Raw genomic sequence first — 72,089 nt, 5'->3', positions numbered from 1 at the left:
CATTCTAAACCACACCGAACAGCATTCTAAAACCACACCGAACAGCATTCTAAAACCACACCGAACAGCATTCTAAAACCACACCGAACAGCATTCTAAAACCACACCGAACAGCATTCTAAACCCACACCGAACAGCATTCTAAACCCACACCGAGCAGCATTCTAAACCCACACCAAACAGCATTCTAAACCCACACCGAACAGCATTCTAAACCCACACCGAACAGCATTCTAAACCCACACCGAACAGCATTCTAAACACACACCGAACAGCATTCTATAACCACACCGAACAGCATTCTAAACCACACCGAACAGCATCTTAAAACAACACCGAACAGCATTCTAAAACCACACCGAACAGCATTCTAAAACCACACCGAACAGCATTCTAAAACCACACCGAACAGCATCTTAAAACAACACCGAACAGCATTCTAAACCACACCGAACAGCATTCTAAATCACACCGAACAACATTCTAAAACCACACCGAACAGCATTCTAAAACCACACCGAACAGCATTCTAAAACCCCACCGAACAGCATTCTAAAACCCCACCGAACAGCATTCTAGAACCACACCGACAGGGGCGGGACGGTGCGGCTACTTTTGTTGTCCGAGGTTGCGGAACCAAAACAGCAATAGAGCTTACATTAACACTAACATTTGACTACACACTGGTGTGGAGTAAGTCTCAGGTGGAAATTCATCATGACTGGCTTTATGAATACCGGGCCCTACTGTCTTACTCCGATAGCCATGTTAAACATAATTAAAATACAATTGCTTCAACATGATAATCATTCAATAATTTTGAAATCAGCCATTTTATGATCGATGAGCATTGTCCTTTAACAATACCTAAAGCTTCCTTCGTGTGAAGACAGTTGTTCAAATATCCTGTTTCATTCTGTCTTTTATCATTAACCAGTAAGGATTCCTGCTGCCTACAAATTCAGACTGCTCTCTAAAAAAATAAGCCTTATAGACCATGTTCTACAAGTTCAGTCATTCAATCATTCCTTTCAACCATGATATGTTGTTCTCTTACCGCTGTCAGTTAGAATGGACCTTTTCCATTTTCATATTGACATGTTTTACACAATGGACACTTATGTTCTCTCTCTCTTGTGAATGTTCTTCGTGTGTGATTTAAGGGAACTACTCTGATTAAAACATTTGTCACAATCGTTGCAGCGATATGGTTTCTCTCCCGTGTGAATTCTCTTGTGGCGTGTCATATCACGTAGTGTTGCGAAGCGCTTTTCACATATAGAACACTTAAAAGATTTCTCCCCTGTGTGAATCTTCATATGTATTGTCAGGTTTCCCCTCTGCAGGAAGCTTTTGCCACAAACTTCACACTTAAAGGGTTTCTCCCCTGTGTGAGTCTTCATATGTCCTGTCAGGTTTCCCTTCTGAATGAAGCGTTTGCCACAAACTTCACACTGATGTGGTTTCTCGCCAGTGTGAATTTGCTGATGGAGTTTTAGAGAAGGGGCTGACGTGAAGCCTCCTTCACATACAGAGCACTTGAACGGTTTCTCCCCTGTGTGAGTCCTCATATGTTGTGTCAGGTTTCCCTTTTGGGTGAAGTTTTTGCTGCACACTTGACACATATGCAGTTCTGTGTGAGACCCTATGTGTTTTTTCAATGTTGACCTTTGAGTGAAGCATTTGTCACATTCCTTGCACTGATATGGTTTCCCTCCATTGTGAATTTTCTGGTGGACTTTTAGATCAGAGGCTGTTATAAAGCAATTATCACACGCAGGACACTTATTAGCTTTCTCCCCTGTGTGAGTCGTCATATGCACTCTCAGGTAACTCATGGTACGGAAGCTTTTGCCACAATCACTGCAGAGAAATGTTTCCTCTGGTCGTTTTTTTTCTGTCTTCTCTCCACAGTGATTCTGCTGGTGACGTTTTAGAAGACTTGACGATGTAAAGCCTTCCTCACACGCGGGGCACGTAAATGATTTCACTCTTGTATGGATTCGCTGGTGGAGTTTAAGATTAGTCGGTGATGTGAAACGTTTTTCACATACAGAACACTTATATGGTTTCTCTCCAGTGTGAGTCTTCATATGACGTGACAGGCCTCCACTCTGAGTGAAGGTTTTGCTGCAGATGTGGCACTTATATGGTTTCTCCCCTGTGTGGGTTTGCTGGTGGCATTTTAGCTTATTTGAATAGGTGAAGCATTTTTCACATACAGGGCACTTGAAAGGTTTCTCCCCTGTGTGGGTCCTCATATGCACGCTCAGGCCTTTCTTCTGAGTGAAGCTTTTGCTACAAACGTTACAAGGATGAGGTTTCTCCCCTGTGTGAGTTACCACATGTACTCTCAGGCACGCCTTCCTAATGAAGCTTTTGCTGCATAGGTTACACTTATGGGGTTTCTCCCCTGTATGGATTCTCTGGTGGAGTTTGAGACAAGTCGATGATATGAAGCCTTTTTCACATACAGGGCATTTAAACGATTTCTCCCCTGTGTGAGTTACCATATGTACTCTCAGGTACGCCTTCCTTAAGAAGGTTTTTCCGCAAACATTGCACAGATATGGCTTTTCTCCAGTGTGATTTACCATATGCTTAATGAGGTATTCCTTCCTAATGAAGCTTTTTCTGCAAACATGGCACTGATACGGTTTCTCTCCGGTGTGAATTCGCTGGTGGATTACTAGATAACTCAATGTTGTGAAGCTTTTTCTACAAACAAAACACTGATGTGGTTCTCTCTCTGGGTGAGTCACTGGTTCTCTCTCTGGGTGAGTCACTGGTTCTCTCTCTGTTGGAGTCACTGGTTCTCTCTCTGTTGGAGTCACTGGTTCTCTCTCTGTTGGAGTCACTGGTTCTCTCTCTGTTGGAGTCACTGGTTCTCTCTCTGGGTGAGTAGTCCTTATATGCTTGTTGAAGTCTTTCTTGACTCGGAAGGAATTGCCACATTCTGTACACTGATATGGGATACCTGTGTGAATTCGCTGATGCTCTTTTAAAGAAGCTATGCCAAGAAAGGATTCATTGCACACAGGACATTGCTGTGGTCTCTCTTTCTCCCTTGTGTGAACTTTCTGGTGTAGTTGTAGACCGTTTATTGACTTAAAGCTTTGAAGACAAAAAGGACAGCTGTGTGATTTCTCCCCTTTGTGAATTCTCCAATGTACTTTTAAAGGGCCTGGTGTCTTAAAGCTTTTACTGCACACATGACACTTGTATGGTCTCCTGCTTGTGTGAGACTTTAAATGTGCTTTCAGCTCACTGGTTGTCTTGGTCTTCGTGCAGACTTGAGAGCTTTGTTTTTTCTTTTCCCGTGTTCTCTTTGACCTTGACGGTAGTTCTTCACGCTCGTCTTCATCAATACTGACAATGATTTCACTCAGAGCTGAAGAACAGTGTGGATTTACTGTAGAGAGGGGATGAGAGTGACTGGTTAGTTGTGATGCTCTGTAATCCTCGTCATCCAATGCTGTTTGGGTCTGTTCGGTTGTGTTGCTGGGTAGAGAGTCTGTCTTGCTGTCCTGGTCACAGTCACTTTCCACACAGGGAGGAATAAATATCAACTGTACAACCTCTGTGGTAGCAGACCTAAGTCTTTGAAGCTGCTCTTCCTCCTGACTGGTCCTGAGTTCCTCCTGTTCCTCTGTAATCTGTGTGGGCTCTGGGTCCTCCTGCCCCGGACTGGGGCTCCACTCCTGCTCACAATGCTGCTGCTGCTGCTTAGGGGAAACCTCCTCTTCAGGGAGAGTTAGCTGTTGGGGATCTGGAGAGAGAGAGGAGAAGAAATAAGTAGCTAGCACTCAAGAAACAATAACAAATATTCACATTGAAGGGATGTAGCTACCAGCTGGTTATGGCTAGAAGGGATGTAGCTACCAGCTGGTTATGGCTAGAAGGGATGTATCTACCAGCTGGTTATGGCTAGAAGGGATGTAGCTACCAGCTGGTTATGGCTAGAAGGGAGTAGCTACCAGCTGGTTATGGCTAGAAGGGAGTAGCTACCAGCTGGTTATGGCTAGAAGGGAGTAGCTACCAGCTGGTTATGGCTAGAAGGGAGTAGCTACCAGCTGGTTATGGCTAGAAGGGAGTAGCTACCAGCTGGTTATGGCTAGAAGGGATGTAGCTACCAGCTGGTTATGGCTAGAAGGGATGTAGCTACCAGCTGGTTATGGCTAGAAGGGATGTAGCTACCAGCTGGTTATGGCTAGAAGGGATGTAGCTACCAGCTGGTTATGGCTAGAAGGGATGTAGCTACCAGCTGGTTATGGCTAGAAGGGATGTAGCTATAGTGACATCACACTCTCGCTGTGAACTCAGACTTCCAACCCCACAACTCTGTGCTTCGCTGTGGGATTACTTTAGACACTCTTTGAAGAGATAGGGTGTTTCAGATGTTTTTGGAAGATGGGCAGGGACTCTGCTGTCCTAGCTTCAGGACAAAGAGAGGAGCTTGACTGGGCTGAGAGGGAACTGCCCTCCCGTAGGGGTGGGAGGGCCAAGAGACCAGAGGTGGTAGAACGGAGTGCTTGAGTTGGGGTGTAGGGTTAGACCTCAGGTTGGGGTGTAGTAGGGTTAGACCTCAGGTTGGGGTGTAGGGTTAGACCTCAGGTTGGGGTGTAGTAGGGTTAGACCTCAGGTTGGGGTGTAGGGTTAAACCTCAGGTTGGGGTGTAGGGTTAAACCTCAGGTTGGGGTGTAGGGTTAAACCTCAGGTTGGGGTGTAGGGTTAGACCTCAGGTTGGGGTGTAGGGTTAGACCTCAGGTTGGGGTGTAGGGTTAGACCTCAGGTTGGGGTGTAGGGTTAGACCTCAGGTTGGGGTGTAGGGTTAGACCTCAGGTTGGGGTGTAGGGTTAGACCTCAGGTTGGGGTGTAGGGTTAGACCTCAGGTTGGGGTGTAGGGTTAGACCTCAGGTTGGGGTGTAGGGTTAGACCTCAGGTTGGGGTGTAGGGTTAAACCTCAGGTTGGGGTGTAGGGTTAAACCTCAGGTTGGGGTGTAGGGTTAAACCTCAGGTTGGGGTGTAGGGTTAAACCTCAGGTTGGGGTGTAGGGTTAAACCTCAGGTTGGGGTGTAGGGTTAAACCTCAGGTTGGGGTGTAGGGTTAGACCTCAGGTTGGGGTGTAGGGTTAGACCTCAGGTTGGGGTGTAGGGTTAAACCTCAGGTTGGGGTGTAGGGTTAGACCTCAGGTTGGGGTGTAGGGTTAAACCTCAGGTTGGGGTGTAGGGTTAGACCTCAGGTTGGGGTGTAGGGTTAGACCTCAGGTTGGGGTGTAGGGTTAGACCTCAGGTTGGGGTGTAGGGTTAGACCTCAGGTTGGGGTGTAGGGTTAGACCTCAGGTTGGGGTGTAGGGTTAGACCTCAGGTTGGGGTGTAGGGTTAGACCTCAGGTTGGGGTGTAGGGTTAGACCTCAGGTTGGGGTGTAGGGTTAGACCTCAGGTTGGGGTGTAGGGTTAGACCTCAGGTTGGGGTGTAGGGTTAGACCTCAGGTTGGGGTGTAGGGTTAGACCTCAGGTTGGGGTGTAGGGTTAGACCTCAGGTTGGGGTGTAGGGTTAAACCTCAGGTTGGGGTGTAGGGTTAAACCTCAGGTTGGGGTGTAGGGTTAGACCTCAGGTTGGGGTGTAGGGTTAGACCTCAGGTTGGGGTGTAGGGTTAGACCTCAGGTTGGGGTGTAGGGTTAGACCTCAGGTTGGGGTGTAGGGTTAGACCTCAGGTTGGGGTGTAGGGTTAGACCTCAGGTTGGGGTGTAGGGTTAGACCTCAGGTTGGGGTGTAGGGTTAGACCTCAGGTTGGGGTGTAGGGTTAGACCTCAGGTTGGGGTGTAGGGTTAGACCTCAGGTTGGGGTGTAGGGTTAGACCTCAGGTTGGGGTGTAGGGTTAGACCTCAGGTTGGGGTGTAGGGTTAGACCTCAGGTTGGGGTGTAGGGTTAGACCTCAGGTTGGGGTGTAGGGTTAGACCTCAGGTTGGGGTGTAGGGTTAGACCTCAGGTTGGGGTGTAGGGTTAGACCTCAGGTTGGGGTGTAGGGTTAGACCTCAGGTTGGGGTGTAGGGTTAGACCTCAGGTTGGGGTGTAGGGTTAGACCTCAGGTTGGGGTGTAGGGTTAGACCTCAGGTTGGGGTGTAGGGTTAGACCTCAGGTTGGGGTGTAGGGTTAGAGCCTGAAGGAAGGGAGGGGCAGTTCCTCTTGCTGGAGTACTGCGGTCATTTAGTGGAGTACTGCGGTCATTTAGTGGAGTACTGCGGTCATTTAGTGGAGTACTGCGGTCATTTAGTGGAGTACCGCGGTCATTTAGTGAAGTACTGCGGTCATTTAGTGGAGTACTGCGGTCATTTAGTGGAGTACCGCGGTCATTTAGTGGAGTACCGCGGTCATTTAGTGGAGTACCGCGGTCATTTAGTGGAGTACCGCGGTCATTTAGTGGTCATTTAGTGGAGTACTGCGGTCATTTAGTGGAGTACCGCGGTCATTTAGTGGTCATTTAGTGGAGTACCGCGGTCATTTAGTGGAGTACTGCGGTCATTTAGTGGAGTACTGCGGTCATTTAGTGGAGTACTGCGGTCATTTAGTGGTCATTTAGTGGAGCACCGCGGTCATTTAGTGGAGTACCGCGGTCATTTAGTGGTCATTTAGTGGAGTACCGCGGTCATTTAGTGGAGTACTGCGGTCATTTAGTGGAGTACTGCGGTCATTTAGTGGAGTACTGCGGTCATTTAGTGGAGTACCGCGGTCATTTAGTGGAGTACCGCGGTCATTTAGTGGAGTACTGCGGTCATTTAGTGGAGTACCGCGGTCATTTAGTGGAGTACCGCGGTCATTTAGTGGAGTACCGTGGTCATTTAGTGGAGTACCGCGGTCATTTAGTGGAGTACCGCGGTCATTTAGTGGAGTACCGCGGTCATTTAGTGGTCATTTAGTGGAGTACCGCGGTCATTTAGTGGAGTACCGCGGTCATTTAGTGGAGAACCGCGGTCATTTAGTGGTCATTTAGTGGAGCACCGTGGTCATTTAGTGGAGTACCGCGGTCATTTAGTGGAGTACCGCGGTCATTTAGTGGAGTACTGCGGTCATTTAGTGGAGTACCGTGGTCATTTAGTGGAGTACCGCGGTCATTTAGTGGAGTACCGCGGTCATTTAGTGGAGTACTGCGGTCATTTAGTGGAGTACTGTGGTCATTTAGTGGAGTATTGTGGTCATTTAGTGGAGTACCGCGGTCATTTAGTGGTCATTTAGTGGAGTACCGTGGTCATTTAGTGGTCATTTAGTGGAGTACCGCGGTCATTTAGTGGAGTACCGCGGTCATTTAGTGGTCATTTAGTGGAGTACCGCGGTCATTTAGTGGAGAACCGCGGTCATTTAGTGGTCATTTAGTGGAGTACCGCGGTCATTTAGTGGAGCACCGTGGTCATTTAGTGGAGTACCGCGGTCATTTAGTGGTCATTTAGTGGAGTACTGCGGTCATTTAGTGGAGTACCGCGGTCATTTAGTGGAGTACTGCGGTCATTTAGTAGAGTACCGCGGTCATTTAGTAGAGTACCGCGGTCATTTAGTGGAGTACCGCGGTCATTTAGTGGAGTACCGCGGTCATTTAGTGGAGTACCGCGGTCATTTAGTGGTCATTTAGTGGTCATTTAGTGGAGTACCGCGGTCATTTAGTGGAGTACCGTGGTCATTTAGTGGAGTACCGCGGTCATTTAGTGGAGTACCGCGGTCATTTAGTGGAGTACCGCGGTCATTTAGTGGAGTACCGCGGTCATTTAGTGGAGTACCGCGGTCATTTAGTGGTCATTTAGTGGAGTACCGTGGTCATTTAGTGGTCATTTAGTGGAGTACCGTGGTCATTTAGTGGAGCACCGCGGTCATTTAGTGGAGTACCGCGGTCATTTAGTGGAGTACCGCGGTCATTTAGTGGAGTACCGCGGTCATTTAGTGGAGTACCGCGGTCATTTAGTGGAGTACCGCGGTCATTTAGTGGAGTACCGCTGTCATTTAGTGGAGTACCGTGGTCATTTAGTGGAGTACCGCGGTCATTTAGTGGAGTACCGCGGTCATTTAGTGGAGTACCGCGGTCATTTAGTGGAGTACCGCGGTCATTTAGTGGAGTACCGCTGTCATTTAGTGGAGCACCGCGGTCATTTAGTGGAGCACCGTGGTCATTTAGTGGAGTACCGCGGTCATTTAGTGGAGTACCGCGGTCATTTAGTGGAGTACCGCGGTCATTTAGTGGAGTACCGCGGTCATTTAGTGGAGTACCGCGGTCATTTAGTGGAGTACCGTGGTCATTTAGTGGAGTACCGCGGTCATTTAGTGGAGTACCGCGGTCATTTAGTGGAGCACCGCGGTCATTTAGTGGAGTACCGCGGTCATTTAGTGGAGTATTGTGGTCATTTAGTGGAGTATTGTGGTCATTTAGTGGAGTACCGCGGTCATTTAGTGGTCATTTAGTGGAGTACTGTGGTCATTTAGTGGTCATTTAGTGGAGTACCGCGGTCATTTAGTGGAGTACCGCGGTCATTTAGTGGTCATTTAGTGGAGTACCGCGGTCATTTAGTGGAGAACCGCGGTCATTTAGTGGTCATTTAGTGGAGTACCGCGGTCATTTAGTGGAGCACCGTGGTCATTTAGTGGAGTACCGCGGTCATTTAGTGGTCATTTAGTGGAGTACTGCGGTCATTTAGTGGAGTACCGCGGTCATTTAGTGGAGTACTGCGGTCATTTAGTAGAGTACCGCGGTCATTTAGTAGAGTACCGCGGTCATTTAGTGGAGTACCGCGGTCATTTAGTGGAGTACCGCGGTCATTTAGTGGAGTACCGCGGTCATTTAGTGGTCATTTAGTGGTCATTTAGTGGAGTACCGCGGTCATTTAGTGGAGTACCGTGGTCATTTAGTGGAGTACCGCGGTCATTTAGTGGAGTACCGCGGTCATTTAGTGGAGTACCGCGGTCATTTAGTGGAGTACCGCGGTCATTTAGTGGAGTACCGCGGTCATTTAGTGGTCATTTAGTGGAGTACCGTGGTCATTTAGTGGTCATTTAGTGGAGTACCGTGGTCATTTAGTGGAGCACCGCGGTCATTTAGTGGAGTACCGCGGTCATTTAGTGGAGTACCGCGGTCATTTAGTGGAGTACCGCGGTCATTTAGTGGAGTACCGCGGTCATTTAGTGGAGTACCGCGGTCATTTAGTGGAGTACCGCTGTCATTTAGTGGAGTACCGTGGTCATTTAGTGGAGTACCGCGGTCATTTAGTGGAGTACCGCGGTCATTTAGTGGAGTACCGCGGTCATTTAGTGGAGTACCGCGGTCATTTAGTGGAGTACCGCTGTCATTTAGTGGAGCACCGCGGTCATTTAGTGGAGCACCGTGGTCATTTAGTGGAGTACCGCGGTCATTTAGTGGAGTACCGCGGTCATTTAGTGGAGTACCGCGGTCATTTAGTGGAGTACCGCGGTCATTTAGTGGAGTACCGCGGTCATTTAGTGGAGTACCGTGGTCATTTAGTGGAGTACCGCGGTCATTTAGTGGAGTACCGCGGTCATTTAGTGGAGCACCGCGGTCATTTAGTGGAGTACCGCGGTCATTTAGTGGAGTACCGCGGTCATTTAGTGGAGTACCGCGGTCATTTAGTGGAGAACCGCGGTCATTTAGTGGAGTACCGCGGTCATTTAGTGGAGTACCGCGGTCATTTAGTGGAGTACCGCGGTCATTTAGTGGAGTACCGCGGTCATTTAGTGGAGTACCGTGGTCATTTAGTGGAGTACCGCGGTCATTTAGTGGAGTACCGTGGTCATTTAGTGGAGTACCGTGGTCATTTAGTGGTCATTTAGTGGAGTACCGCGGTCATTTAGTGGTCATTTAGTGGAGTACCGTGGTCATTTAGTGGTCATTTAGTGGAGTACCGTGGTCATTTAGTGGAGTACCGCGGTCATTTAGTGGAGCACCGCGGTCATTTAGTGGAGTACCGTGGTCATTTAGTGGAGCACCGCGGTCATTTAGTGGAGTACCGTGGTCATTTAGTGGAGCACCGCGGTCATTTAGTGGAGTACCGTGGTCATTTAGTGGATTAAAACAGCCACACCAGAGAAAATCCACCTTTTTCAGCTGAAAGACGATGCCAAGAGCTTACCGGTGATGTTGCACAACGATTTAAGTCAGTAAGTCATCGTTTTAGTCAAAGTGTGATATATTCGGGCTTGAACAGGGAAACCCAAAGTTTAACCTCTGATTCCCCCCCCCCCCCATGTCTATGCCATGAGTCTCATGATAAAATGACTATATGTGTTTTCCATGGGTTTAGTTCATTTGGAACAACCTACAAAACATGTACAGTGAACTGACCACACAGACAATATCTACGGCGCCTTCAGAGAGTGTTCATACCCCTGGGCTTATTTCACGTTTTAAAGTTACAGCCTGAATTCAATTTATATTTTTCTCTCATCCATCTACACACAATACCCCCATAGTGACAAAGTGCAAACATATTTTTAGAAATGTTTGCTGATTTATTGAAAATGAAATACAGAAATATCTCATTAACATATTCACACCCCTGACTCAATACTTTGAAGAAGCACCTTCGGCAGCGATTACAGCTGTGAGTCTTTCTGGGTAAATATCTAAGAGCTTTACACACCTGGATTGTGTAACATTTGCCCATTATTACTTTCTAAATTCTTCAAGCTCTGTCAAATTTGGTTGTTGATCATTGCTAGACAACTATTTTCAGGTCTTGCCATAGACTTTCAAGCAGATTTAGGTAGATTTAAGTCTAACCTAGCTCTGCACTGTAGAACATTCACTGTCTTCTCCAGTGTAGATTTGGCCTTACGTTTTAGGTTATTGTCCTGCTGAAAGGTGAATTAATCTCCCAGTGTCTGGTGGAAAGCAGGTTTTCCTCAAGGTTTTTACCTGTGCTTAGCTCTATTTCTTTCTTTTTTTTATCCTGAAAACTCCCCAGTCCTTAACGATTACAAGCATATCCATAACATGATGCAGCCACCACTAGGCTTGAAAATAATGGAGAGTGGTACTCAGTAATGTGTTGTATGGGATTTGCCACAAACATAACACTTTGTATATTGGATAAAAAGTAAATTGCTTTGCCACATTTTTTTGGCAGTATTACTTTAGTGCCTTGTTTTATTCTGTACAGGCTTCCTTCTTTTCACTCTGTCATTTAGGTTAGTATTGTGGAGTAACTACCATGTTGTTGATCCATCCTCAGTTTACTCCTATCACAGCCATTAAACTCTAACTGTTTTAAAGTCAGCTGGGCCACTGAGTGGTTTCCTTCCTCTCTGGCAGCTGAGTTAGGAAGGACGCCTGTATCTTTGTAGTGACTGGGTGTATTAATACACCATCTAAAGCCTAATTAATAACTTCACCATGCTCAAAGGGATATTCAATGTCCTTTTTTTTTCACCCATCTACCAACAGGAGCCATTGGAAAACGTATACTCTTGTTTTTTTCCATATTTGCTCTTGAAATGATTTAAAAATGACAATCTATATTAACACATATAGTCAGACATGGGAAAAAAATCGAGGCATTGGAAAACCTCCCTAGTCTTTGTAAGAATTTATTTATTTTTAATAAAGATTGTCATTTTTAAACCATTTCAAGAGCAAATATGGGTGAAAAACAAGAGTATATGCCTTTTTAGATAACGTAACATTAATTTTTTTTAAACGTAAATGTTTTTCAAGAAATTATAAAATAGTTTGACAACCCTATTTGTCAACTTTTAAATTATATAAATCTCAACCAATTATATTTTCCAGCGATGAAGACATGGTGGAGTATGCAAAATGGGTCAACTTTGAGCACCATTTATCTCTTGAATGTTTTTGCATTCAGGTCCAGTCACTTTCTGACCACTTCTACAATGGGCAAATATGTATCACTTCTACAATGGGCAAATATGTATCACTTCTACAATGGGCAAATATGTATCACTTCTACAATGGGCAAATATGTATCACTTCTACAATGGGCAAATATGTATCACTTCTACAATGGGCAAATATGTATCACTTCTACAATGGGCAAATATGTATCACTTCTACAATGGGCAAATATGTATCACTTCTACAATGGGCAAATGTGTATCACTTCTACAATGGGCAAATGTGTATCACTTCTACAATGGGCAAATATGTATCACTTCTACAATGGGCAAATGTGTATCACTTCTACAATGGGCAAATGTGTATCACTTCTACAATGGGCAAATATGTATCACTTCTACAATGGGCAAATATGTATCACTTCTACAATGGGCAAATATGTACCACTTCTACAATGGGCAAATATGTATCACTTCTACAATGGGCAAATATGTATCACTTCTACAATGGGCAAATATGTATCACTTCTACAATGGGCAAATGTGTATCACTTCTACAATGGGCAAATGTGTATCACTTCTACAATGGGCAAATGTGTATCACTTCTACAATGGGCAAATATGTATCACTTCTACAATGGGCAAATGTGTATCACTTCTACAATGGGCAAATGTGTATCACTTCTACAATGGGCAAATATGTATCACTTCTACAATGGGCAAATATGTATCACTTCTACAATGGGCAAATATGTACCACTTCTACAATGGGCAAATATGTATTGAAGGTTGTTCAAATCAAAAAGTGATTGAATTCAAATATTCATACAAATTAGGCCAATAATTACATTTTGCCTGATAGGTATTGTTTAAAAAGGGGGATATTTATTAAAGTGACATCTTAGATTATCATTAGCATCATCATAAGCTCTTTGATATCATTATGGACTTGTAACAACAAATCTTGGCTATTTATAAACTGGGTGGTTCACGCCCTGAATGCTGATTGGCTGACAGCTGTGGTATATCAGACCATATACCAGGGGTATGACAATACAGTTATTTTTGCTGCTCTAATTAGGTTGGTGAACAGTTTCTAATAGCAGTAAGGCAACTCGGGGGTTTGTGATATTGTGAGTTAATTAAGCAACAAGGGTGTGGTATATGGCCAATATACCACGCCTAAGGGCTGTGTCCAGGTACTCCGCGTTGCGCATAAGAACAGCCGTGGTATATTGGCCATATACCACACCCTTGTTGCTTAATTAACTCACATGACAACACAATTTGATACTACAACTGGGCAACGTTCATTTGCCAAACGTTATCGAACAGTGCAGATAAAAATGTCAGGAATAGAGCCGACGTGATTCCTTATTCTTCATCTCACAGAGGCATGTTTGTTCTACATTGTCTATTTCTATCTGAACGTTTCGAAACGTTAGGTCATAAAGAACGCGACCCTAGTGGGCACATGATGGCAGTGGTACAGGTTGGGCTAGCCACTAACAAGTGTGATTCAAAAAACACGTTTTGAACAGCAGTTGCATACTATTTTTGGATCACTACGAACCTGCTCCTAAATGATCTAGAAGAAGCCCTCGTAGACGGTCGTTCTCTCCCTGAACCTCTGCGATCGTCTTTTCCACCACAACAAATATCTCAAATGCCGCTGTTGTTAGCCGCACCTGGTACTCTGCTAACGTCTTTTCCGACGAAACAAATATCTCCACTGCTGCTGTTGTTAAACGCTCGGTGATAAACACATTCAACAGCTGTAGTTTACACATTTTTGGGGACAGATTAAAACTTCAGACCCTTTTTTTATTCCCATAAAAAAACATAGATAAAACCCACAACTCTTGTTCAAAACATGCAACCAAAGACAGTAAAGTACGGTCTGAAAATTGATAGTTCTGAGACGGCTGTGAAGCAAGCGAGAATAACTAAGTACTTCTGGGTCACGAATTTTTGGAATCCTTCAGAATAAGAGTCCTATCCTGTATACTTTGCAAATTATTAATTAGGGCGAAAATGATGGAACATGTGGACAATTATCGATATATTTTTATACCACTTATCATACAAATAATAATTTAAAGTATTTATATGAGATATGTGATTTGTGTGTGGGTGGGGGGTCATATATATATATATATATATTTTGTTTTACAAAATTCATTTAGGGACTGTTATTTTGAAGAGAAATCGCCGAGGTCACGGCCTTATTCTTGCTAGGTCTTGCTCATAGAGAACGATAGAGGCCTCTAGTGGCCAAAGGCGGTATTAGCATGGGCAGCGCTGCAGTCAGGCACAGTGGACGTGTCATAATACCCACAAAACCGAGCGGTAAAAACCAGCAACAAAACCATTCATTTTTTTTGGTATAATTTTAGAACTACTTCAAAAAAGGTCTGTGTTTCGTGTAGGCTTATCCTGGCGTGACGTTTTGATAAACTTGTAATTTTCTTGCAGACAAGGTTGAGTTTTATCAATATATTAGCCTCAATTTACTCTCGAATTGGAAACGCTAATTAGCAACATAGAACACCACAGCAAGACTACAACTCCCTGCAGGAAGATCCTGCATGTCATCTCTAACGAAATCCGAGACCTGTGTCCAATCCATTAACTTATTTAGTCCCCTTTCTCCGTGTTAGCGAGCCACTGACTACACTTTAGTTAGGTAGTTAGTGAAATTGTGGAGAAAAACGGGGTAAAAAAAAAGCCTAGATAATTGTTTGTACAGTATGTCGAATTGTGTCTATTTCAGTAATTTTTCAAGGATGAGCATCAGAGCATTAAAAGGGGAGAAGACCACTAGAAGTCTGGCCATGTGGAGAAGACCACTAGAAGTCTGGCCATGTGGAGAAGACCACTAGAAGTCTGGCCATGTGGACAAGACCACTAGAAGTCTGGCCATGTGGACAAGACCACTAGAAGTCTGGCCATGTGGACAAGACCACTAGAAGTCTGGCCATGTGGACAAGACCACTAGAAGTCTGGCCATGTGGACAAGACCACTAGAAGTCTGGCCATGTGGAGAAGACCACTAGAAGTCTGGCCATGTGGAGAAGACCACTAGAAGTCTGGCCATGTGGAGAAGACCACTAGAAGTCTGGCCATGTAGAGAAGACCACTAGAAGTCTGGCCATGTGGAGAAGACCACTAGAAGTCTGGCCATGTGGAGAAGACCACTAGAAGTCTGGCCATGTGGAGAAGACCACTAGAAGTCTGGCCATGTGGAGAAGACCACTAGAAGTCTGGCCATGTGGAGAAGACCACTAGAAGTCTGGCCATGTGGAGAAGACCACGAGAAGTCTGGCCATGTGGACAAGACCACTAGAAGTCTGGCCATGTGGAGAAGAACACTAGAAGTCTGGCCATGTGGAGAAGACCACTAGAAGTCTGGCCATGTGGAGAAGACCACTAGAAGTCTGGCCATGTGGAGAAGACCACTAGAAGTCTGACCATGTGGAGAAGACCACTAGAAGTCTTGAACCCGACTGAACATCTCTGGAGAGACCTGAAAATAGCTGTGCAGCGACACTCCCCATCCAACCTGAAGGAGCTTGAGAGGATCTGCAGAGAAGAATGGGAGAAACTCCCCAAATACAGGTGTGACAAACTTGTAGCGTCAAAACCAAGACTCAAGGCTGTAATCGCTGCCAAAGGTGCTTCAACAAAGTACTGAGTAAAGGGTCTGAATACTTATGTAAATGAGATGTTTCAGTTTTTTATTTGTAATACATTTGCAAACATTTATAAAAAATATGTTTTTGATTTGTCATTAGGGGGTATTGTGTGTAGATTGATGAGGGGGAAAAAAGCGATTGAATACATTTTAGAATAAGGCAGTAACATAACAAAATGATCGGGTTAGTGGTGTCTGAGATATTGCGTGTGACGTACAAACTAATGAACAAATATCAGTGGCGATTTTAGCATGTAAATGCTGGTGGGGCAAACTCCCCAACAATGTTTTAAATTCATGCCAGCAAAGCCACTACACAACACTAAACAATACATTAATTGCACTATAACGGTGACAAACGGTGCCTAGAAACTGTTAGGGCCTACATAAAGCTGTCCCAACAGCAGAGCTTTCTTTTCAGCACCACGGAGGGAATCCTTACCACTGCTACACCTGGCTATCAGCTGAGCCTTGTCTGGCAGCGAAACAGTTCATTCAGCCTCATTTACTGCCTTTTAAAAAAACATAGCTGATATGGCTGACTTGCTTAAACACATGTGGTTTCTACTGACAATTGACAAGTACAAACTATGGCATGTGGGGACGACGAGCAGATAAGAGACAATCTGTCATTTCAATTAAGACATTAATGAGCGAGCTAGGACGGACGTAGTCAATATAACTATTTGTTCAGCACTTTTGAAATGTACAGCGACAGAATTCAGAACCTGTCCATTCTTACAGTGTTCTCCCTGTACACCAAGTCAGAACCATAGGATAAATAAAGGGGGCATATAAGCAGACACCACCAAGTCAAAACAGTAGGCTAAGTTATGAGGGGCTACTAACAGCTTACTACACAACACTTAGTATTACTTTCTTACCTACACTATACATATGTACCTGGCATATTACATAATTTATGCAGCAGTATACAAGACATGATTGGACTTACCTTATTCTTCTCACTTGAACAGGAAGGTGGCGTGGCGGTCCTTCATGGCAAATTTTGTCATCAAATTTTGTCATCAAAGTCCAGCATTCTCTGAATTTATGGTGCTTTCAAGACAACTGGAAACAATGAAAAAATAACAAGGTTGAGTCATGACGTCAGTGATCTTCAGGTTGGAGCTCTAGAACGAGGCCCAAGTTGGATGACCGTTCAAAACGTTGGACCGTTCCCAATCAGAGCTCGTTTTCCCCCCCGAGTTTCCAGTTGTCTTGAACTCACTGAAGTCTGAGTTTTCCCAGTTCCCGAGTTCCCAGTTGTCTTGAACTCACTGAAGTCTGAGATTTCCCAGTTCCCGAGGTTCCAGTTGTTTTGAATGCGGCAGAAGTCATGCTGGATTGAAAGCATTGGCCAACGTATTCAATCTTTTCTGACCCATGGCATATGAATGTTTATCCTTTTAAGCTTGGAAAAGAGACCCTTAAACCCAGACTTGGACCACACACCCTCTCCACTGGTATTTTGGTATTTTATTAGGATCCCCATTAGTTGTTGCGAAAGCAGCAGCTACACTTCCTGGGGTCCACATGAAACATGACGTAATACAGAAAATGAATAGACAAGAACAGCTCAAGGACAGAACTACATTAAAAAAGGCACACGTAGCCTACATATCAATACACACAAACTATCTAGGTCAAATAGGGGAGAGGCGTTGTGCCGTGAGGTGTTGCTTTATCTGTTTTTAAAAAACAGGTTTTCTGTTCAACGGAGTTCCATGCAATAATGGCTCGATATAATACTGTACCCTTTCTTGAATCTGTTCTGGATTTGGGGACTGTGAAAAGACCCCTGGTGGGGTGTGTAAGTTGACTATGCAAACAATTTGGGATTCAACACTAGTGTTTCTTATAAAAAGAAGTGAGGTAGTCAGTCTCACTTTAACTCTTAGCCAAGAGAGACTGGCATGCATAGTATTGCTAGTGATTGCTTTGCAATGCTTGCAGTTTGCCACTGATTCCTTCCAAACCACTCATTGTTGAATTTGCGATTTCCAACTTGTTGTGTAATGTTTATGTCCAATGGCTGATGAGCACCGATACGTTTTCTATCTAATTTCTCATCATTATTTCTCTTCATATGACAAGGATTAAAAAATGATTTTCCAGTAGATTGTCAACGTGATTCAAGATGATGACTCCTTGTCTAGCTTGCTAGCTAAGATTTTGAAAGTACGATGTTGACATGATCAGTCCAATCAAAGCTACGGTAGATATAACGTGATATGACGTCATTTTATCTGTGGCCAATGACCTTGAGCCTTCTTGGATGGGCCACTTCTAATGTAAGTCCATTGCAGCATCCAAGAGACTTGAATGTTCCAGCTCTCCCCGTAGATGTTGGGGCGACGTGGTTTCCCCATGAGTGACAGAACGCTGAGCCAATCACGGTGCAAATAGAGAACATTACCAACCCTCCGTATGTCCACTGGTTGCCTCACCACCACAGAAAGCACTGAGCTAGTCTGAAACACCTGCATTTTGGAGCTGCCTTACTCAAGAAAGCAAAAAAGAGACCATGTTTGTATGCGGCTTTATTAACAAAAAAAAAGTGTTTTTACATTGTTTGCAAACTGTTTAGTGATACATATTAATGCCAAAATAACATGCAAAACAGGCAATCTGCCCTGACACATCCACAGCCCCCTCCCAGATTTAATCGTGGGGAATAATCAGAAAAAGTGTATTTTCTTTGTCTTTTTGTTTTTAAAGTGCGAGTGCCTTTAAAAAGCTAAATCGACTACAAAGTGTAAATAGGATAATTGGTCTTAAAGTCAGACTCGACTAAAACAGAGTTTGGAACATCTGTGGTCACAACGGGTAAACGAAGGTTGGGTTTTGATTTCATGATGTCCATTTGACCACTAACGTGAGCTGAACAGCTGCTGTGATTGCTCTCTGTCCAATAGTATAGACAGTGAGACAGACCTGCCCAGCAGCTCCAACTTTGTTTAAAACTTCTTCTCAATAGGGGGTGCTATTTGCACTTTGTAATAATTTCGTTCCCAAATTAAACTGCCTCGTACTCAATTCTTGCTCGTACAATATGCATATTATTATTACTATTGGATAGAAAACACTCTCTAGTTTCTAAAACCGTTTGAATTATATCTGTGAGTAAAACAGAACTGGACTTAGAGCAATTTTCCTATGAGGATGTGAGAATGCTGAAATCTGCTTGCTGTTCTGAGATCTGTTTATAAATCTGCCTGTCTTCTATTGGTTGAGATGCACTGCATACGTCTTCCCCTGGGTGTCAGCGAATAGTGAGAATTGAAATGGAGTTGCTAGGCAGAACTGAGAGGTTATAAATGGCCTGGGAACGTAGGGTCCGGTCTTTGTTCACTTCGCTCTGACGCAGGAAGGACCTCTGGCTGTGGCTCTAGAACGCTCCGGTTATAGGCCTTAGATATATCCGGCTCTGTTTTTATTCGTTATAGGTGTTAAAGACATCATAATGTTGTTATATTAACTTTTTATGGCTGCAGGGGCAGTATTGAGTAGCTCTGGTTAAAGGTGCCCATTTCAAACGGCCTCGTACTCAATTCTTGCTCGTACAATATGCATATTATTATTACTATTGGATAGAAAACACTCTCTAGTTTCTATAACCGTTGGAATTATGTCTCTGAGTGAAACAGAACTCATTCTACAGCACTTTTCCTGACAGGGAGTGAGATTTCAGAAATCTTGGCCCCTGGTCCCAGGTCAGTTTTAAGGTCCCTGTAAATGCTATGAGGATACAAACACTGCCTACGCCTTCCTCTAGATGTCAGTAAGAGGTGATAATTTGAATGGAGTCGATTGCGCAATCAGGGCCTGTATAAAAGAGCACAAGGCGGAAGTAGCTTTCTTTTCTTCCTGCGCCTGACGCACGATGGACGTCGGACTGGCTCTCTTTCCAAGCTTTGGTTTAGCCACTTCTAAATCGCCGGTCATGTTTTTACTCGTTATAGGTGTTAAAAACATCATAAGGTAGTTAATTTAAACCGTTTTATAGCAATTTATATCCGTTTAGTGCGATTTTGAGGCATTTCTTTGTGATGCACTTTGAACGGCTGGGCACGTTTCCAGTACATGCCGAACGTTAGTGGCCATTTCGACAGGGCAAGAGGACATCTTTCGACCAAAAGACGATTAGACCGGAGAAAGGATACATTGCCCAAGATTCTGATGGAAGATCAGCTCATAGTAAGAAATATTTAAGATGATAAATCGTTGTTCTGTAGAAAAATGTTAAACGCATATTCCGCCATTTTTTTTTGGTATAGCTTCGCTTGGCGAACCCTGTATTGCACAGTAAGGATAATTTTAGAAATGTAATTCAGCGATTGCATTAAGAACTAATTTGTCTTTCGATAGCTGTCCAACTTATATTTTTTTAGTCAAGTTTATGAATAGTTATTAATTAGACAAGATCACTGTCAAAGATGGCGCCCGACATTTTCAGGCCAGTTTTGCTACTATTCTCATTGTATAACCACGGTTTTTTGTGGCTAAATATGCACATTTTCGAACAAACTCTATATGTATGTTGTAATATGATGTTACAGGAGTGTCATCGGAAGAATTCTGAGAAGGTTAGTGAAAAAATTAATATATTTTGGCGATGATAACGTTATCGCTCTCTTTGGCTTGAATCAATGCTCGGGTAACGTTTGCACATGTGGTATGCTAATATAACGATGTATTGTGTTTTCGCTGTAAAACACTTAGAAAATCTGAAATGTTGTCTGAATTCACAAGATCTGTGTCTTTCCATTGCTATGCGCTGTGTATTTTTAAGAAATGTTTTATGATGAGTAAATTGGTAATACACGTTGCTCTCTGTAGTAATTCTAGTCGCTTTGGTGAGATTTGTGATGGTGGCTGCAATGGCAAACTATGATTTATACCTGAAATATGCACATTTTTCTAACAAAACCTATGCTATACAATAAATATGTTATCAGACTGGCATCTGATGAAGTTTTTTCTTGGTTAGTGGCTATTTATATCTTTATTTGGTCGAATTTGTGATAGCACCTGATGGAGTAAGAAACTGATGGAGTTAGAAAAGTGGTGTCTTTTGCTAACGTGGTTAGCTAATAGATTTACATATTTTGTCTTCCCTGTAAAACATTTTAAAAATCGGACATGTTGGCTTGATTCACAAGATGTGTACCTTTCATATGCTATATTGGACTTGTTAATGTGTGAAAGTTAAATATTAAAAAAAAAATTTTTTTTGAATTTCGCGCCCTGCACTTTGAGCTGGATGTTGTCATAGGTGTACCAACCTCGGGCTTGCAGCCATAAGAAGTTAAACCGAGTTATATCAGTTTATATCGGTATATTGCGATTTTCGGATATTTATTTGTCGTGCGTTTTAGTGAGTCGGACACGTCTTTGCCACATGGCTAATGTTTACTGCTAATTCGAACGTTGAAGAGGACAATCTACAACCAAGCAACGATTCTTTTGGACAAAGGGCACCTTTCCCAAGATTCTGATGGAAGCTCATCAAATAGTAAGAAGTATTTATGATGTTAATTCGTTGTTCTGTTGAAAAATGTAGAACAGATATTCTGCCAATAATCTAGGTGCGGTCTCGCTTTAACGCACGCTGTATGTTGTAGTAACGTTAATTTTAAAAATCTAACACAGCGATTGCATTAAGAACTAATGTATCTTTCATTTGCTGTCCAACCTGTATTTTTTAGTCAAGTTTATGATTAGTTATCGATTAGATTAGGTGCCTCTCCCAAGATTTCTCCCGACATATTGTTGGTAGCCTGGCTACTTTTCTCATTGTATAACCACGATTTGTGCCGCTAAATATGCACATTTTCGAACAAACTCTATATGTATTGTGTAATATGATGTTATAGGACTGTCATCTGATGAAGTTTTGAGAAGGTTAGTCAAAAATGTAATATCTTTTGCTGGTTTATTCGCTATCGCTAACGTGCATGAATCAATGCTGCTGTGTGGTTGGCTATTGTAGTAAGCTAATATAATGCTATATTGTGTTTTCGCTGTAAAACACTTAAAAAATCTGAAATATTGGCTGGATTCACAAGATCTTTGTCTTTCATTTGCTGTACGCTGTGTATTTTTCAGAAATGTTTTATGATGAGTATTTAGGTAATTCACGTTGCTCTCTGTAGTTATTCTAGTCGCTTTGGTGAGAGTTGTGATGGTGGCTGCAATGGTAAACCATGATTTATACCTGAAATATGCACATTTTTCTAACAAAACATATGCTATACAATAAATCTGTTATCAGACTGTCATCTGATGAAGTTGTTTCTTGGTTAGTGGCTATTTATATCTTTATTTGGTCGAATTTGTGATAGCTACCTATGCAGGAAAAAAATGGTGGAGTAAAAAAAGTTGTGTCTTTTGCTAACGTGGTTAGCTAATAGATTTACATATTGTGTCTTCCCTGTAAAACATTTTAAAAATCAGAAATGATGGCTGGATTCACAAGATGTGTATCTTTCATCTGGTGTCTTGGACTTGTGATTTAATGATATTTAGATGCTAGTATTTACTTGTGACGCTATGCTAGGCTATGCTAGTCAGCTTTTTTACTGATGGGGGTGCTCCCGGATCCGGGATTGTGTGGAAGTAGAGGTTAAAACAAGACAACACGTTGCGCATCCTAAATTCACTCTGACGATTTTGAGTAAGTGAAATAGGTTTACCAATCTAGTTTCTCATCGGTGGACAAACATCCTTAACCAAATGCGGAATGCGTCAGGAAACACACCTCCAAGAGTGAAATCTTGTTTTTCTAATGAACATAAAAACACTCGTGCCAATTGGCGTGTTCATTCGCTCTTTAAAGCTGTTCCTTTATAGAAACCCAAACTTGGAAATGACTGTCAACATCAAGCTGCTGGGGGTAACGGCATCACCAACACTGTTGCTGAGTTTCCACTAGTTACGACAGCAACACATTAAAAATGGGTTATATCGTACAAATTAATGAAAACAATAAGCTGTTTGGTCTTAATCTAAGGCTAGGGTTAGCAGTGTGGTTAAGGTAACGTTTAAAATCAGATTTTAAGACATGAAATAGTAGATATAGGCGTGGTTTGACTTTGTGGCTGTGGTAACTAGTGGCGACGCCGTTGCTCGGGCAACTGGGATGCGAACCACTTCTTGGTCATCAGATAAGAGTGTATGTTTCCACTAGATAGCACAGCCACAAAGTCATTGGCTATGTTGTTAACTTGTAAATGTATGAAAAACTAAAATGATCTTGATTTTAGGTTAGGCATAGGGTTAGCAGTGCGGTTAAGAGTGAAATTCACATTTTATGAAGAGAAATGATAGAAATCAGGCAGGCTTTTCGACTTTGTCTGCGGTAACTAGTGACGACCCAGTGTCTCGCTCCGGGTCACAGGGGCCTGGAGGAGGGTACCTGACTGGTACCCCCACACTACAACCTGGCTGGTACCCCAACACTACAACCTGACTGGTACCCCCACACTACAACCTGGTTGGTACCCCCACACTACAACCTGGCTGGTACCCCAACACTACAACCTGGTACCCCCACACTACAACCTGGCTGGTACCCCCACACTACAACCTGGCTGGTACCCCCACACTACAACCTGGTTGGTACCCCCACACTACAACCTGGCTGGTACCCCCACACTACAACCTGGTTGGTACCCCCACACTACAACCTGGCTGGTACCCCAACACTACAACCTGACTGGTACCCCCACACTACAACCTGGCTGGTACCCCAACACTACAACCTGACTGGTACCCCCACACTACAACCTGGTTGGTACCCCCACACTACAACCTGGCTGGTACCCCAACACTACAACCTGACTGGTACCCCCACACTACAACCTGGCTGGTACCCCCACACTACAACCTGGCTGGTACCCCCACACTACAACCTGGTTGGTACCCCCACACTACAACCTGGCTGGTACCCCAACACTACAACCTGACTGGTACCCCCACACTACAACCTGGTTGGTACCCCCACACTACAACCTGGCTGGTACCCCAACACTACAACCTGACTGGTACCCCCACACTACAACCTGGTTGGTACCCCCACACTACAACCTGGCTGGTACCCCAACACTACAACCTGGCTGGTACCCCCACACTACAACCTGGCTGGTACCTCAACACTACAACCTGGCTGGTACCCCAACACTACAACCTGACTGGTACCCCCACACTACAACCTGGCTGGTACCCCCACACTACAACCTGGCTGGTACCCCCACACTACAACCTGGTTGGTACCCCCACACTACAACCTGGTTGGTACCCCCACACTACAACCTGGTTGGTACCCCCACACTACAACCTGGCTGGTACCCCAACACTACAACCTGGTTGGTACCCCCACACTACAACCTGGCTGGTACCCCCACACTACAACCTGGCTGGTACCCCCACACTACAACCTGGCTGGTACCCCCACACTACAACCTGGTTGGTACCCCAACACTACAACCTGGTTGGTACCCCCACACTACAACCTGGTTGGTACCCCAACACTAGTACCTATATGATTGTTGAAGTCTGGCTAATTTGCCACATTCTTTGCACTGATGCGATTTCTCTCCAGTGTGAAGTCAATGGTGGAGTTTTTGACAAGAAGCTGATGTGAAGCCTTTTCCACATGCAGGACACTTGTTGAGTTTCTCCCCTGTGTGAGTCATCATATGCCTGACCAGATGTCCCTTGCAGTATAAATATTTGTCACATTCTTTGCACTCCTGATATATCTGATGTATTTCATAATTAGTTAATGTGTTTACTGCACACAGGAGACTTGTGTGGTTTCTCCTCTGTGTGATTTATCTTTTTTTTTTTTTTTTTTAAGGCTTGGTTTCTTACAGATGTCCTGTGTGCAGTAAAGGCTTTATGTCGTTGCACCTGGGTGAGTAGTCCTCATATGCTTGTTGAAGTAGTCCCTGCATCTAAAAGATTTGCCACATCAGTATATATGTAAACACATCATTGCGCACCACAACCACACATAAATAAACAGACAACTGATTTAAATCAAAACAAATACTTTATTCAAACAGAAAATGGAAAAGCATTGAGAGGCTAGGACATGCAGGCCTGTGATTTCAGTTAGCTAGCTAGTTTCACCAAATATTCTTGAATAAATTAAAAGTGTACACACACACACACACACAAAAGATAAAGACCAAATGATCGAGAGTATCAACTAATGTTATCTATAGTTGTTCATAGACTTGGCTAACAGACTGTTACAGAGGTGTGTGTTCCTGTCATATAGACCGGTAATAAACAGAGGGCTAACTAACTCTGGACGGGTCTGGAGAACTGATAACACAACGTGAGCATAATAAAACGATCACAGCATACCGACTAAACATTTTACGTCATGTAATTCACAGATGTTATATTTGTTTACAGCGTGTGAGACGTTGTATGGTTGTGAAAATACGCGGGTTCATATGCGCGAAGAGTTGTTTGCGTAACCAGGGGTTTCCGTTAGCAAAATGTAGGGGCCGGAAAAGTGACCGGACACGTTTTAATTGATCACATCAGACAACATCTGAAAAATATACCGGACCCATTATGCATTGGCTGCATCAACCCATTTAGTCCATTCACCCACGGTGCTCAGAATGACAGAAATCACATTTAGATTATGGTTATTCATCTTAACCAAAACATGCAACTCCTGTAATGAAGCTGCCAAATAAAAAAACATTTGTAAAAAAATAAATGCAATTCTTGAGAACACCATTCTAAACTGTGCAGCTGATGCTTGTGGTTCTATATATACACACACTACATTACCAAAAGTATGTGGACACCTGCTCATCGAAAATCTCCTTCCAAAAATTATGCCTATTAATATGGAGTTGGTTCCCCTCTTTGCTGCTATAACAGCCTCCACTCTTCTGGGAAGGCTTTCCACTAGATGTTGGAACATTGCTGCAGGGGGACTTGCTTCCATTCAGCCACAAGAGCATTAGTGAGATCGGGCACTGATGTTGGGCAATTAACCCTGGCTCGCAGTTGGCGTTCCAATTCTTCCTAAAGGTGTTTGATGGGGTTGAGGTCAGGCCAATGTGCAGGCCAGTCAAGTTCTTCCACACCAATCTAGACAAACCATTTCTGTATGGACCTCACTTTGTGCACGGGGGAATTGTCATGCTGAAATAGGAGAGGGCCTTCCCCAAACTGTTGCCACAAAGATGGAAGCACAGAATCATCTTGAATGTCATTGTATGCTGTAGCGTTAAGATTTCCCTTCACTGGAACTTAGGGGCCTGAACCATGAAAAACAGCCCCAGACCTTTATTCCTCCCTCACCAAACTTTACAGTTGGCACTATGCATTGGGGCAGGTAGCGTTCTCCTAGCATCCGCCAAACCCAGATTCATCCATCTGCCAGATGGTGAGGCGTGATTCATCTCTTCAGAGAACGCGTTTCCACTGCCGGCGACCTTTACACCACTCCAGCCGACGCTTGGCATTGGGCATGATGATCTTAGGCTTGTGTGCAGCTGCTCGGCCATGGAAACCCATTTCATGAAGCTCCTGATGAACAGTTCTTATGCTGACGTTGCTTCCAGAGGCAGTTTGGAACTCTGTAGTGTGTGTTGCAACCGAGGACAGACGATTTTTACACGCTACAGCACTTGGCGGTCCCGTTCTGTGAGCTTGTGTGGCCTACCATTTCGCAGCTGAGCCGTTGTTGCTCCTAGACGTTTCCACTTCACAATAACAGCACTTACAGTTGACCGGGACAGCTCTAGCAGGGCAGAAATTTGACAAACTGACTTGTTGGAAAGGTGGCATCCTATGACGGTGTCACGTTGAAAGTCACCGAGCTCTTCGATAAGGCCATTCTACTGCCAATGTTTGTGTATGGAGATTGCATGGCTGCGTGCTCGATTTTAATACACCTGTCAGCAACGAGTGTCTGAAATAGCCGAAATCCACTAATTTGAAGTGGTGTCCACATACTTTTGTAAACACAGTGCATCTCAGATCATCATCTCTGTTAGAAATTTAGAACGAGGATCTACTGATGCAAAGTACGGTTTGCTAACATGACTATTGTTGATATGAAAAACCAATAGAATAGGAGAGAAATGGCTTAATGAGGAAGTCTTTATAAAATAATTGCCTCCACGTTTATGGTCGGACTATGTAAGACATGCCTCATAATATGAAGTAAAACTTCCAGGTGCCTTCAGAGAAAGTATTCACACCCCTTTGAACTATTTCCACATTTTCTTATGTTACAAAGTGGGATTAAAATGGATTTTTCATTTTTCACACAAAATACTCTGTCAAAGAAAAATTCAAAACACAAATATATATTGATTAGATAAGTATTCAACCCCCTGAGTCAATACATGTTAGAATCACCTTTGACCCCGGAGTCAATACATGTTAGAATCACCTTTGACCCCTGAGTCAATACATGCTAGAATCACCTTTGGCAACGATTACAGCTGTAAGTCTAAGAGCTTTGCACACCTGGATTGTACAATATTTGCCCATTATTCTTACAAAAATTGTTCAAACTCTGTCAAGTTGTTTGTTGATCATTGCTAGACAGCCATTTTCAAGTCTTGAGATTTAAAGCCAATTTGAGTAAAAACTTTAACTCGGCCAGTCAGGAACATCTACTGTTGTCTAGGTAAGCAATTCCAGTGTGTACGTTTTAGGTTAGTGTCCTGCTGAAAGGTGAATTCATCTCCCAGTGTCTGGTGGAAAGCAGACTGAACCAAGTTTTCCTCTAGGATTTTCCTGTGCTTAGCTCTACTCTGTATTTTTACCCCCCCCCCCCAAATCCACCACTACGCTTGAAAATATGAAGAGTGGTACTCAGTAATAAGTTGTATTTATAACACTTAAATATAACACCAAATATAACACTTTGTATTAAGGACAAAAAGTTAAATGCTTTGCCAAATTTTTTACAGTATTACTGTAGTGCCTTATTGATAACATAATGGGATGTTATGGAATAGTTTTCACTCTGTCAATTAAGTTAGTATTGTGGAGTAACTACAATGTTGTTGATCCATCCTCAGTTATCTACTATCACAGCCATTAAAACTTGTAACCATTTTAAAAATCACCATTGGCCTCATGGTGAAATCCTTGAGCGGTTTCTTTCCTCTCCGGCAACTGAGTTTGTAAGGACGCATATATCTTTGTTGTGACTGGGTTTATTGATACACGATCCAAAGTGTAATTAATAACTTCACCATGCTCAAAGGGATATTCAATGTCTGCTTTTTTATTTTATTTTTACCAATAGGTGCCTTTCTTTGAGAACTGTTGGAAAACCTCCCTGGTTGAATCTGTGCTTGAAATGAGTCATTTAAAAATCATGTTGAACACTATTATTGCACACACAGAATCCCATGCAACTTGATATGTGACTTGTTAAGCACATTTTTACACCTGATCTTATTTAGGCTTACCATAACAAAAGGGTTGAATACTTATTGACTCAAGACATTTTAGCCTTTAATTTTGAGTTAATGTCTAAAAACATAATTCCACTTTGACATTATGGGGTATTGTGATGTCATTATGGGGTATTGTGATGTCATTATGGGGTATTGTGTGTAGATCAGTGACACAAAATCAATTCCATTTTAAATTCAGGCTGTGAGAACAAAATGCGGAAAAAGTCAAGTGGTGGGAATACTTTCTGAAAGCACTGTTTTCAAATTGCTTATTGCCTCCAGCTCACATTGCCAAGCGGTGGGTGAGGCGCTGATAGACTGCCTACCGTTGCATATGCACTCAAATTGGAGGCGCACTTCAATTAAGGCATACCAGTTGAGAAATAAAAATAGGTATTTTTTATCGTGGCCATCAAAACTGTTAACACGCGATTGCATTTAGAATTGTTGCGTAATAACTGGGCGTATAACCTGGTTCAGCAACGAGCTGAACCAGGTTCTCAGCAGCAGCTCTGTCTGACAGGTGGTGTTCAGGTCAAAGTATCTGTATGCTGTGGCGTGTGATAAAAGACGACTAACGAAAATACAAAAACGCCAATTTAATTCCACTTAATTATGCACATTTACCTAGAAGGCCGATAAGCATGACCGGGCAAATGTATTTCCATCAATGGAAGAAAAAAATAAGCAATTTTTTGCAAATAGGATTCTTCCGGACAATTTGGCTGAGGCAAATTTTATTTATCGGCTTATTTTTTTTTTAGGGAGTGGGGCAAAAGCCGCCAATTACCAGTTTCTAGAAATCCTGTTGTGCGCACACACACACACACACACACACACACACACACACACACACACACACACACACACACACACACACACACACACACACACACACACACACACACACACAAACACACACACACACACACACACACACACACACACACACACACACACGTTACTGAACATATCTAGCCAGCCTAGATATGTTGACTCAGATCAGCAGAGTTCTGTACTCAATGTGAAGAAAATAGATAGATAATGAATAGAAGCTGAACAAGCTGATGAGTTACCCAAACAGGTAGTGGTAAAAACTAAGAGAAACAAACTAAATATATGACAAAATAAAACATTCAAATCTTATTTGACTTGTTAAAAAGCTTAAACAAACCAAAACGGTTTGTGGGTGAAAACGTAAGCAGAAAGACGAGCTCTTCTGTCGAGCATAAACATCTCACACAAACACGTACGTACGCACGTACGCACGCACGCACGCACGCACGCACGCACGCACGCACGCACGCACACACACACACAATGAATACCAACTAAAACACACCGCCACATCCACAATGCTAAATCAGAAAAAGTCTATTTTCTTTGTCTTTTGATTTATTTTTTATTTTTTTAAAGCTGTTCCTTTATAGAAACCCCAACTTGGAAATTACTCTGTCACCATCAAGCTGCTGGGGGTACCAACATCACCAACACTGTTGCTGGGCAACTGGGATGCAAACCACATCCTGGCCATCCGAGGCTGAGCGTGTGGCTCTGCGTCAAGGAGATTAGGGTGGGGTACCAATCCCCCATCTAATACACCAGAACCTGGTAACCCATCACCACAGCCTCCCTCCTTGCCACTACAGGGCCCCTCTCTGTGCTGCTCTAGGGTTACAGACAGATGTCAGTTAAACAGACACTCACACAGCCAGAGATAAGTCTTCAGTCAGGCTAGGGCCTTCCTCCACAGCCCTAACCTATATCCCTCTCTCTCTATTCCTTCTCTGCTCTGTCGTTTCCACAGAGGTAAATACTGCTGCTGGCCTTGAGAACACACTGCAGAAGTTATGAAGGCCGCACGGCTGGAATGGAGAAACCAGATAATAAACACACACTCACACACCTCCTCTCTCTCCTCTACCGTTCCTCCTGGTCCAGCCTTCCTGCATCTCTTAAAACTCTGCTCCTGTCCTCCCTCCTCCTTTCCTCTGAGAGAAGCAGTTATTAACACACACCTCACCACAACGAGAGGAGAAAAAGCTCTCAGACAATTCAACTCATTCCACCCCTCCAAAAAAAAAGAAGCTTTTTTAGTTTTCATTTGAGCTTTTCCACCAAAAAAAATGAGTTTCTCCTTCTTCTCTCTCTCCAACAGTCTTCTCTCCAACAGTCTTCTCTTCTGCTTTAGCGTATATTCTCCTTCTCCACTCGAAGGTGGTGTGGGAGGTGGCCAGCGGTTCTCAGCAGTTGATTGGTTGTCTGGGTGCTTTGGGCGTGGTCTGTGTGTGACCCGGTTCAGCCCACTTTGGCCCAGGTGAGGAAGGCAGGAATGTCCCTGACCGGCACATTCCTGGTCAGGGCTTTGACCCGCAGGTTACGGTCATCTGTCAGGAGAACCACCTCCCGACGCAAGCGCACCGGACCGTCTGGGAGAGAGGATAGAAGAGAGAGGAGGGGAGGTATGAGAGACGGAGGGAGGAGGGGAGGGAGGAGGGGAGGTATGAGAGACGGAAGGAGGAGGGGAGGTATGAGAGACGGAAGGAGGAGGGGAGGTATGAGAGACGGAAGGAGGAGGGGAGGGAGGAGGGGAGGTATGAGAGACGGAAGGAGGAGGGGAGGTATGAGAGACGGAGGGAGGAGGGGGGGTATGAGAGACGGAGGGAGGAGGGGAGGTATGAGAGACGGAGGGAGGAGGGGGGGTATGAGAGACGGAGGGAGGAGGGGGGGTATGAGAGACGGAGGGGAGGGAGGAGTAATGGTAGAAAAAATATAGTATAGACAGATTGTGCAACACAGGCATGAGTGTGTTGGTGGAAGGAGACAGCTACCTGTCTGTGCAGGCATCAAGCTTTTAGCCTCATCTTTGCAGTAGTGGAGACAGCAGGACAAGATGACATCATCATTGTTTCCCTGGAGGGGGGGGGGGGAGAGACCGGTGAATCTAAAGCTGAATTTCAAAGACAGTCCGGAATTGGATGAAATAGCATTGACTTGCAGTCAAAGACTGCTCCAAACTCTAATTCACATACAAGAGATGGTAAAATACTTGACAAGAGGATCTGGGGCACTTGGACACACGTTTAATATACACGTCACACACACACCTGTTGTCCGGAGGTGTCTTCGCTGCGGAAGGCGATAGACTCCAGTTGACTTCCTCTGCTGGTCAGCGCTCTGAGACAGGGCTCCCTGGCCTCGAACTCTCGCTCCAGAAACGCCACGGCAACCTTAGCCTTCTCCTGGACCGACCGAGCGTGGGTCGGTCCACCACCACCGGTGTTTCCACGACAACCACTGCCACCACGCCCACTGCCAGAGCCATCGCAGCTCTCCTGCCCCTTTGCCAGACCATCCAACTCTGTTATCACTGGAGGAGGGGAGGGAGAGAAGAGAGAGAAGAGGGGAGGGAGAGAGAAGAGGGGAGGGAGAGAGAAGAGGGAGAGAGAAGAGGAGGGAGAGAGAAGAGGAAGGAGAGAAGAGGGAAGAGAGAAGAGGGCAATGACATTACAGTCAGAACTAAACATTCCCCCAACTCCTAAAACCTGATATTGATGGCTGACTAACTGTCTCGCTCTCTGCTTGGGAAACATATGTTTACATTGCCAAAGCAAGTGGAATAGACAAAGGGAAATAAATAGTCAACATTACATTCACAAAAGTTGTAAAATAATCTAGACATTTCAAATGTTAGATTATTGGTTATGTACAAGTAGTTGAAGTATGAAAGAGAAAATACAAACACATAAATATAGGTTGTATTGGGGACAGACGGACAGAGCAGGGACAGACAGAGATGAGCAGGTAACAGAGGCAGGGCCTTACATTTGGCAGAAGTAATCAGGCTAGGCTAGGGTCGGCTAGGGTAGGGTCGGCTAGGGTCAGCTAGGCTAGAGTCGGAGAGGGTAGGGTCGGCTAGGGTAGGGTCAGCTAGGGTAGGGTCGGCTAGGCTTGGGTAGGTTTAGGCTTGGGTAGGGTCGGCTAGGGTAGGGTCGGCTAGGGTCGACTAGGCTTAGGTAGGGTCGGCTTGGGTCGGCTAGGCTTGGGTTTGGCTTGGGTAGGGTCGGCTAGGCTTGGGTAGGGTCGGCTAGGGTAGGGTCGGCTAGGGTAGAGTCGGCTAGGGTAGGGTCGGCTAGGGTAGGTAGAGTCGGCTAGGGTAGGATTAGGCTTGGGTAGGGTCGGCTAGGGTAAGGCTAGAGTAGGGTTAGGCTAGGGTCGGCTAGGGTAGAGTCGGCTAGGGTAGGGTCGGCTAGGCTTGGGTAGGGTTGGCTTGGCTAGGGTAGGTCGGCTAGGGTAGGTTCGGCTAGGGTAGGGTCGGCTAGGGCCTGAACGTGGGAATGGGTAGGGCTCAGGCTTACATGCCATGCCCGTGCAGGCCTCACATATGAGGGGCACCACCAGTATGGACCGTGCCTTCAGACAGTATTCATACCAGTTGACTTATTCCACATTATATGTTGAGTTACAGCCTGAATTAAACATTTATAAAAAATAATAATTATCTCACACACAATATCCCATGTTTTTAGAAATCAATACGTACAAAAGTTGACACACCTACTCATTCAAGGGTTTTTCTTTATTTTTACTATTTTCTCCATTGTAGAATAATATTGAAGACATCAAAACTATGAAATAACACATATGTAGTAACCAAAAAAAAGTGTTAAACAAATGAAAATATATTTTATATTTGGGATTCTTCAAAGTAGCCACCCTTTGCCTTGATGACAGCTTTGCACACTCTTGTCATTCTCTCAACCAGCTTCATGAGGTAGTCACCTGGAATGCATTTGATGTCTAAACTATTATTCTACAATGTAAAAATAGTAAAAAAATAAGTAAAAAAATACTTAAATGAGTTGGTGTGTCCATACTTTTGACTGGTATTGTAAGTACTAGAATGCTAGAATCACCTTTGGCAGCGATTACAGCTGTGAGTCTTTCTGGGTAAGTCTCTAAGAGCTTTGCACACCTGGATTGTACAATATTTGCACTTTTTCTTTTTTAAATTCTTCAAGCCCTGTCAAGTTGGTTGTTGATCACTGCTAGACAGCCATTTTCTAGTTTTGTCATAGATTTTTAAGTCAAAACTGTAACTAGACCACTCAGGAACATTCTGTCGTCTTGGTTTTGATTTTTATTTAACCTTTATTTAACTAGGAAAGTCAGTTAAGAACAAATTCTTATTTTCAATGACGGCCTAGGAACAGTGGGTTAACTGCCTTGTTCAGGGGCAGAACGACATATTTTACCTTGTCAGCTCGGGGATTCGATCTTGCAACCTTTCGGTTACTAGTCCAACGCTCTAACCACTAGGCTACACTCTAACCACGCCCCTACACTCTAACCACTAGGCTACCTGCCGCCCCTACACTCTAACCACTAGGCTACCTGCCGCCCCTACACTCTAACCACTAGGCTACCTGCCGCCCCTACACTCTAACCACTAGGCTACCTGCCGCCCCTACACTCTAACCACTAGGCCTACATCTGTTTTGCGCCTGCCGCCCCTACACTCTAACCACTAGGCTACCTGCCGCCCCTACACTCTAACCACTAGGCTACCTGCCGCCCCTACACTCTAACCACTAGGCTACCTGCCGCCCCTACACTCTAACCACTAGGCTACCTGCCGCCCCTACACTCTAACCACTAGGCTACCTGCCGCCCCTACACTCTAACCACTAGGCTACCTGCCGCCCCTACACTCTAACCACTAGGCTACCTGCCGCCCCTACACTCTAACCACTAGGCTACCTGCCGCCCCTACACTCTAACCACTAGGCTACCTGCCGCCCCTACACTCTAACCACTAGGCTACCTGCCCCCCTACACTCTAACCACTAGGCTACCTGCCGCCCCTACACTCTAACCACTAGGCTACCTGCCGCCCCTACACTCTAACCACTAGGCTACCTGCCGCCCCTACACTCTAACCACTAGGCTACCTGCCGCCCCTACACTCTAACCACTAGGCTACCTGCCGCCCCTACACTCTAACCACTAGGCTACCTGCCGCCCCTACACTCTAACCACTAGGCTACCTGCCGCCCCTACACTCTAACCACTAGGCTACCTGCCGCCCCTACACTCTAACCACTAGGCTACCTGCCGCCCCTACACTCTAACCACTAGGCTACCTGCCGCCCCTACACTCTAACCACTAGGCTACCTGCCGCCCCTACACTCTAACCACTAGGCTACCTGCCGCCCCTACACTCTAACCACTAGGCTACCTGCCGCCCCTACACTCTAACCACTAGGCTACCTGCCGCCCCTACACTCTAACCACTAGGCTACCTGCCGCCCCTACACTCTAACCACTAGGCTACCTGCCGCCCCTACACTCTAACCACTAGGCTACCTGCCGCCCCTACACTCTAACCACTAGGCTACCTGCCGCCCCTACACTCTAACCACTAGGCTACCTGCCGCCCCTACACTCTAACCACTAGGCTACCTGCCGCCCCTACACTCTAACCACTAGGCTACCTGCCGCCCCTACACTCTAACCACTAGGCTACCTGCCGCCCCTACACTCTAACCACTAGGCTACCTGCCGCCCCTACACTCTAACCACTAGGCTACCTGCCGCCCCTACACTCTAACCACTAGGCTACCTGCCGCCCCTACACTCTAACCACTAGGCTACCTGCCGCCCCTACACTCTAACCACTAGGCTACCTGCCGCCCCTACACTCTAACCACTAGGCTACCTGCCGCCCCTACACTCTAACCACTAGGCTACCTGCCCCCCTACACTCTAACCACTAGGCTACCTGCCTCCCTACACTCTAACCACTAGGCTACCTGCCGCCCCTACACTCTAACCACTAGGCTACCTGCCGCCCCTACACTCTAACCACTAGGCTACCTGCCGCCCCTACACTCTAACCACTAGGCTACCTGCCGCCCCTACACTCTAACCACTAGGCTACCTGCCGCCCCTACACTCTAACCACTAGGCTACCTGCCGCCCCTACACTCTAACCACTAGGCTACCTGCCGCCCCTACACTCTAACCACTAGGCTACCTGCCGCCCCTACACTCTAACCACTAGGCTACCTGCCGCCCCTACACTCTAACCACTAGGCTACCTGCCGCCCCTACACTCTAACCACTAGGCTACCTGCCGCCCCTACACTCTAACCACTAGGCTACCTGCCGCCCCTACACTCTAACCACTAGGCTACCTGCCGCCCCTACACTCTAACCACTAGGCTACCTGCCGCCCCTACACTCTAACCACTAGGCTACCTGCCCCCCCTACACTCTAACCACTAGACTACCTGCCCCCACTACACTCTAACCACTAGACTACCTGCCCCCCCTACACTCTAACCACTCGGCTACCTGCCGCCCCTACACTCTAACCACTAGGCTACCTGCCGCCCCTATACTCTAACCACTAGGCTACCTGCCCCCCCTACACTCTAACCACTAGGCTACCTGCCCCCCCTACACTCTAACCACTAGGCTACCTGCCCCCCCTACACTCTAACCACTAGACTACCTGCCCCCCCTACACTCTAACCACTAGGCTACCTGCCGCCCCTACACTCTAACCACTAGGCTACCTGCCGCCCCTACACTCTAACCACTAGGCTACCTGCCGCCCCTACACTCTAACCACTAGGCTACCTGCCGCCTCTACACTCTAACCACTAGGCTACCTGCCGTCCCTACACTCTAACCACTAGGCTACCTGCCGCCCCTACACTCTAACCACTAGGCTACCTGCCGCCCCTACACTCTAACCACTAGGCTACCTGCCGCCCCTACACTCTAACCACTAGGCTACCTGCCGCCCCTACACTCTAACCACTAGGCTACCTGCCGCCCCTACACTCTAACCACTAGGCTACCTGCCGCCCCTACACTCTAACCACTAGGCTACCTGCCGCCCCTACACTCTAACCACTAGGCTACCTGCCGCCCCTACACTCTAACCACTAGGCTACCTGCCGCCCCTACACTCTAACCACTAGGCTACCTGCCGCCCCTACACTCTAACCACTAGGCTACCTGCCGCCCCTACACTCTAACCACTAGACTACCTACCCCCCCTACACTCTAACCACTAGGCTACCTGCCGCCCCTACACTCTAACCACTAGGCTACCTGCCGCCCCTACACTCTAACCACTAGGCTACCTGCCGCCCCTACACTCTAACCACTAGGCTACCTGCCGCCCCTACACTCTAACCACTAGGCTACCTGCCGCCCCTACACTCTAACCACTAGGCTACCTGCCGCCCCTACACTCTAACCACTAGGCTACCTACCGCCCCTACACTCTAACCACTAGGCTACCTACCGCCCCTACACTCTAACCACTAGGCTACCTACCGCCCCTACACTCTAACCACTAGGCTACCTGCCGCCCCTACACTCTAACCACTAGGCTACCTGCCGCCCCTACACTCTAACCACTAGGCTACCTACCGCCCCTACACTCTAACCACTAGACTACCTACCGCCCCTACACTCTAACCACTAGGCTACCTGCCGCCCCTAAACTCTAACCACTAGGCTACCTGCCGCCCCTACACTCTAACCACTAGGCTACCTGCCCCCCTACACTCTAACCACTAGGCTACCTGCCGCCCCTACACTCTAACCACTAGGCTACCTGCCTCCCTACACTCTAACCACTAGGCTACCTGCCTCCCTACACTCTAACCACTAGGCTACCTGCCGCCCCTACACTCTAACCACTAGGCTACCTGCCTCCCTACACTCTAACCACTAGGCTACCTGCCGCCCCTACACTCTAACCACTAGGCTACCTGCCACCCCTACACTCTAACCACTAGGCTACCTGCCTCCCTACACTCTAACCACTAGGCTACCTGCCACCCCTACACTCTAACCACTAGGCTACCTGCCGCCCCTACACTCTAACCACTAGGCTACCTGCCTCCCTACACTCTAACCACTAGGCTACCTGCCTCCCTACACTCTAACCACTAGGCTACCTGCCGCCCCTACACTCTAACCACTAGGCTACCTGCCGCCCCTACACTCTAACCACTAGACTACCAGCCCCTACACTCTAACCACTAGGCTACCTGCCGCCCCTACACTCTAACCACTAGGCTACCTGCCTCCCTACACTCTAACCACTAGGCTACCTGCCGCCCCTACACTCTAACCACTAGGCTACCTGCCACCCCTACACTCTAACCACTAGGCTACCTGCCCCCCTACACTCTAACCACTAGGCTACCTGCCTCCCTACACTCTAACCACTAGGCTACCTGCCGCCCCTACACTCTAACCACTAGGCTACCTGCCTCCCTACACTCTAACCACTAGGCTACCTGCCGCCCCTACACTCTAACCACTAGGCTACCTGCCACCCCTACACTCTAACCACTAGGCTACCTGCCTCCCTACACTCTAACCACTAGGCTAGCTGCCGCCCCTACACTCTAACCACTAGGCTACCTGCCGCCCCTACACTCTAACCACTAGGCTACCTGCCGCCCCTACACTCTAACCACTAGGCTACCTGCCGCCCCTACACTCTAACCACTAGGCTACCTGCCGCCCCTACACTCTAACCACTAGGCTACCTGCCGCCCCTACACTCTAACCACTAGGCTACCTGCCGCCCCTACACTCTAACCACTAGGCTACCTGCCGCCCCTACACTCTAACCACTAGGCTACCTGCCGCCCCTACACTCTAACCACTAGGCTACCTGCCGCCCCTACACTCTAACCACTAGGCTACCTGCCGCCCCTACACTCTAACCACTAGGCTACCTGCCGCCCCTACACTCTAACCACTAGGCTACCTGCCGCCCCTACACTCTAACCACTAGGCTACCTGCCGCCCCTACACTCTAACCACTAGGCTACCTGCCGCCCCTACACTCTAACCACTAGACTACCTGCTCCCCCTACACTCTAACCACTAGACTACCTGCCCCCCCTACACTCTAACCACTAGACTACCTGCCCCCCCTACACTCTAACCACTCGGCTACCTGCCGCCCCTACACTCTAACCACTAGGCTACCTGCCGCCCCTACACTCTAACCACTAGGCTACCTGCCCCCCCTACACTCTAACCACTAGACTACCTGCCCCCCCTACACTCTAACCACTAGGCTACCTGCCGCCCCTACACTCTAACCACTAGGCTACCTGCCGCCCCTACACTCTAACCACTAGGCTACCTGCCGCCTCTACACTCTAACCACTAGGCTACCTGCCGTCCCTACACTCTAACCACTAGGCTACCTGCCGCCCCTACACTCTAACCACTAGGCTACCTGCCGCCCCTACACTCTAACCACTCGGCTACCTGCCGCCCCTACACTCTAACCACTAGGCTACCTGCCGCCCCTACACTCTAACCACTAGGCTACCTGCCGCCCCTACACTCTAACCACTAGGCTACCTGCCGCCCCTACACTCTAACCACTAGGCTACCTGCCGCCCCTACACTCTAACCACTAGACTACCTGCCGCCCCTACACTCTAACCACTAGGCTACCTGCCGCCCCTACACTCTAACCACTAGACTACCTACCCCCCCTACACTCTAACCACTAGGCTACCTGCCGCCCCTACACTCTAACCACTAGACTACCTGCCGCCCCTACACTCTAACCACTAGACTACCTGCCGCCCCTACACTCTAACCACTAGGCTACCTGCCGCCCCTACACTCTAACCACTAGGCTACCTGCCCCCCTACACTCTAACCACTAGGCTACCTGCCGCCCCTACACTCTAACCACTAGACTACCTGCCCCCCCTACACTCTAACCACTCGGCTACCTGCCGCCCCTACACTCTAACCACTAGGCTACCTGCCGCCCCTACACTCTAACCACTAGGCTACCTGCCCCCCCTACACTCTAACCACTAGGCTACCTGCCCCCCCTACACTCTAACCACTAGACTACCTGCCCCCCCTACACTCTAACCACTAGGCTACCTGCCGCCCCTACACTCTAACCACTAGGCTACCTGCCGCCCCTACACTCTAACCACTAGGCTACCTGCCGCCCCTACACTCTAACCACTAGGCTACCTGCCGCCTCTACACTCTAACCACTAGGCTACCTGCCGTCCCTACACTCTAACCACTAGGCTACCTGCCGCCCCTACACTCTAACCACTAGGCTACCTGCCGCCCCTACACTCTAACCACTAGGCTACCTGCCGCCCCTACACTCTAACCACTAGGCTACCTGCCGCCCCTACACTCTAACCACTAGGCTACCTGCCGCCCCTACACTCTAACCACTAGGCTACCTGCCGCCCCTACACTCTAACCACTAGGCTACCTGCCGCCCCTACACTCTAACCACTAGGCTACCTGCCGCCCCTACACTCTAACCACTAGGCTACCTGCCGCCCCTACACTCTAACCACTAGACTACCTACCCCCCCTACACTCTAACCACTAGGCTACCTGCCGCCCCTACACTCTAACCACTAGGCTACCTGCCGCCCCTACACTCTAACCACTAGGCTACCTGCCGCCCCTACACTCTAACCACTAGGCTACCTGCCGCCCCTACACTCTAACCACTAGGCTACCTGCCGCCCCTACACTCTAACCACTAGGCTACCTGCCGCCCCTACACTCTAACCACTAGGCTACCTACCGCCCCTACACTCTAACCACTAGGCTACCTACCGCCCCTACACTCTAACCACTAGGCTACCTACCGCCCCTACACTCTAACCACTAGGCTACCTGCCGCCCCTACACTCTAACCACTAGGCTACCTGCCGCCCCTACACTCTAACCACTAGGCTACCTACCGCCCCTACACTCTAACCACTAGACTACCTACCGCCCCTACACTCTAACCACTAGGCTACCTGCCGCCCCTAAACTCTAACCACTAGGCTACCTGCCGCCCCTACACTCTAACCACTAGGCTACCTGCCCCCCTACACTCTAACCACTAGGCTACCTGCCGCCCCTACACTCTAACCACTAGGCTACCTGCCTCCCTACACTCTAACCACTAGGCTACCTGCCTCCCTACACTCTAACCACTAGGCTACCTACCCCCCCTACACTCTAACCACTAGGCTACCTGCCCCCCTACACTCTAACCACTAGACTACCTGCCGCCCCTACACTCTAACCACTAGGCTACCTGCCGCCCCTACACTCTAACCACTAGGCTACCTGCCTCCCTACACTCTAACCACTAGGCTACCTGCCGCCCCTACACTCTAACCACTAGACTACCTGCCGCCCCTACACTCTAACCACTAGGCTACCTGCCGCCCCTACACTCTAACCACTAGGCTACCTGCCTCCCTACACTCTAACCACTAGGCTACCTGCCGCCCCTACACTCTAACCACTAGGCTACCTGCCACCCCTACACTCTAACCACTAGGCTGCCTGCCCCCCTACACTCTAACCACTAGGCTACCTGCCTCCCTACACTCTAACCACTAGGCTACCTGCCGCCCCTACACTCTAACCACTAGGCTACCTGCCTCCCTACACTCTAACCACTAGGCTACCTGCCGCCCCTACACTCTAACCACTAGGCTACCTGCCACCCCTACACTCTAACCACTAGGCTACCTGCCTCCCTACACTCTAACCACTAGGCTACCTGCCGCCCCTACACTCTAACCACTAGGCTACCTGCCACCCCTACACTCTAACCACTAGGCTACCTGCCGCCCCTACACTCTAACCACTAGGCTACCTGCCTCCCTACACTCTAACCACTAGGCTACCTGCCTCCCTACACTCTAACCACTAGGCTACCTGCCGCCCCTACACTCTAACCACTAGACTACCAGCCCCTACACTCTAACCACTAGGCTACCTGCCGCCCCTACACTCTAACCACTAGGCTACCTGCCTCCCTACACTCTAACCACTAGGCTACCTGCCGCCCCTACACTCTAACCACTAGGCTACCTGCCACCCCTACACTCTAACCACTAGGCTACCTGCCCCCCTACACTCTAACCACTAGGCTACCTGCCTCCCTACACTCTAACCACTAGGCTACCTGCCGCCCCTACACTCTAACCACTAGGCTACCTGCCTCCCTACACTCTAACCACTAGGCTACCTGCCGCCCCTACACTCTAACCACTAGGCTACCTGCCACCCCTACACTCTAACCACTAGGCTACCTGCCTCCCTACACTCTAACCACTAGGCTACCTGCCGCCCCTACACTCTAACCACTAGACTACCTGCCGCCCCTACACTCTAACCACTAGGCTACCTGCCGCCCCTACACTCTAACCACTAGGCTACCTGCCTCCCTACACTCTAACCACTAGGCTACCTGCCGCCCCTACACTCTAACCACTAGGCTACCTGCCACCCCTACACTCTAACCACTAGGCTGCCTGCCCCCCTACACTCTAACCACTAGGCTACCTGCCTCCCTACACTCTAACCACTAGGCTACCTGCCGCCCCTACACTCTAACCACTAGGCTACCTGCCTCCCTACACTCTAACCACTAGGCTACCTGCCGCCCCTACACTCTAACCACTAGGCTACCTGCCACCCCTACACTCTAACCACTAGGCTACCTGCCTCCCTACACTCTAACCACTAGGCTACCTGCCGCCCCTACACTCTAACCACTAGGCTACCTGCCACCCCTACACTCTAACCACTAGGCTACCTGCCGCCCCTACACTCTAACCACTAGGCTACCTGCCTCCCTACACTCTAACCACTAGGCTACCTGCCTCCCTACACTCTAACCACTAGGCTACCTGCCGCCCCTACACTCTAACCACTAGGCTACCTGCCGCCCCTACACTCTAACCACTAGGCTACCTGCCGCCCCTACACTCTAACCACTAGGCTACCTGCCTCCCTACACTCTAACCACTAGGCTACCTGCCGCCCCTACACTCTAACCACTAGGCTACCTGCCACCCCTACACTCTAACCACTAGGCTACCTGCCCCCCTACACTCTAACCACTAGGCTACCTGCCTCCCTACACTCTAACCACTAGGCTACCTGCCGCCCCTACACTCTAACCACTAGGCTACCTGCCTCCCTACACTCTAACCACTAGGCTACCTGCCGCCCCTACACTCTAACCACTAGGCTACCTGCCACCCCTACACTCTAACCACTAGGCTACCTGCCTCCCTACACTCTAACCACTAGGCTAGCTGCCGCCCCTACACTCTAACCACTAGGCTACCTGCCGCCCCTACACTCTAACCACTAGGCTACCTGCCGCCCCTACACTCTAACCACTAGGCTACCTGCCGCCCCTACACTCTAACCACTAGGCTACCTGCCGCCCCTACACTCTAACCACTAGGCTACCTGCCGCCCCTACACTCTAACCACTAGGCTACCTGCCGCCCCTACACTCTAACCACTAGGCTACCTGCCGCCCCTACACTCTAACCACTAGGCTACCTGCCGCCCCTACACTCTAACCACTAGGCTACCTGCCGCCCCTACACTCTAACCACTAGGCTACCTGCCGCCCCTACACTCTAACCACTAGGCTACCTGCCGCCCCTACACTCTAACCACTAGGCTACCTGCCGCCCCTACACTCTAACCACTAGGCTACCTGCCGCCCCTACACTCTAACCACTAGGCTACCTGCCGCCCCTACACTCTAACCACTAGGCTACCTGCCGCCCCTACACTCTAACCACTAGACTACCTGCTCCCCCTACACTCTAACCACTAGACTACCTGCCCCCCCTACACTCTAACCACTAGACTACCTGCCCCCCCTACACTCTAACCACTCGGCTACCTGCCGCCCCTACACTCTAACCACTAGGCTACCTGCCGCCCCTACACTCTAACCACTAGGCTACCTGCCCCCCCTACACTCTAACCACTAGACTACCTGCCCCCCCTACACTCTAACCACTAGGCTACCTGCCGCCCCTACACTCTAACCACTAGGCTACCTGCCGCCCCTACACTCTAACCACTAGGCTACCTGCCGCCTCTACACTCTAACCACTAGGCTACCTGCCGTCCCTACACTCTAACCACTAGGCTACCTGCCGCCCCTACACTCTAACCACTAGGCTACCTGCCGCCCCTACACTCTAACCACTCGGCTACCTGCCGCCCCTACACTCTAACCACTAGGCTACCTGCCGCCCCTACACTCTAACCACTAGGCTACCTGCCGCCCCTACACTCTAACCACTAGGCTACCTGCCGCCCCTACACTCTAACCACTAGGCTACCTGCCGCCCCTACACTCTAACCACTAGGCTACCTGCCGCCCCTACACTCTAACCACTAGGCTACCTGCCGCCCCTACACTCTAACCACTAGACTACCTGCCGCCCCTACACTCTAACCACTAGGCTACCTGCCGCCCCTACACTCTAACCACTAGACTACCTACCCCCCCTACACTCTAACCACTAGGCTACCTGCCGCCCCTACACTCTAACCACTAGACTACCTGCCGCCCCTACACTCTAACCACTAGGCTACCTGCCGCCCCTACACTCTAACCACTAGGCTACCTGCCCCCCTACACTCTAACCACTAGGCTACCTGCCGCCCCTACACTCTAACCACTAGGCTACCTACCCCCCCTACACTCTAACCACTAGGCTACCTGCCCCCCTACACTCTAACCACTAGACTACCTGCCGCCCCTACACTCTAACCACTAGGCTACCTGCCGCCCCTACACTCTAACCACTAGACTACCTGCCGTCCCTACACTCTAACCACTAGACTACCTGCCGCCCCTACACTCTAACCACTAGGCTACCTGCCGCCCCTACACTCTAACCACTAGACTACCTGCCGCCCCTACACTCTAACCACTAGGCTACCTGCCGCCCCTACACTCTAACCACTAGGCTACCTGCCTCCCTACACTCTAACCACTAGGCTACCTGCCGCCCCTACACTCTAACCACTAGACTACCTGCCGCCCCTACACTCTAACCACTAGACTACCTGCCGCCCCTACACTCTAACCACTAGACTACCTGCCGCCCCTACACTCTAACCACTAGACTACCTGCCGCCCCTACACTCTAACCACTAGGCTACCTGCCTCCCTACACTCTAACCACTAGGCTACCTGCCGCCCCTACACTCTAACCACTAGACTACCTGCCGCCCCTACACTCTAACCACTAGACTACCTGCCGCCCCTACACTCTAACCACTAGACTACCTGCCGCCCCTACACTCTAACCACTAGACTACCTGCCGCCCCTACACTCTAACCACTAGGCTACCTGCCGCCCCTACACTCTAACCACTCGGCTACCTGCCGCCCCTACACTCTAACCACTAGGCTACCTGCCTCCCTACACTCTAACCACTAGGCTACCTGCCGCCCCTACACTCTAACCACTAGACTACCTGCCGCCCCTACACTCTAACCACTAGACTACCTGCCGCCCCTACACTCTAACCACTAGACTACCTGCCGCCCCTACACTCTAACCACTAGACTACCTGCCGCCCCTACACTCTAACCACTAGGCTACCTGCCTCCCTACACTCTAACCACTAGACTACCTGCCGCCCCTACACTCTAACCACTAGGCTACCTGCCTCCCTACACTCTAACCACTAGGCTACCTGCCGCCCCTACACTCTAACCACTAGACTACCTGCCGCCCCTACACTCTAACCACTAGACTACCTGCCGCCCCTACACTCTAACCACTAGACTACCTGCCGCCCCTACACTCTAACCACTAGACTACCTGCCGCCCCTACACTCTAACCACTAGGCTACCTGCCTCCTCTACACTCTAACCACTAGACTACCTGCCGCCCCTACACTCTAACCACTAGACTACCTGCCGCCCAGTGTATATTTGGCCTTGTGTTTAAGGTTATTGTCCTGATGTAAGGTGAATGTCTCCCAGTGTCTGTTGGAAAGCAGACAACCAGGATTTTGCCTGTGCTTAGATCTATTCCGTTTATTTTTATCCTAAAATAACTCCCTAGTCCTTGCCGATGACAAGCATACCCATAACATGATGCAGCCACCACCATGCTTGCCCCAAACATAATACTTTATATTCAGGACATAAAGTTATTTTTTTTTGCAGTTTTACTTTAGTGCCTTATTGAAAACAGGATGCATGTTTGGGTATATTTGAATTCTGTACAGGCTTCCTTCTTTTCACTCTGTCATTTAGGTTCGTATTGTGGAGTAACTACAATGTTGTTGATCCATCCTCATGTCACATGCCACAGCCATTAAACTCTGTAACTGTTTTAAAGTCAGATTAGCCTTGTTAAAATCCCCAGCTACGATGAATGCAGCCTCAGGGTGTGTGGTTTCCAGTTTACAAAGAGTCAGATAAAGTTCGTTCAGGGCCATCGATGTGTCTGCTTGGGGGGGAATATATACGGCTGTGATTATAATCGAAGAGAATTCCCTTGGTAGATAATGCGGTCGACATTTGATTGTGAGGAATTCTAAGTCAGGTGAACAGAATGACTTGAGTTCCTGTATGTTGTTATGATCACACCACGTCTCGTTAATCATAAGGCATACCCCCCCGCCCCTCTTCTTACCAGAAAGATGTTTGTTTCTGTCGGCGCGATGCGTGAAGAAACCAGCTGGCTGCACCGACTCCGTTAGCGTCTCTTGAGTGAGCCATGTTTCCGTGAAGCAGAGAACGTTACAATCTCTGATGTCCCTCTGGAATGTTACCCTTGCTCGAATTTCATCAACCTTATTGTCAAGAGACTGGACATTGGCGAGTACTATGCTAGGGAGTGGAGCGCGATGTGCCCGTCTCCGAAGCCTGACCAGGAGACCGCTACGTTTGCCCCTTTTACGGCGTCGCTTAGGGTCGCCGGCTGGGATCAGATCCATTGTATTGGGTGGAAGGCAAAACACTGGACCCGCTTCGGGAAAGTCATATTCCTGGTTGTAACGATGGTGAGTTGACGTTGCTCTTATATTCAGTAGTTCCTCCCGACTGTATGTAATGAAACCTAAGATTACCTGGGGTACCAATGTAAGGATACACCATCCAAAGTGTAATTAATATCTTCACTATGCTCAAAGGGATATTCAATGTCTGCTTTTCCAAACGTTTACCTATTCAGCAATAGGTGCCCTTCTTTGGCTTTGGAAAACCTCCCTGGTCTTTGTGGTTGAATCTGTATTTGAAATTCACTGCTCGACTGAGGGACCTTACAGATAATTATATGTCTTGGGGTAGTCGTTCTAAAATCATGTAAAAAAACTATTTTTGGACACAGTGAGTGTGCAATAATACTGACTTATAATTATTATGTGACTTGTTAAACTTATTTAGGCATAACAAAGGGGTTGAATACTTATTGACTCAGTTTTTCACTTTCAATTAATTTGTAAATATTTCTACAAACATAATTCCACTGTGACATTATTGGGTATAGGTCAGCGACACAAAATCTACATTTAATCAATTTAAAATTCGGGCTGTATGTGGAAAAAGTCAACATACGTCCCAGACTGAAGTGTTTTGGTGAGGCGGTCGATGAATTCACTGTATGTTTGTTCGTGTGTGGTAGTTACCTATGAGGGGCACCACCACAATGTACGTCCCAGACTGCAGCAGTGTCTTGAGGCCGGTGAGGTGGTCGATGAAACCGTTGGTGTCGGGGACCAGGAAAAGAGGCCGCACCTCTAACTCCAACTGACCACACGTCTGTAACACCGCCTGGACAGAGGGAACACACACACACACACGTTACAAATCAAAAGCAAATCACATTTTATTTGTCACATGCGCCGAATACAACAGACCTTACAGTGAAATACTTACTTACGAGCCCCTAACCAACAATGCAGTTAAAACATTTGTTATATGAATAAGAATGAAAAGTAATTAAAGAGCAGCAATAAAATAACAATAGTGAGACTATATACAGGGTGTTACGGTACAGAGTCAATGTGGAGGTTATATACAGGGGGTATCGGTACAGAGTCAATGTGGAGGTTATATACAGGGTGTTACGGTACAGAGTCAATGTGGAGGTTATATACAGGGTGTTACGGTACAGAGTCAATGTGGAGGTTATATACAGGGGGTATCGGTACAGAGTCAATGTGGAGGCTATATACAGGGTGTTACAGTACAGAGTCAATGTGGAGGCCATATACAGGGGGTACCGGTACAGAGTCAATGTGGAGGCTATATACAGGGGGTACCAGTACAGAGTCAATGTGGAGGTTATATACAGGGGGTACCAGTACAGAGTCAATGTGGAGGCTATATACAGGGGGTACCGGTACAGAGTCAATGTGGAGGTTATATACAGGGGGTACCAGTACAGAGTCAATGTGGAGGCTATATACAGGGGGTTCCAGTACAGAGTCAATGTGGAGACTATATACAGGGGGTACCGGTACAGAGTCAATGTGGAGGCTATATACAGGGGGTACCGGTACAGAGTCAATGTGGAGGCTATATACAGGGGGTACCAGTACAGAGTCAATGTGGAGGCTATATACAGGGGGTACCGGTAGAGAGTCAATGTGGAGGCTATATACAGGGGGTACCGGTACAGAGTCAATGTGGAGGCTATATACAGGGGGTACCGAGTCAATGTGGAGGCTATATACAGGGTGTTACGGTACAGAGTCAATGTGGAGGCTATATACAGGGGGTACCGGTAGAGAGTCAATGTGGAGGCTATATACAGGGTGTTACGGTACAGAGTCAATGTGGAGGCTATATACAGGGGGTACCGGTAGAGAGTCAATGTGGAGGCTATATACAGGGTGTTACGGTACAGAGTCAATGTGGAGGCTATATACAGGGTGTTACGGTACAGAGTCAATGTGGAGGCTATATACAGGGGGTACCAGTACAGAGTCAATGTGGAGGCTATATACAGGGGGTACCAGTACAGAGTCAGTGTGGAGGCTATATACAGGGTGTTACGGTACAGAGTCAATGTGGAGGCTATATACAGGGGGTACCAGTACAGAGTCAATGTGGAGGCTATATACAGGGGGTACCGGTACAGAGTCAATGTGGAGGCTATATACAGGGGGTACCGGTACAGAGTCAATGTGGAGGCTATATACAGGGTGTTACGGTACAGAGTCAATGTGGAGGCTATATACAGGGGGTACCAGTACAGAGTCAATGTGGAGGCTATATACAGGGGGTACCGGTACAGAGTCAATGTGGAGGCTATATACAGGGGGTACCGGTACAGAGTCAATGTGGAGGCTATATACAGGGGGTACCAGTACAGAGTCAATGTGGAGGCTATATACAGGGGGTACCGGTACAGAGTCAATGTGGAGGCTATATACAGGGGGTACCAGTACAGAGTCAATGTGGAGGCTATGTACAGGGGGTATCGGTACAGAGTCAATGTGGAGGCTATATACAAGGGGTACCGGTACAGAGTCAATGTGCGGGGGCACCGGTTAGTTGAGGTAATATGTACATGTAGGTAAAGTTATTAAAGTGACTATGCATAGATGATGACAACAGAGAGTAGCAGTGGTGTAAAAGAGGGGAGGGGGGCAATGCAAATAGTCTGGGTAGCCATTTGATTAGGTGTTTAGGAGTCTTATGGCTTGGGGGTAGAAGCTGTTTAGAATCCTCTTGGACTTAGACTTGGCGCTCTGGTACCGCTTGCCATGCGGCAGCAGAGAGAACAGTTTATGACTGGAGTGGCTGGAGTCTGACAATTTTTAGGGCCTTCCTCTGACACCGCCTGGTATAGAGGTCCTGGATGGCAGGAAGCTTGGCCCCAGTGATGTACTGGGCCATTCGCACTACCCTCTGTAGTGCGTTGCGGTCGGAGGCCGAGCAGTTGCCATACCAGGCAGTGATGCAACCCGTCAGGATGCTCTCGATGGTGCAGCTGTAGGATCTGATGACCCATGCCAAATCTTTTCAGTCTCCTGAGGGGGAATAGGTTTTGTCGTGCCCTCTTCACGACTGTCTTGGTGTGTTTGGGACCATGTTAGTTTGTTGGTGATGTGGACATCAAGGAACTTGAAGCTCTCAACCTGCTCCACTACAGCCCCGTCGGTGAGAATGGGGGCGTGATCGGTCCTCTTTTTCCTGTAGTCTACAATCATCTCCTTGGTCTACATAAAGTATACTAGGGACCGGGTGATACCAGTATCACAATAGTTGTTAGAATCGTGACAAGGAAACAAAACAGGAAGTGGATTTAACTTCCAACAGGACCTTATGTTGTAAACAAACATCATTATGTTGTCATTCAGTCATGTTGATTTATTTTCCAGGCTATAGAACACAATATGTTACATACAGCAGGTTTTAAAAGACCAAAGAGTTTTGGTCTGCTTTGTGTTTTCATTTCTGGCTATGGAAAACATATTGCGACACACACACACACACACACACACATACATTCACACACACCTTACAAGGCACACACACACACACACACACACACACACACACACACACACACACACACACACACACACACACACACACACACACACACACACACACACACACACACACACACACACACACACACACACACACACACACACCTTACAAGGCACATTCACACACACCTTACATGGCACATACACATACATACATTCACACACACCTTACAAGGTACACACACACACACACACACACACCTTACAAGGCACATTCACACACACCTTACATGGCACATACACACACACCTTACATGGCACATACACACACACCTTACATGGCACACACACACACACACACACACACACACACACACACACACACACACACACACACACACACACACACACACACACACACACACACACACACACACACACACACACACACACACCTTACATGGCACATACACATACATACATTCACACACACCTTACAAGGCACACACACCTTACAAGGCACATTCACACACACCTTACATGGCACACGCACACACACACACACACACACACACACACACACACACACACACACACACACACACACACACACACACACACACACACACACACACACACACACACACACACATACACACCTTACAAGGCACATTCACACACACCTTACATGGCACATACACATACATACATTCACACACACCTTACAAGGTACACACACACACACACACACACACACCTTACAAGGCACATTCACACACACCTTACATGGCACATACACACACACCTTACATGGCACATACACACACACACACACACACACACACACACACACACACACACACACACACACACACACACACACACACACACACACACACACACACACACACACACACACACACACACACCTTACATGGCACATACACATACATACATTCACACACACCTTACAAGGCACACACACACACACCTTACAAGGCACACACACACACACACACACACACACACCTTACAAGGCACATTCACACACACCTTACATGGCACATACACATACATACATTCACACACACCTTACAAGGCACACACACCTTACAAGGCACATTCACACACACCTTACATGGCACACACACACACACACACACACACACACACACACACACACACACACACACACACACACACACACACACACACACACACACACACACACACACACACACACACACACACACACACACACACACACACACGTAGGCAGGTAAAGACCCACATCAAATCAGGACAACACATGTCTGCAGAATCCCCAGATGTGTGTGTGTACCTATGTATAGTCTGTGTGTGTGTATATATATAGTGTGTGTTTACTGTAGTGTGTGTTACCTGTATCTTGTCCCTGCGTCTCTGCTGCTCAGACAGTTTATACTGTAGTGAGTGTATATAGTGTGTTTATAGTGTGTGTATATAGTGTGTGTATAGTGTGTGTTACCTGTATCTTGTCCCTGCGTCTCTGCTGCTCAGCCAGTTTGTTAGTGAGGGCGCTGCGTCTGGCCCGGAGCTCTCGGATGTCATCCTCACTGCCATCATCATCACCGTCCGACACAGACGACTCCGCCTCCACGATGACGTCATCACTCTGCGACACAGCAACAAAAGAGAAGGACATGTTACAAAACTGAGAGACACACACACTCTCTCACACACACTCTCACACACACACACACACACACACACACACACACACACACACACACACACACACACACACACACACACACACACACACACACACACACACACACGACTCCGCTAACCGAGGTCTTCACGAAGGTGACTAGTTGCTAGATGATAACTGACCATTTACATGGAAGTCAATGTTGTGAGATTCAGCATTAAAACACCGTTGAACCAGCTATGTTGTTGTTTGGATAAAAGCCAGTGACACACAGGGGACGGAGACGGACACACCTCTCTCTCTGTCTGCGAGTCCTGTCTGCTGCGCGCGTCGCCGGGGCGCCCGGGTTGGGGAGAGGTTGCCATGGAGACGTACTTCCCTCCTTTAAAAGCCAGGAGAGGTTCTTCCTGTCCACATAGAGCCTCCAGGAAATACTTCAATACTGTTACCCTTTTACAGTCTGCTGCTATCGCCTAGAGAGAGGGAGAGCAGGGGGGAGAGGGAGAGCAGGGGGGAGAGGGAGAGAAGGGGGGAGAGGGAGAGAAGAGGGGAGAGGGAGAGAAGGGTGGAGAGGGCGAGAAGGGGGGAGAGAGGGCGAGAAGGGGGGAGAGAGGGAGAGAAGGGGGGAGAGAGGGAGAGAAGGGAGGGATTGAGAGAAGGGGGAGAGGGCGAGAAGGGGGGAGAGAAGGGGGGAGAGGGGGGGAAGGGGGGAGAGAAGGGGGAGAGGGAGAGAATATTGGTCTACTGATATGATTTTGTGATTGTGTGTGTTAGTGTGTGTGTGTGGTGTATAAACTCACTGTATCCCCGGTGCAGTCTACGTAGCAGGGTTCCTGCGGGGCTGCGAGCAGCGGGACGAAGCCGGCCAGTAGCCTGTCCTCCTCCAATAGCAGCAGACGGAGCTCTTCATCCCCCTCCCCTCCGTCCCCGTCTGCCTTGTACAGCGGCGCCTCGCCGTGGTCGACACGCGCCAACGCATTACACAGGTCTGCCAGGCTACGCCACACATCAAGACTACAGCTACAGGGGGAGAGAGAGGAGAGTGTGTGTGTGTCAGTGTGTCCCTTAGAATCTTTTAAATTAAAGGTCTATTACGTTTGCAATTGAGTGCCAATTCCACCCACCCAGGCAACAAACAGGGGAAAAAAGAGCTCATTGTGTGTGTGTGTGTGTGTGTGTGTGTGTGTGTGTGTACTTACTCTATACGGCAAGGTGGAGGATTCCATTGGTTGGGGTGTCCAAGCATCCAATCAGACCAGACCTTGACGCTGGGCAGCAGCTCCCTCAGGTCCAATGGGAAGGCAGAAACTCTCACCAGCCCTTCCTCCCCCTCTTCTCTCTCCTCCTCCGGAATGGGCTCTGAGTGAGTGAGATTTAGCAAATGAGTGAGTGCTTAAAGAATTAGCAAGTGAGTGGCGATCTACTTCGATCCAGAGGCTAACAAGGAGGCTACTCCTAGCACGGTGCATCCGAATAAACAGTGCCTCTTCTCAGGATCCCAACAAGGTCGTTTGGCTCAGGGCTCTCCATCCCCAAATATTTACTGTGGCAACAGTGCTCTCAAGTGGCTCGGTCAATGGTGGGGGCAAGTTAACTTCTTCTGGCTGCAAGCCCTAAGTCGGGATCAATATGACAACAGCCACTTCAAGTGCAGGGCGCAAAATTCAAAATATATTTTTTTGAAATATTTAACTTTCACACATTAACAAGTCCAATACAGCAAATGAAAAGGTACACATCTTGTGAATCCAGCCAACATGTCCGATTTTTAAAATGTTTTACAGCGAAAACAGCACGTATATTTATGTTAGCTCACCACCAAATACAAAAAAGGACAGACATTTTTCACAGCACAGGTAGCATGCACAAAGCCAACCTAACTAACCAAGAACCAACCAAACTAACCAACAAACAACTTCATCAGATGACAGTCTTATAACATGTTATTCAATAAATCTATGTTTTGTTCGAAAAATGTGCATATTTCAGGTATAAATCATAGTTTACATTGCAGCTACAATCAGAAATTGCACCGAAAGCAGCCATAATAATTACAGACACCAACGTCAAATACCTAATTACTCATCATAAAACATTTCTGAAAAATACATAGTGTACAGCAAATGAAAGACAGGCATCTTGTGATTCCAGCCAATATTTCCGATTTATTAAGTGTTTTACAGCGAAAACACAATATAGCGTTATATTAGCTTACCACAATAGCCAGAAACACAAGCCATTTCCCAGTAGCAAAAGTTAGCGATCGTAACAAACAAGCAAAAGATATATAATTTTTGACTAACCTTGATATGCTTCATCAGATGACAGTCCTATAACATCAGGTTATACATACACTTATGTTTTGTTCGAAAATGTGCATATTTAGAGCTGAAATCAGTGGTTATACATTGTGCTAACGTAGCTACTTTTTCCCACAACGTCCGGATATTTTTCTGACACTTTTTCTGACACACATATTCTGACCAAATAGCTATTCATAAACATAACTAAAAAATACATGTTGTATAGGAAATGATAGATCCATTAGTTCTTAATGAAATCGCCGTGTTAGAATTCTAAAAATAACTTCATTACGACATACAGCTTCGGTATAGCTAGAGAGTACCCAAAAGCTGGGCGCCGACGACTAGTTCACATGTACGACAGATATATGAAATAGCATCATAAAATGTTTCCTACTTTTGCTGATCTTCCATCAGAATGTTGGACAAGGGGTCCTTTGTCGGGAACAATCGTTGTTTGGATTTAGAACGGCCTCTTTCCCTCTCGATTTAGCAAGCACACTAGCCAAGTGGCACGAATCTCTCCATGTCAACAAACGGAAGAGAACGGAACACGGCAAAACTCCCGAAAAAATTTCAATAATCTGATTAAACTATATTGAAAAAACATACTTTACGATGATATGGTCACATGTATCAAATAAAATCAAAGCCGGAGATAGTAGTCGCCTATAACGAAAGCTTTTCATAAGGCAAATCCAGGTCCCTCCTCGCGCCTTCCTGAAAACAGGAAATGGGTGACACGTCATTCCAAGAGCTTTTATTCCACTTCAGACCAAGATAAACACCCCATTTCTTCTCTCACCGCCTCTTGACATCCAGGGGAAGGTGTATGACGTGCATGTATACTAATACGTATCATGCCCATGTATAGGCAGGACCTAGAAGAGAGCATAGTTTTCAGACTTTCCACTTCCTGGTCAGGAAGTTTGTGCCAAATGAGTTCTGTTTTACTCACAGATATAATTCAAACGGTTTTAGAAACTAGAGAGTGTTTTCTATCCAATAGTAATAATAATATGCATATTGTACGAGCAAGAATTGAGTACGAGGCCGTTTGAAATGGGCACCTTTTATCTGGCTACTCAATACTGCCCCTGCAGCCCAAACAGGTTAACGGTTGTCAAGGTTCCCGAACTTGGTGTGGGCCGAGCATTGGAATGTACCGTTCCTTCACCACGCTCAGACACACGGTTGTCAAGGTCCCCGAACCTGGTGTGGGCCGGGCAACAGAACGCACCGTTCCATCACCACGTTCAGACACATGGTTGCCAAGGTCCCCGAACCTGGTGTGGGCCGGGCATCAGAACGCACCGTTCCATCACCACGTTCAGACACACGGTTGTCAAGGTCCCCGAACCTGGTGTGGGCCGGGCAACAGAACGCACCGTTCCTTCACCACGTTCAGACACACGGTTGTCAAGGTCCCCGAACCTGGTGTGGGCCGGGCATCAGAACGCACCGTTCCATCACCACGTTCAGACACACGGTTGTCAAGGTAACCGAACCTGGTGTGGGCCGGGCATCAGAACGCACCGTTCCATCACCACGTTCAGACACACGGTTGTCAAGGTCCCCGAACCTGGTGTGGGCCGGGCATCAGAACGCACCGTTCCATCACCACGTTCAGACACACGGTTGTCAAGGTAACCGAACCTGGTGTGGGCCGGGCATCAGAACGCACCGTTCCATCACCACGTTCAGACACACGGTTGTCAAGGTAACCGAACCTGGTGTGGGCCGGGCATCAGAACGCACCGTTCCATCACCACGTTCAGACACACGGTTGTCAAGGTAACCGAACCTGGTGTGGGCCGGGCATCAGAACGCACCGTTCCATCACCACGTTCAGACACACGGTTGTCAAGGTCCCCGAACCTGGTGTGGGCCGGGCAACAGAACGCACCGTTCCATCACCACGTTCAGACACACGGTTGTCAAGGTCCCCGAACCTGGTGTGGGCCGGGCAACAGAACGCACCGTTCCATCACCACGTTCAGACACACGGTTGTCAAGGTCCCCGAACCTGGTGTGGGCCGGGCAACAGAACGCACCGTTCCATCACCACGTTCAGACACACGGTTGTCAAGGTCCCCGAACCTGGTGTGGGCCGGGCAACAGAACGCACCGTTCCATCACCACGTTCAGACACACGGTTGCCAAGGTCCCCGAACCTGGTGTGGGCCGGGCATCAGAACGCACCGTTCCTTCACCACGTTCAGACACACGGTTGTCAAGAGTGTTGAATACGAAAACATCCCAGGCCTCAGGGTGGCGCCGGGCACCTCATGAGATAATATATGAGAGACTGGCAGCATGTTTCGTCCAGTGGCAGACATGCAGCGTTTCACCATGGGTGATGAGGACATTGCAGAGTTTCACCATGGGCGATAAGGACATGCAGAGTTTCACCATGGGTGATGAGGACATGGCAGAGTTTCACCATGGGTGATGAGGACATTGCAGAGTTCCACCATGAGTGATGAGGACATTGCAGAGTTTCACCATGGGTGATGAGGACATTGCAGAGTTTCACCATGGGCGATGAGGACATGCAGAGTTTCACCATGGGTGATGAGGACATTGCGGAGTTTCACCATGGGTGATGAGGACATTGCAGAGTTTCACCATGAGTGATGAGGACATTGCAGAGTTTCACCATGGGTGATGAGGACGGTGACGCATCTTCCCAGATCTCACAACGTGGGTGCGGATCTACTTTCCGTGGGGGGGGGGGGGGGGGGGGGGGGGGCGGTCCTATCTCTACGGAGTGGAGACTGCACCCCTCGGTTGTGGCCAATGTACACTAACAGTCAAAAGATAGTACAATAATAGTGAATACATCAAAACTATTAAATAACACATACGGAATCATGTAGTATCCAAGAAAAAAGTTTAACAAATCAAAATATATTTTATATTTGAGATTCTTCAACGTAGCCACCCGTTGCCTTGATGACAGCTTTGCACACTCTTGGCATTCTCTCAGCCAGCTTCACCTGGAATGCTTTTCCAACGGTCTTGAAGGAGTTCCCACATATGCTGAGCACTTTTTGGCTGCTTTTCCTTCACTCTGCGGTCTAACTCATCCCAAACCAACTCAATTGGGTTGAGGTCAGGTGATTGTGGAGGCCAGGTCATCTGATGCAGCACTTATCAAATAGCCCTTACACAGCCGGAGGTGTGTTGGTCTTGTCTGTTGAAAACAAATGATAGTCCACTAAGCCAACCAGATGGGATGGCGTATCGCTGCAGAATGCTGTGGTAGCCATGCTGTTAAGTGTGCCTTGAATTCTAATAAATCACAGACAGTTTCACCAACAAGCACCCCACACATCACACTCTCTCCTCCATGCTTCACGAGTGGAAACACATGCGAGAATCTCCGTTCACTCACCTACTCTGCGTCTCACAAAGACACGGAACCAAACCTTTGGACTCTATACCAAAGAGAGATTTCCACCGGTAATGTCCATTGCTCGTGTTTCTTGGCCCAATTTCTTCTTCTATTGGTGTCCTTTAGTGTGGTTTCTTTCAGCGATTACCATGAAGCCCTGATTCAAGCACGTCTCCTCTGAACAGTTGATGTTGAGATGTGTCTTGTTACTTGACCCTGTGAAGCATTTATTTGGCTGCAATTTCTGAGGCTGGTAGCTCTAATGAACTTATCCTCTGCATCAGAGGTAACTCTGGGTTCCTTTCCTGTGGCGTCCTCATGAGAACCAGTTTCATCATAGCGTTGATGGTTTTTGCGACTGCATTCAAAGTTTTGAAATTTTTACGCAGTTGACTGACCTTCATGTCTTAAAGTAATGATGGACTGTCATTTTCTTTGCTTATTTAGCTGTCTCGTTGCTAATATGGACTTGTTTTTTTACCAAATAGGCTATCTTCTGTATACACCCTACCTTGTCACAACACAACTGATTGTCTCAAACATTAAGAAGGAAAGAAATTCCAAATTAACTTTTACCTTTTAATAAAGGTACACTGTTAATGAAATCTTCCATATGTATTATTTCATAGTTTTGATGTATTCTCTATTATTCTACAATGTAGAATATAGTAAAAATAAAGAAAAACCAAGGACTGAGTAGGTGTGTCCAACCTTTGACTGGTACTGTATATTTTGGTACAGCTCATGAATAGACACAATATAACTAAATTGTATTTGTTTGGAGAAGTACATTTTTCCTGTTTTGCTGAAATACACAGGGCTCAGTATGATATGGTCCCGTGTGGCTCAGTTGGTAGAGCATGGCGCTTGCAACGCCAGGGTTGTGGGTTCAATTCCCACGAGGGGACCAGGGTTCAATTCCCATGGGGGGACCAGGATGAATATGTATGAACTTTCCAATTTGTAAGTCGCTCTGGATAAGAGCGTCTGCTAAATGACTTAAATGTAAATATGGTCTGTTTGCTGAAATACACAGGGCTCAGTTTGATATGGTCTGTTTGCTGAAATACACAGGGCTCAGTATGATATGGTCTGTTTGCTGAAATACACAGGGCTCAGTTTGATATGGTCTGTTTCTGAATACACAGGCTCAGTATGATATGGTCTGTTTGCTTAAACACAGGGCTCAGTATGATTAATGGTCTGTTTGCTGAAATACACAGGCTCAGGTTTGTATGAGTCTGTTTTGCTGAAATACAAGGGCTCAGTTGATATGGTCTGTTTGGCTGAAATACACAGGGCTCAGTTTGATATGGTCTGTTGGCTGAAATAAAACCAGGGCCGTATGATATGGTCTTTTGCTGAAATACACGGGCTCAGTATGGATATGGTCTGTTTGCTGAAAATACCCAGGCTCAGTTTGATATGGTCTGTTTGCTGAATACAAGGGGCTCAGTATGGAATAATGGTCTGGTTTGCTGAAATACCGGGGCTCCGTTGATGTTGCCTTTTGCTGAAATACACAGGGCTCAGTATGATATGGTCTGTTTTGCCTGAATACCACAGGCTCAGTATGATATGGTCTGTTTGCTGAAATACACAGGGCTCAGTTTGATATGGGTCTGTTTCTGAAATACACGGGCTCACTATGAATTGTCCTGTTTGCTGAAATACAACAGGGCTCAGTATGAAGGTCTGTTGCTGAAATACACAGGGCTCATATGATTGGTCTGTTTGCTGAAATACACAGGGCTCAGTTTTGATCTGAACTGTTTGCTGAAATACACATGGCTCAAGTTTGAATATGGTCTGTTTCGGAATACACGGGCTCAGTATGATATGGTCTGTTTGCTGAAATACACAGGGCTCAGTATGATATGGTCTGTTTGCTGAAATACACAGGGCTCAGTTTGATATGGTCTGTTTGCTGAAATACACAGGGTCAGTATGATATGGTCTGTTTGCTGAAATACACAGGGCTCAGTTTGATATGGTCCTGTTGCTGAAATACACAGGGCTCAGTTTGATATGGTCTGTTTGCTGAAATACACGGGGCTCAGTATGATATGGTCTGTTTGCTGAAATACACAGGGCTCAGTTTGATATGGTCTGTTTGCTGAAATACACAGGGCTCAGTATGATATGGTCTGTTTGCTGAAATACACAGGGCTCAGTATGATATGGTCTGTTTGCTGAAATACACAGGGCTCAGTTTGATATGTTCTGTTTGCTGAAATACACGGGGCTCAGTATGATATGGTCTGTTTGCTGAAATACACAGGGCTCAGTATAATATGGTCTGTTTGCTGAAATACACAGGGCTCAGTATGATATGGTCTGTTTGCTGAAATACACAGGGCTCAGTATGATATGGTCTGTTTGCTGAAATACACAGGGCTCAGTATGATATGGTCTGTTTGCTGAAATACACAGGGCTCAGTATGATATGGTCTGTTTCTGAATAACCTGGCTCATTATGTATATGGTCTGTTTTGCTGAATACACAGGGCTCAGTTTGAAATAGTCTGTTTTGCTGAAATTACACAGGGCTCAGTTTGATATGGTCTGTTTGCTGAATACACACAGGTCTCAGTATGATATGGTCTGTTTGCTGCAATAACATGTGCTCTAGGATATGGTCCCCTGTTGCTGAAATACACAGGGCTCAGTATGATATGGTCTGTTTGCTGAAATACACAGGGCTCAGTATGATATGGTCTGTTTGCTGAAATACACAGGGCTCAGTTTGATATGGTCTGTTTGCTGAAATACCCAGGGCCTCAGTTTGATATGGGTCGTTTGCTGAAATACCAGGCTCGTATGATTGTTCGTTTGCTGAAATACACAGGGCTCAGTATGATATGGTCTGTTTGCTGAAATACACAGGGCTCAGTATGATATGGTCTGTTTGCTGAAATACACAGGGCTCAGTAGTATAGGGTCTGTTTGCTGAATACCAGGGCTCAGTTTGTATGGTCTGTTTGCTGAAATACACAGGGCTCCAGTTTGATATGGTCTGTTTCTGAAATACACAGGGCTCCGTATGATATGTCTTTTGCTGAATACACAAGGGCTCAGTATGATTATGTCTTTTGCGAAATTCACAGGGCTCAGTTTGATATGGTTCTGTTTGCTGAAAACACAGGGCCTCAGTCTATATGTCTGTTTTGCTGAAATAACACAGGGCTCAGTATTAATATTGTCTGTATTGACTGAAATACCACAGGGCTCAGTAATGATATGTTCTTGTTTGCTGAAATACACAGGGCTCATTTGATATGGTCTGTTTGCTGAAATACACGGGCTCAAGTTTTGATATGGTCTGTTTGCTGAATACCAGGCCAGTTTGATATGGGTCTGTTTGCTGAAATACAAGGGCTCAGTATGATATGGTCCTGTTTGCTGAAATACACAGGGCGCACTAGCTAATGGTCTGTTTTGCTGAAATACACAAGGGCTCAGTTTGATATGGTCTCCGGGTTTTGCTGAAATACGCAAGGACTCAGTATGATATGGGTCTGTTTTGCTAAAATACACAGTGCTCAGTATGATATGTTTCTGTTTGCCTGAAATACACATGGCTCGTTTGATATGTTTCATGTTTGCTGAAATACACGGGGCTCAGTAGATATGGTCCTGTTTGCTGAAATACCGGGGCTCAGTATGATATGTCTTTTGCTGAAATACACAGGGCTCATATGATGATGTTCCTGTTTGCTGAATACACAGGGCTCAGTATGATAGGGTCTGTTTTGATGAAAGACAAAGGCTCAGGATGATAATGTGTCTGTTTGCTGAAAATACACAGGGCTCAGTTGATAGGTCTGTTTGGGCTGAAATACACAAGGGCTCAGTATGATATGGTCTGTTTGCTGAAATACACAGGGCTCAGTTTGATGTGGTCTGTTTGCTGAAATACACAGGGCTCAGTATGATATGGTCTGTTTGCTGAAATACACAGGCTCAGTTATATATGTTCCTGTTTGCGAAATACACAGGGCTCAGTATTATATGTCCTGTTTGCTGAAATACACAGGGCTCAGTATGATATGGTCTGTTTGCTGAAATACACAGGGTCTCATTTATATGGTCCCTGTTTGCACTGGGGAAATACACAGGATCAGTTTTGATATCAGGTCCTGTTTGCTGAAATCACAGGGCTCAGTAATGATAATGGTCTGTTTGCTGAAATACAACAGAGCTCCAGTAGAATTGGGTCCCTGTATTGCTGAAATACACAGGGCTCATTATGATATGGTCTGTTTGCTGAATACCAGGCTCGTATGATATGGTCTGTTTGCTGAATACACAGGGCTCAGTTTTGATATGGTCTTGTTTGCTGAAAATACGCCAGGGCTCAGTTTGATATGGTCTGTTTGCTGAAATACAACGAGGGCTCAGTATGATATGGGTCTTTTGCTGAAATACACAGGGCTCATATGATATGGTCTGTTTGGCTGAAATACCAGGCCAGTTTGATATGGTCCTGTTTTGCTGAATACACTGGGCCTCAGTATGAATATGGTCTGTTTGCTGAAATACACGGGCTCAGTATGATAATGGTCTGTTTGCTGAAATCACATGGCTCAGTATGATATGGTCGTTTTGCTGAAATACACAAGGGCTTTCGTATGATGGGCTGTTTGCTGAAATACACAGGCTCAGTTTGATATGGTTCTGTTTGCTGAAAGACACAGGGGCTCAGTTTGATATGGTGTCTGTTTTGCTGAAATACACAGGGCCCCGTTTGTGATATGGTCTGTTTGCTGAATACACAGGGCTCATTATGATAATGGTCTGTTTGCTGAATAACACAGGGCTCAGTATGATATGGTCTGTTTGCTGAAATACACAGGGCTCGTTTGAATATTGTTCTGTTTGCTGAAATACAAACAGGGCTCAGTATGAATATGGTCTGTTTGCTGAAATACACAGGCCTCAGTATGATAATGTCTGTTTGCTGAAATACACAGGGCCAGTAGATATGATCCTGTTTGCTGAAATACACAGGGCTCATTTTGATATGATCTGTTTGCTGAAATACACAGGCTCATTTGGATATTGGGGTCCCCCCCCCTGTTTGCTGAATACACAAGACTCAATATGATTATGGTCTGTTTCTGAATAAACAGGGCTCAGTATGATGGTCCGGTTTGCTGAAATACACAGGGCCTCGTTTGATTATGGTCTGTTTGCTGAAATACACAGGGCTCAGTATGATATGGGGGGTCTGTTTGCTGAAATACACAAGGGCTTCAGTTTTGATATGGTTGTTTGCTGAATACACAGGCTCGTATGATATGTCTGTTTTTTTGCTGAAATACACAAGGCGCAGTATGAAATATGGTCTGTTTTGCTGAATCCCAAGGGCTCAGTTTGATATGTTTTCTGTTTCTGAATACCGGGCTTCAGTATGATATGGTGCCCTGTTTGCTGAAATACACATGGCTCTATAAATTATGTGTCTATTTGCTGAAATACACAGGGCTCAGTAATGATTGGTCTGTTTGCTGAATACACAGGGCTCAGTATGATATGGTCTGTTTGCTGAAATACACAGGGCTCAGTATGATATGGTCTGTTTGCTGAAATACACAGGGCTCAGTTTATGTGGTCCCCTGTTTGCTGAAAACACAGGGCTCAGTAGATTATGGTCTGTTTGCTGAAATCACATGCTCCGTATGATATGGTCTGTTTGCTGAAATACACAGGGCTCAGTATGATATGGTCTGTTTGCTGAAATACACAGGGCTCAGTATGATATGGTCTGTTTGCTGAAATACACAGGGCTCAGTTTGATATGGTCTGTTTGCTGAAATACACAGGGCTCAGTTTGATATGGTCTGTTTGCTGAAATACACAGGGCTCAGTATGATATGGTCTGTTTGCTGAAATACACAGGGCTCAGTATGATATGGTCTGTTTGCTGAAATACACAGGGCTCATTAATGATATGGTCGTTGCTGAAATACACAGGGCTTCAGTATGATATGGTCTGTTGGCTGAATACACAAGGGCTTCAGTTTGATATGGTCTGTTTGCTGACAATACACAAGGCTCAGTTTGATATGGTCTGTTTAGGCTGAAATACAAACAGGGCTCAGTATATATGGTCTGTTTGGCTGAAATAGCACAGGGCTCATATGATATGGTCTGTTTGCTGAAATACCCCGGGCTCAGTTTGATATGCTTCTGTTTGCTGAAATACATGGGGGCTCAGTATGATAGGCTGTTTGCTGAATTACACAGGGCTCAGTATATATGGTCTGTTTGCTGAATACCACAGGGATCATTATGATATGGTCTGTTTGCTGAAATACACAGGGCTCTATGATTGGTCTGTTTGCGTGGAAATCACAGGGCTCAGTATGATATGGTCTCCTGTTTTGCTGAAATACACAGGGCTCAGTTTGAATTGTCTGTTTGCTGAAATACACAGGGCTCAGTATTATTTGAGTCTGTTTTGCTGAAATACACAGGGCTCAGTATGATATGGTCTGTTTGCTGAAATACACAGGGCTCAGTTTGATATGGTATGTTTGCTGAAATACACAGGGCTCAGTTTGATATGGTCTGTTTGCTGAAATACACAGGGCTCAGTTTGATGTGGTCTGTTTGCTGAAATACACAGGGCTCAGTTTGATATGGTCTGCAGTGCTTCAGTGTAAAAAGACCAGAGGAATCATTGTTTATCTGTGTGGTGGTACGGTATAGTAGATGAGTGAGTGCGGTTCCGTTTATGTTCTGGCGTTAGACTCGGTGTCTAGAGTGGGAGTGCTAGAGAGAGAACGCTATAGAATGCTGAGCTCTCACTCAGCCAGTATGGTGTCAGCTCTCACTCAGCCAGTAGTAGCTCTACGGCATTGTTCAGCTTTCACTCAACCCAGTTATGTGTCAGCTCTCACGCTCAGCCAGTATAGTGTCAGCTCTCACTGCCGCTAGTATGTGTCCAGCTCCCACTCAAGCATGCAGCTCACTCCGAGTTAGTCAGCTCTCACTCACCAGTATAGGTCCATCTCGACTCGTCCAGGTATATGTCGCTCTCACCCAGCCAGTATAGTGTCAGCTCCACTCCAGCCAGTAATGTTCATCTCTCACCTCAGCCAGTATAGGTGTCCAGCTCCTCACTCGCCAGTATTAGTGTCCACCTCTCACTCGCCCAGATGTGTCAGCTCTACTCAGACCAGTAATTGTCAGCTCTCCTCACCAGTATAGTGTCAGCTCTCACTCGCCAGTATAGGTCGTCTCACTCTCAGTATGTTCAGCTCGCACAGCATAATAGTGTCAGCTCTCACTCAGCCAGTATAGTGTCAGCTCTCACTCAGCCAGTATAGTGTCAGCTCCTACTCAGCCAGTATAGTGTCAGCTCTCACTCAGCCAGTATAGTGTGAGCTCTCACTCAGCCAGTATAGTGTCAGCTCTCACTAAGCTAGTATGGTGTCAGCTCTCACTAAGCTAGTATGGTGTCAGCTCTCACTCAGACAGTATGGTGTCATCTCACCCAGCCAGTATAGTGTCAGCTCTCACTCAGACAGTATGGTGTCATCTCACCCAGCCAGTATGGTGTCAGCTCTCACTCAGCCAGTATGGTGTCAGCTCTCACTCAGACAGTATGGTGTCATCTCACCCAGCCAGTATGGTGTCAGCTCTCACTCAGCCAGTATTGTGTCAGCTCTCACTCATCCAGTATAGTGTCAGCTCTCACTAAGCTAGTATGGTGTCAGCTCTCACTCAGCCAGTATAGTGTCAGCTCTCACTAAGCTAGTATGGTGTCATCTCACCCAGCCAGTATAGTGTCAGCTCACACTCAGCCAGTATAGTGTCAGCTCTCACTCAGCCAGTATGGTGTCAGCTCACACTCAGCCAGTATAGTGTCAGCTCTCACTCAGCCAGTATAGTGTCAGCTCTCACTCAGCCAGTATAGTGTCAGCTCTCACTCAGCCAGTATAGTGTCAGCTCTCACTCAGCCAGTATGGTGTCAGCTCTCACTCAGCCAGTATAGTGTCCTCACGCCCCAGTATGTGTCAGCTTCTCACTCAGTCACATAATGTGTCAGCTCTCACTCAGCCAGTATAGTGTCAGCTCTCACTCAGCCAGTATGGTGTCAGCTCTCACTCAGCCAGTATGGTGTCAGCTCTCACTCAGCCAGTATGGTGTCAGCTCTCACTCAGCCAGTATGGTGTCAGCTCTCACTCAGCCAGTATGGTGTCAGCTCTCACTCAGCCAGTATGGTGTCAGCTCTCACTCAGCCAGTATAGTGTCAGCTCTCACTCAGCCAGTATGGTGTCAGCTCTCACTCAGACAGTATGGTGTCAGCTCTCACTCAGCCAGTATAGTGTCAGCTCTCACTCAGCCAGTATAGTGTCAGCTCTCACTCAGCCAGTATAGTGTCAGCTCTCACTCAGCCAGTATAGTGTCAGCTCTCACTCAGCCAGTATAGTGTCAGCTCTCACTCAGCCAGTATAGTGTCAGCTCTCACTCAGCCAGTATGGTGTCAGCTCTCACTCAGCCAGTATAGTTACAGCTCTCACTCAGCCAGTATGGTGTCAGCTCCCACTCAGCCAGTATAGTGTCAGCTCTCACTCAGCCAGTATAGTGTCAGCTCACGTAAGGATATTGAAATATTAAGACAGGTACTGGATTTTGCTTGTAAGTACTCCTGAATTATTGAAGATTATTCTTCCAATTCCCTTAACAGACCTTTATTAAAGACAGAGAAAGAGGTAGAAACATTTTTTTATATCTTAGCTGTGGTGCTAAATTATACATGAATTTCTATATGTGTGCGCCTGGCATGCGTGAGCGTGTGTGCATTGGGTTCTGGGGCTTTAAGGTGTAGGATGATGATCCACGGGGAGAGAAAGAGAGTCCAGTACAGTACAACACACCTGATCCAGCACACTAGTGTTAGGGCAGGGGTTGTAGAGGGAGGCAGCAGGAGGACAGGAAGTGGCTTTGTAGGTCAGTAGGGGGGAAGATGTTGAAGCTTTTTTTCATCAAGTCCTATAGTCTGTTAATACGGAGGACAGAGAAGGTGAGGACTTACACATCCACTATGTATCCACCAACTCCTCAGCTGTTCCATGAGAGGCTTGGGAGCATCTCTCATCATCAGCACTTTCCTGGATTAAAATGTACTTTATTCAACCAAACGTATAGCTTTATCATGGATATATCATCATTGACTGTACAAGGTGTGACCACCCAATGTATCAGCTGTTTAGTGTTTTAAAACCATATTTGCATTGTCAGTGAAAGTTTACTTTTAAAACTATAGCGATCTATTATAAATGCATTTGTTGCAGATGTAATTCATTTTGAAAACCCATTTCTCCCATCCCATATTTCAAGACTTTTTCTATGGACTTGAAATAATGAACGTTTGCATCCTTGAGTGTGATTAATATGCATTGTCGGAAAATATGTTAATGTATAAGATATTTTCACATAGATTGCATTTTTTTCACATTTCAGTTATGTCTTTTCTACATTGATATTCTTCATAAAAAATAGGGATGTCGGAGGATGTTTTTAACATTTTGTGAAATTATGAGATATAAAGAGAAATAGGTCATATTTTTTATCTGTACTTTATCTATACTTTCATAAAAGTGAACTATCAACCATTTAGTGTTAGTGAATTATGTCTCCTTAAGCATTTCATTTTCATAGGATCGTGATAATTTATGTTCGGGTTGCAAAAGACTCGGTACTATGCAGGTTTGGGGGCGCTCAGTTCTGGAATTATGCTTTTTTTGTTAGGATGAGAGATAAGGTGTAGAGAGGGGAGCAATGGAACAGCTGACTATGGAGGTGGAATAGGGGCATCTTAGAGTGGGGTGACAGGGTTAGGGGCATCTTGGAGTGGGGTGACAGGGTTAGGGGCATCTTGGAGTGGGGTGACAGGTTAGGGGGCATCTTGGAGTGGGGTGACAGGGTTAGGGGCATCTTGGAGTGGGGTGACAGGGTTAGCAGCATCTTGGAGTGGGGTGACAGGGTTAGCGGCATCTTGGAGTGGGGGTGACAGGGTTAGGGGCATCTTGGAGTGGGGTGACAGGGTTAGGGGCATCTTGGAGTGGGGTGACAGGGTTAGGGGCATCTTGGAGTGGGGTGACAGGGTTAGGGGCATCTTGGAGTGGGGTGACAGGGTTAGGCGGCATCTTGGAGTGGGTGACAGGGTTAGGGGCATCTTGGAGTGGGGTGACAGGGTTAGGGGCATCTTGGAGTGGGGTGACAGGGTTAGGGCATCTTGGAGTGGGGGTGACAGGGTTAGGGGCATCTTGGAGTGGGGGTGACAGGGTTAGGGGCATCTTGGAGTGGGGTGACAGGGTTAGGGGCATCTTGGAGTGGGGTGACAGGGTTAGCGGCATCTTGAGTGGGGTGACAGGGTAGGGGCATCTTGGAGTGGGGTGACAGGGTTAGGGGCATCTTGGAGTGGGGTGACAGGGTTAGGGGCATCTTGGAGTGGGGTGACAGGGTTAGGGGCATCTTGGAGTGGGGTGACAGGGTTAGCGGGCATCTTGGAGTGGGGTGACAGGGTTAGAGGGCATCTTGGAGTGGGGTGACAGGGTTAGGGGCATCTTGGAGTGGGGTGACAGGGTTAGCGGCATCTTGGAGTGGGGTGACAGGGTTAGCGGCATCTTGGAGTGGGGTGACAGGGTTAGGGGCATCTTGGAGTGGGGTGACAGGGTTAGGGGCATCTTGGAGTGGGGTGACAGGGTTAGGGTAATCTTGGAGTGGGGTGACAGGGTTAGGGGCATCTTGGAGTGGGGTGACAGGGTTAGGGGCATCTTGGAGTGGGGTGACAGGGTTAGGGGCATCTTGGAGTGGGGTGACAGGGTTAGCGGCATCTTGGAGTGGGGTGACAGGGTTAGCGGCATCTTGGAGTGGGGTGACAGGGTTAGCGGCATCTTGGAGTGGGGTGACAGGGTTAGCGGCATCTTGGAGTGGGGTGACAGGGTTAGGGCATCTTGGAGTGGGGTGACAGGGTTAGCGGCATCTTGGAGTGGGGTGACAGGGATAGGGGCATCTTGGAGTGGGGTGACAGGGTTAGCGGCATCTTGGAGTGGGGTGACAGGGTTAGCGGCATCTTGGAGTGGGGTGACAGGGTTAGCGGCATCTTGGAGTGGGGTGACAGGGTTAGCGGCATCTTGGAGTGGGGTGACAGGGTTAGCGGCATCTTGGAGTGGGGTGACAGGGTTAGGGGCATCTTGGAGTGGGGTGACAGGGTTAGCGGCATCTTGGAGTGGGGTGACAGGGTTAGGGGCATCTTGGAGTGGGGTGACAGGGTTAGGGGCATCTTGGAGTGGGGTGACAGGGTTAGGGGCATCTTGGAGTGGGGTGACAGGGTTAGGGGCATCTTGGAGTGGGGTGACAGGGTTAGCGGCATCTTGGAGTGGGGTGACAGGGTTAGCGGCATCTTGGAGTGGGGTGACAGGGTTAGCGGCTCATGGTGTGGCTGGTCAGGTGCTGGGTTGAGGGTGTGAAGATGAAGGTGAAGGTCATTTTAACTAATTGTGCTTGAAACAGAAAGTGACCTCAGGCCTGTGGATGATGGATGAATGGCGTGGAGAGGGAACGTTGTGACAGCCGATACTCATCTTCATCATCCTCAGATGAAGATGGCCCTGTCCCAGCCCAGGGTTCAGGGGTCCTGTTTTGTCACCATGGCCGTCCATTTAAGGCTTTCTTCTTTTGCATTAGCTGTCATAGTATCTTACGTATGGGTCTGTGTGGTATTGCTTTCCTGTTTATGTGTATTATGCGATATGCAAGTGTGTGTGCAAGTGTCATTGCATGTCTTTGCTACATAAGTTCCTAAGTTTTTCTCTCTATCGATCTTCAATTCTCTCTCTCTCTCTCTCTCTCTCTCTCTCTCTCTCTCTCTCTCTCTCTCTCTCTCTCTCTATTCAATTTTCTCTTTCTCTCTCTCTGTGCAGGTCTTTGTTCTGGTGGTGTGGAACTTTGAACTCTACATGATTCCTCTGGTTCTGTTGCTGCCGCTGGCCTGGAACTATATCCTCATCTCTTCGGGGAAGGACACCAGGCAAGATGTGGTGAGTGTCCCTGTCATGTATCCCTATGCTGGTCTGCCCCCTTAATTGTCCCATACGGCAAGCGTTTACGTCTCACACACATTTCTGTCAATCATTTATTTCATCTCATTTCAATAGATATGGATTTAATCATAAATATAATGACACATTTACTATGGGAAATAGATACAAAACCCCTACATAGAAAATATACAATGTGTTTGTTCTTAGACACCATTATTATAAATGCATTTAAACAAAATCATTTGTAAATAAATTCAGTAAACTTGGAGGTAACAGGAAGGGACTAAGGAGTGGACTTATTTAATTGGCACCTTCCCTCTGGATATAGTAAAGAAGAATTAAATAATAAAAATAATTCCAAAATAATACAACCAAGAAATAGACACTGAGGGAAATTCTGTCTACTGCGTTTCTGAATGAGAAATGCCAAGTGCCTTGAACTTTGAAGAATCGCTCCCAAATTCTTCCTTTGCATATTTTGAGGCAAAGAGAGGACATAATAGCTTGTCACCTTGAGCAACGTTATGCCACTTACCTGGTTGTATATTTATTTAATTCATGTATTTTTTATCTCTTATTCCAATTAAACAGTGTCAAAGCAATGTCACGGAGAAGTGGACATGTTTTAATCATTGCCGAGGTGCACCTGGAGAGTGGTGAGAGAGTGGTGCGAGCGTGTACAATGAAGTGATTCATTTTAATAAGTGTGTTTCCAGACTACCTTAGAATGCACAGGGAAGAGTCTGCATTTCCCCCTCTCTCAAAATATATTACCTACTTTTTCATGAGTGCGCAGTTAAAAAGAATATGTGGGATTTGGAACAGATAGCCGTTAAAACAATAAAACAACAAGTAGAAGGAATTTCTCATGGCCTTGAATTGGAAATATATAGAGCAGGATTTAATGAATGTTGCTGTGAATCTACTAGTTTTAGTATTACCAGAGAATTAGGAATTTATTGGACGCTATTTCATGTTTTCTACAGCAACACTCATGGCAGATGAAGAGGAAAAGCAGCCATAGATGTGTTTTTCAGCCATAGATGTGTTTTTCAGCCATAGATGTGTTTTTCAGCCATAGATGTGTTTTTCAGCCATAGATGTGTTTTTCAGCCATATATGTGTTTTTCAGCCATATATGTGTTTTTCAGCCATATATGTGTTTTTCAGGCATACAGTAGATGTGTTTTGCCAGTGCAGACGTTGTAGCTGGGTCACAATTAATAGCAACCAATAAATGTATTTTTCAACGGAAGGTAGTGGAAGGTATCTCTTTTAAAAATGGAAAGGACACATACATAACAGTATGCACATCATGGAGCATAGCCGCTAGTGTATTTCTGCGTTTCGCCTCTGTGTCAATGCTCTGTACATGTCCCCCTGTAGATGGCGGCATTGCTTGACCAAAAACATTAGACACAAAAAAAAGGATTTCATTATTTATTTACCTCCATAGCGGTAATGGTGGGGCTGGGGGCTGGGGAGACAGGGGGGCTGGAGGGACTAGATGGTGGAGGGTTAATAGTGGAGCTGGGGATGGGCTCCGCTCTCCGCCACAGTAAACAAACACACAGGTCTGCTTCCCCATTAGTCCAAGCCACTGATCTAGCCTCAATTCCATGATGAGCCACACCACTCCACTCACACACAGTCCCTAAAAGACGGGAAGTTTGTTTATTATCAACTCCGGGGATGGAGTCTGTGTGTGTGTGTGTGTGTGTGTGTGTGTGTGTGTGTGTGTGTGTGTGTGTGTGTGTGTGTGTGTGTGTGCGTGTGCGCAAGCGCGTGTCTTTGTGCTTGTGTCTGCATGAGTGTGTGTGCTTTGTGCATTTGTTAGTGTGTGTGCTTGTTTGTTATATAGGTAGTGTACTGTATATACAGGAACATTTGTTTAATTGTTTAACATTTATCCCCACCTTACTTCTGAGATCGTTGCACTGCGGGAACATGCACTATAGCTGGCACAAAAGATGTCCTCTGTAGAAAATCAGCAGTCTCTTGTCTTGGCGTGTGATATTAGTTGCTGAGGATAGGTGAAACTGAATGTGATGAGGCTGCCCCACCTCCTCTTTTCCTCTCTTTGTGACGGTTGAGGAGCTGTGACATGTTGTAAGGGTCATTCTAGGAGTTTATCACCCTGCATCTCCCACCTGGGCTCGGATGCTGTCTTCACACTGTCAGTCAGACAGACAGACAGGCGGGCAGGTGGGCAGGCAGGCAGTCATTTCACCTTCTAGTAATATGAGCCCTCTACAGAGTCACACACAGCAGTCACAACCAACCAGACAGTAGTACACATCTGGGAGAGCGACAGAGAGACGGACTGTGGGATGTGTGTGAAAGAAACAGTTTAAGGGAATGAGAATGTTATATGAAAACCATGCTAAACAAACAGGCATGCGCCAAGCTCTTCATGCATACAACAACTGGTGTGTCTGTTTGTTTTGAGTCAGTGTTTCCCATTCTGTGGGGGGGACAAACAGTCACTGTATTTCTACATGCTGTAATTTTCACCTCAGGGTCACTGGTGCTCTTAGGTCAGTTCTCCCTAGCCAGGCCTGAACCTTGACCAGTAGACGTGCTGAATAGAAAAGCTGACCTTAGACCAGCTTTTAAAGGCCTGGTGTAGCAACAATGTCACTGACCCCTGCTTTTAAACTGTCGTCCTCTGACCTCTAACCCTGTTATCATGTCTGTCAACTGTTGCACCATTAGGTGACCTGTGTGTGACCCTCTCCAAGGCTGTGTGTACTTGTTATGGAGGAAAGTTATGATTTACATAGCAGGCACTGCTGGGCCATGTGAGCTATGACAGGAAAGGTGGAGGGAGAGATTCAAGTTGTGGAGACAGGGTCTTAAGACGTCATTACAGCTACAGACAGTTAGTCTGACCAATGCCACAGCATCGTTGTTTGCCATTCGCATTGCAGTTGAACAATTATGGAACTCGTAGTTACTTAAAAATGGAAAGCTGTTCAAGCTTACAAACTGGCCCTCTGCTTTTTATTAGAGACCCCTACTGTGGGGCGGTGGTAGTGTACCCCTCCATGTAGACTAGTGTCTGTAGACAAAGATAGGATGACAGCACCTACAATACCACCAGCACCACTAATACCAGCACCACTACCATCAGCACCACTACCAACAGCACCTACAATTTTACCAGCACCACTAATACCAGCATCACTCTAACCAGCACCAATATCACCACGACCACCAGCATCACTATCACCAGCATGAATACTACCAGCACCACTAATACCAGCACCACTACCAACAGCACCACTCTAA

At 46.9% G+C, this 72,089-nt stretch overlaps 2 protein-coding genes across 2 annotated transcripts; both read right to left on the bottom strand.

Moving 5' to 3' along the window:
- Positions 1–626: 626 nt before the first annotated feature.
- LOC120053898 (zinc finger protein 665-like) lies at positions 627–2,786 on the bottom strand. The gene has a single exon (XM_039001193.1). The coding sequence runs from the start codon at positions 2,595–2,597 to the stop codon at positions 1,119–1,121; it is 1,479 nt and encodes a 492-aa protein (XP_038857121.1). The 5' UTR covers positions 2,598–2,786; the 3' UTR covers positions 627–1,118.
- Positions 2,787–28,913: 26,127 nt separating this feature from the next.
- Positions 28,914–52,693, bottom strand: LOC120048611 (telomerase-binding protein EST1A-like). Its single transcript, XM_038994743.1, has 8 exons — positions 52,239–52,693; positions 51,840–52,059; positions 51,333–51,512; positions 50,854–51,000; positions 46,530–46,674; positions 31,110–31,372; positions 30,834–30,915; positions 28,914–30,431 (listed from the first exon to the last, which is right to left on the bottom strand). The coding sequence occupies exons 1-8, from the start codon at positions 52,283–52,285 to the stop codon at positions 30,301–30,303; spliced, it is 1,215 nt and encodes a 404-aa protein (XP_038850671.1). The 5' UTR covers positions 52,286–52,693; the 3' UTR covers positions 28,914–30,300.
- Between the last annotated feature and the right edge of the window lie 19,396 nt (positions 52,694–72,089).

The sequence above is a fragment of the Salvelinus namaycush genome, chromosome 1 (assembly GCF_016432855.1).
Source record: "Salvelinus namaycush isolate Seneca chromosome 1, SaNama_1.0, whole genome shotgun sequence".
Taxonomy (NCBI): domain Eukaryota; kingdom Metazoa; phylum Chordata; class Actinopteri; order Salmoniformes; family Salmonidae; genus Salvelinus; species Salvelinus namaycush.
Note: the sequence above shows the minus strand (reverse complement) of the source record. Positions and strands in the feature narration are given on the sequence as shown.

Bases quoted from the DNA above. Each gene is read 5' to 3' on its own strand.
- LOC120053898 (XM_039001193.1), bottom strand. From the start codon at position 2,597: ATGGTAAATCACACTGGAGAAAAGCCATATCTGTGCAATGTTTGCGGA.
- LOC120048611 (XM_038994743.1), bottom strand. From the start codon at position 52,285: ATGCTTGGACACCCCAACCAATGGAATCCTCCACCTTGCCGTATAGA. The intron at 52,060-52,238 runs GTAAGTACACAC...CTCCCCCTGTAG, and splicing joins CCTCCACCTTGCCGTATAGA to CTGTAGTCTTGATGTGTGGC. The intron at 31,373-46,529 runs GTAACTACCACA...CCCCTCCTCCAG, and splicing joins TGTGGTGGTGCCCCTCATAG to TGATAACAGAGTTGGATGGT.